This window comes from Rutilus rutilus (genome assembly GCF_951802725.1).
Source record: "Rutilus rutilus genome assembly, chromosome: 6".
NCBI lineage: Eukaryota > Metazoa > Chordata > Actinopteri > Cypriniformes > Leuciscidae > Rutilus > Rutilus rutilus.
Window position 1 is genome coordinate 34,895,445 of NC_140214.1, and position 72,089 is coordinate 34,967,533.

Consider the following 72,089-nt stretch of genomic DNA (forward strand, 5'->3'; position numbering starts at 1 on the left):
CTTTCATTTGTGGGCACGCCAAAGGACAGAAAGAACTTGAAACAAATCATCCGACAGTCACAAAACAAAATGAAAGAGTACACAGACCGGCACCGTAGTGCACAATTTCCAAGGATTCAAGTTGGTTCATTTGTGCGCATTAGGAATTGTCAAGAAAGGACTTTCCAAGTTTTCTCAGCCTTTTAAGGTTGTAGCTCAGAAAGGCCCTGCAACATGTCTCTTCTCCGATGGAAAAACTTGGAATGCTATTCACCTGGCTCCGTCTTCATCCTGTGTTACCACTTCTGGTACACCTTCTCTAGCAGAAGATTCCTTCAGGCCTTTTCAAGCACCCCAGACATCTCAAATGTCAATCTCTCCTCCTGGTACTTCACGTCCTCGTAGAGTGTGTCGTACCCCAGTGTGGTTTAAGGACTATAGTACATAAAGGTACTCAGTAATTTATAAAAGGAGGAAAGATACAAGGTATTGAATACTGATCATAAATCTAGAAAAGGTATTTGAGACATTTATGTTGTTATAGTTTGTTTTGTTTTGTTGCATGAAAAAAAAAAACAACAGAGAAAAAGAAAAGAAAAGAAATAAGAGTGATAGAGAAAATACTTGTTCTCCCTTTTCTACAGACTGGAAGCAGGTTAAACATTTGAGTTATTTAATTGCATACCTTTTGAAATATTCAGTGAAATAATGCTATGCATGTTGTTGACATTCAGAACTAGTGGTTTTCTTGTGTTCTGTGCTTTGTTATTTTTTTTAGTTTAAGTCAAATCTGTTCTTTAAAGAAAGGGGAATATGTGGTATATTGAAATACATGTATGAACAGTAGGTGTCACTAAAGTACCAGTTGCCTAGTAGAACATAAATCCCACGAAGAAGTGTGGCGAGGATGTTGTAATAAAAAGTATATAGATCAACGTCGAGTTCTCTGAAGTTTATTACTGTGAAATAGACAACATGTCACTGCAAAAAATATGAAGAATATCAAAAAGTTTAGGAGTCAGCTGTCCACAGCAGCCCAAAACCTGCCAATGTACCAGTTAAAGTGTGTTTTTTTATATAAAACAAGGGTCCATATTCTTTGCTCTAGCCCAACGGGGTCAGCATTTATTGAACAGTCTGCAAACACGGTAGCTGTGTCCCAAAGTGAAGGCTGCGTCCTTCGAAGGCCGTATTTGAAGGCCGGATGGCCGTATTTGAAGGCCGATTGCGTCACCGCGGCGCGACGAAGGACGTCCCAATTCAAAGGCTGCATCCTTGGAAGGTCGCATTTGAAGGCCGATTGCGTCACCGCGGCTCGATGAAGGCTGTCCCAATTCAATTCTCCATCCTTCGAAGGCCGTATTCGAAGGCCGGTTGCGTCATCGCGCCGCGACGAAGGCTTCCCTGATTCAAAAGCGACGCCAAATGCGCCCTTCGTTTCCCCGTGAAAAGAAGGATACATAAATGGACACTTAGCGGCCTATTCTACCCCATAAGTCATTGCGCGCCGTTGAGGACAGCATTTATTTATTTATTTTTAAAGGCGGCCGAGACTAGAGATCGGTGGTGGACAGCAAATTCACATTTAAATGTAAGTATTATGTTTTCATTTACTCAAATAGCTAGCGAAACCAGAGTTACATTTTCTTATAAACTTCTTCTTAACTCCTTCGTCACCATTGCATGGCTTCATTTATCAGGTAGTTTTAGGCAAAACTTGTGGTAATAACGTTATTAGTTTAATGACCTATTTGTAATATTTGCACTTGTGTATTATAAGAAATATCACTCACCCAATAAAGCCCAAAACAATAAGAAAAGCAGTAGATAAGGCAATGGGGTTTCACTTTTATGTGTTTTTGTAGTGCTGTCATGCAAGCTATGTGGTTTTAACCAAATTTTAGTATACAGAAATATGATTTCTTAAGTATTTTGTATGCATGTCTTGATGTGTCATATTTTGCACTGTTAACAATACACTTAAGATTGCTCCTCTGTGTTAAGTACCCTTTTCTGATTTTTTTAGAACAATTCAGGAAAAAATGGGTCTATATATAGTATATATGGGTCATTATACGAAAACGTGCCATTTTGTGTCCCTCAGAAAAAAAAAGCTTTGTAAATCTTAATAAACCATAAAACAAATAAAATATTTTATAATTTAGTTTCCATAATATGTCTCATAATATAATAATAAATTAATTTCTGTTTCTTTTGTTTTTAAAGGATTTTAATCACATTTTTGTGCAAAGCATCTTGCAGAAATGTTGAAAATGGCCTGTCCCTCAGTATGATTTTTCTACTTCTACTTGCTATCGAGGCCAAAAAAGTCAAAATATCATAAAAAACCATATACTTGTATAAAGCCTTAAGTGTCAGTTCATTAGTCATGAATGGATTTTATTCTTAACATGTGTCAAATTTAGAAAAAAAACACAATTTAGTCGGGTCCCTAGGTTCTCGTCAACCCTGTTACTTTTTATGAAAACACCTCTTTAAAGATAATAGACTGTTCCAAAAGTTGCATCAGTTCCAGGAAGTGACATCATCTGCCTTTCATGATGTTGATGGTAGAAGACAAGTAAGTGTTATCTTCTTTTAATGAATTTTCTTTGAGTTTATGTAATGTCTGAAAGACAGGGACACGCTCATTGTGTCAGCCCTATTACCAGAAAAGCATATGTTAAAAAGTTATTTGTACATATTTAAAAATGTACATATATTACAACATTTAAGCCTCTCATTAAGGCACATAATGTGGTGTCATTACCTATACCTCATGGCTAGTTATGGCCGCCAATAACATTTTTCGTCAACCCTGTTACCGTCAACCCTGTTATCATTCCAGGGTAACAGGGTTGACGCAAGTATGCTTTTGTGTGTCTTACCCATGTTGTATACCCAAGAAGGGTTAAATCAAGGGCAACTGGACTTTGCTTTGCCTCTCATCCAAGGGGTTTCTTCAGTTCTAAATGACTGATGGGGAGTGCCAGGTATTTAACCTCTGTGGGATTGTCACCCCTGAGCCAACCCTTCTTGGATAACTATGACCTGGGTGACTGAGAATTTTCACAGACGTACTTTTCTTACTAATAGTATTTACATAATATACAGTGGGGAGAACAAGTATTTGATACACTGCCGATTTTGCAGGTTTTCCCACTTACAAAGCATGTAGAAGTCTGTCATTTTTATAGGTACTCTTCAACTGTGAGTGAGGGAATCTAAAACAAAAATCCAGAAAATAACATTGTATGATTTTTAAGTAATTAATTTGCATTTTATTGCATGACATAAGTATTTGATACATCAGAAAAGCAGAACTTAATATTTGGTACAGAAACCTTTGCAATTACAGAGATCATACGTTTCCTGTAGTTCTTGACCAGGTTTGCACACACTGCAGCAGGGATTTTGGCCCACTCCTCCATACAGACCTTCTCCAGATCCTTCAGGTTTCGGGGCTGTCGCTGGGCAATACGGACTTTCAGCTCCCTCCTAAGATCTTCTATTGGGTTCAGGTCTGGAGACTGGATAGGCCACTCCAGGACCTTGAGATGCTTCTTACGGAGCCACTCCTTAGTTGCCCTGGCTGTGTGTTTCGGGTCGTTGTCATGCTGGAAGACCCAGCCACGACCCATCTTCAATGCTCTTACTGAGGTCTCGCGATACATGGCCCCATCCATCCTCCCCTCAATACGGTCCAGTCGTCCTGTCCCCTTTGCAGAAAAGCATCCCCAAAGAATGATGTTTCCACCTCCATGCTTCACGGTTGGGATGGTGATCTTGGGGTTGTACTCATCCTTCTTCTTCCTCCAAACAGACTTCAACAAACTTCTTCTTAGACCAAAAAGCTCTATTTTTGTCTCATCAGACCACATGACCTTCTCCCATTCCTCCTCTGGATCATCCAGATGGTCATTGGCAAACTTCAGACGGGCCTGGACATGCGCTGGCTTGAGCAGGGGGACCTTGCGTGCGCTGCAGGATTTTAATCCATGACGGCGTGGTGTGTTACTAATGGTTTTCTTTGAGACTGTGGTCCCAGCTCTCTTCAGGTCATTGACCAGGTCCTGCCGTGTAGTTCTGGGCTGATCCCTCACCTTCCTCATGATCATTGATGCCCCACGAGGTGAGATCTTGCATGGTGCCCCAGACCGAGGGAGATTGACCGTCATCTTGAACTTCTTCCAATTTCTAATAATTGTGCCAACAGTTGTTGCCTTCTCACCAAAGCTGCTTGCCTATTGTCCTGTAGCCCATCCCAGCCTTGTGCAGGTCTACAATTTTATCCCTGATGTCCTTACACAGCTCTCTGGTCTTGGCCATTGTGGAGAGGTTGGAGTCTGTTTGATTGAGTGTGTGGACAGGTGTCTTTTATACAGGTAACGAGTTCAAACAGGTGCAGTTAATACAGGTAATGACTAATGAGAGGAGAACAGGAGGGCTTCTTAAAGAAAAACTAACAGGTCTGTGAGAGCCGGAATTCTTACTGGTTGGTAGGTGATCAAATACTTATGTCATGCAATAAAATGCTAATTAATTATTTAAAAATCATAGAATGTGATTTTCTGGATTTTTGTTTTAGATTCCGTCTCTCACAGTTGAAGTGTACCTATGATATCAATTACAGACTTCTACATGCTTTGTAAGTGGGAAAGGTCAAAGAAGGAGAGAGTTTTTTATACTTTTTTATAGTGGCCTTTAGTAAGTGATCGTTAGTGTTTTTTGCTTATTCTGTTATGGCCAAACATGTTCAATTGGTCATTTAATTGCAATGTAATGTTAATGTTTTAATAAAACAATTGGTTTACATTTACATCTGCAGAATCATCATAATTTTTCATAATTTTTATGCTAAAATATCTCAATAGAGCTGTCTCCAAAATATGCTGATTAGTCATGTTGAATTAAAGGTTTATGAATGTCCAATTAAGACTCCATTACACCCATAACTGTAACTCAAACAAACAGTATAACCAATACGGTAACTGTTGTCAACCCTGTTACTGATGTGTCAACCCTGTTACTTGTATAATATTCTAATATCATTTAAAAAATGAAAATAAAAATGTAATCAACTAATTGTAAATGTTTAGTAAGAGAGGCTAATAATCCACTCAAAATTGAATTGAGGTGTTTTATTTTTGTTTCCATACATTTTTCTTAAAACAGAAGATGCTGGGAGAGTGTCATTTGGAAATGAATGTATTCATCCGCTAAAAAAAATAAAACTTTCAATATTCTCAATTCACAAACACTATTAATGTAACAAGGGGGGGGTTATCTTTCACAGTATATAAGATTTGTTCTATATATGTATTTAAAACCTTTTCAAAACGTAATTAATATGTCGGTAACAGGGTTGACCAAACACACACATTTGCGTTGGTTATATGAAAAAAAATAAAAAAATAAGATAGCCTGAGATGGCACGGCACATTTTCCTAAGAGGTAAGGATCTACTTCATCCAAAAAGGGGCTTAAAGATTTTCAAAACAGTACTTTGAAAATCAAACATTAAAAGTGGGAAATGGCACGTTTTCGTATAATGACCCATATATATATAAAGAACAGTAATACACACATCTTTGCTGAAATGTATTGTCTTGTTGTTGTTAACAAGCCATGGTTCATTTGCTCTGCCTTTAGGATTGCAAGTGTCCTGGGACAGGAGAGGGTGTGAGTGGGAAACCCACTGCTGAAGCTTGGCCCTGGTTTGTCCTCATGGATGAGATGTTGGGACAGAGGCATTGCACCAACCCCCCTGTCCTCATCGCCTCAATCCCTGAGGACACACCAGGGCCGAGTTCAGTAGTGGGTGCCCACGGTGAGGAGGAGCCAGGGGCAGCAGCACCCGCACAAAGGCGGCGAGACAGGACGAGTTTTTGGACTTGATCAGAGAAGAAATGCAACTACAGAGGGAGGCAGAGGCGAGGAGTGCACAGGAAAGAAGGAAGAGGATGGACAGGCTGTTTTCTCTTCTTGAGAGAATGATTGAAAAATATATATATTTTCTACATATTCTTGTTTAACTTTTTTAACTTTTATTTTTTAAAAGAAAAATTATGTACATTTATTTTTATGCGACTTTAATTGTGTAAATAAAAGAGAATGAATTGTTCTGGACATTATTTATTTTTGTAATGACAGTAATACTTTCTGCATGAAACAAATTCTATACCTTTTTATTTTTTCAAATAAAATTGGTAAATGAAAATCATTTGTTCTTTAGGCTACATTAAAGTACTTTTTCCAACTATTTACAAAATACGTTAAACATATCAAAATCAACATAAACATTTAATTTTACAATACATAAAATAAGAAAAAAATTGATGTAGACTCTATTGAGCTGAGCTGCTGGACCGGGATGGGCTGCCCCTGGTAATGCCTCTCTGCTGGTGGGACATCATCTGGGATGGTCTCCAGAGTGTTAAAGTGCATATTTCCACTATCCACTAAGTTGTCTACCAACAGGTTTGCAGGGCTGATTCAATCGACGGCTTTCTGAAAAAAAGTACTTTTAATAACTACTGCATTTATATTAGGCTACTACTGCATTACTGCGTAGGCTATGTTGCATTTTACTTCTGTATATTTTCAATATACAGTAATATCTGGTTGTTACATTATATACTTTTGTGTAGTGTAATGTAATCACATTGTGATGTGAGGGAAAAAAGTACTTCAGGTTACTTCACATTTGTAAGTGAATACTTAACAAAATATGCAGTTCCGAAAATTAAAGTAACAAAATGTAGGCTTATTGTCTCAATATTAACAAATTGTTGCTAACTACAGCAGCGTCCCATATCAAAGGGCGCATCTGACGCGCTCGGACCGGTCTAGCCTACGAAGGATTGTTCTTGTCGCCTGGCAACCGTGACAGCTGCAGATGACGAGCGCGAGAAATACTGGACTTTTTATATTAAATTGGGTTTTGTATTCAAACAGGGCTAAACCGAAAATACATGATCCGGTAGCGCCGGGGCACACCATGACCTCCAGTAAAATATAAAACATAAAAATGACAATAGCCAATTCTGGCTCCATAGCTGTTTACTCAGTTATCAAAATGAATGATCAGGATAGCAGCTGTCCTCTCGCACCGTTGCTTGGCGCCAGGAGCGGTGATGGGGAACACCTGGTTGCACAATTAGGAAATCCTAGGAAGGCTACATGGTGCGTCCTTCAGAGGACGCATAGGCTGCATCCTTGAAGTCTGCGTCCTTCGAAGGATGCAGCCTTCAACATTGGGACACAGCTAGTGTCATGTCCCAGCCTTACTTCCTCGCTTACTCCCAGGCTTAACCTCTAGAACTGCCCCTGTTCGCCCCCTAGTGGCAGGTATAACCTGAACAAGCATTATAATAATTACATATTGTTACATCCTTTCTCTTTTAGAAAGTTTTTTTCTTTTCTCTGCAACACATTTGCAAACATTAAATGTAAACAGGAATGTACTTTCAAATGTACAAAAAGCTTCTTTTTTTTTTAAATGCCATTGCCCAAAATAAAAAAATGGCTTTAACATCTCAAAACACTTTCCTTTTCTTTTCTTTTTTCTTTTTTTTTTCTTTTTTTTAAAGTCCCCTAAATGCCAGTTTAAGTAGTAAAGTCCTTGTAGCGTTGAGGCTGACGAATAACTCTACCATATCTAGTTGTCTTCGGCACATCACTGTCACAGGTATCGCTCTGAGTTTGAGGGCTCTGCTGGGATAGTACAGCGTCTGTATGGGTTCCCGGAGTGTTTACTGTCTCTATATCAACAACCTCTGTTTGAGGAACAACATGAGCGCGTCTGAGGTGTCTACGGTTTCTCCTGAGAACTGCACCCGAATCCATTTCAACCTCATAGGATCTAAAGTCAACTGGTCTTTTCACCTTGCCCAGCTTCCATTTGGTGTGAGGCTCAAATGTCTGCACTCTGACAGTGTCACCTGGTCTTAGGGCATCTAGATCCCTGGCTGATCGGTTGTAGTACGCACATTGACGCTGTTGGTTGTTAAACAGTGCCTGCTCTGCTTGAACCACTTTAGGCTGGAGAAGGCTGTTTTTCGCCGGTAACAGAGACCTCGTTCGACGGTTCAGCAGTCTTTGAGCCGGGCTGCTCTCCAGTCCTTGTGACGGTGTGTTACGATGGTCCAAGAGCGCGAGATAGGGGTCTTGTCCAGAGGCTTTGGCTTTGTGTAACAGTCTCTTTGCAGTTTTAACGGCAGACTCTGCCTTGCCATTACTCTGTGGGTAACCTGGCGATGAGGTTTTGTGGTCAAACTCCCAGTTGGCTGAATCTTTGGAACTCTTGAGATGAGTATTGAGGACCGTTGTCTGAGACTACTGTGTTGGGAATGCCGTATCTAGCAAAATGTGCTTTTAGTTTCTTTATCACTGTAGTAGCTTTTGTGTCTGGCAAAAAGTCTATTTCCCAGAAATTGGAATAGTAGTCGACTGTTACATGGTAATTTTTGTTATCAAAGTGAAATAGGTCAACGCCTACTTTGGCCCATGGCCTGCTTGGCACATTGTGTGGGTTGAGCGTTTCTCTGTGCTGTTTGTCATCCACTGACCTGCATATGTCACAGCGAGCTATGTGTGTCTTTATGTGGTCGTTCATGCCAATCCAGTAGACACATTCTCTGGCCCTTCGAAGACATCCTTCTGCCCCGAGATGTGAGGAGTGTAGGCGGCGGGTGATGTCTTTCTGCAGTGATAATGGAATCACAGCACGTTCACCTCGAAACACAATGCCATCCTGATAACTTAATTCCTCCTGGAATGCGAAGTAGGGTTTGATTTCCAGAGGTATGGCCCTTTTGTCCGATGGCCAACCCTGCTTCATCAGTCGGATCACAGTTTGTAGAGTTTTGTCATCTTTTGTAGCTGTCCTGATCTGGCTTAGACTGTCACCTGAAATGGGTAAGTGTTGCACCATATTAACCGTCTCTATTTCCGCTTCTACAGAGCTCAGAGATGGACATTCTGGGAGATATGCTCTGCTCAAGGTGTCTGCCAGTAACATGTCTTTGCCAGGAACATACACTACAGTCAGGTTGTATTTCTGAATGCGTAGCATCATTCTTTGAAGTCTCTTGGGCGCACTCAAAAGAGGTTTCCTAACTATGGTCTCTAACGGCTTATGGTCAGATTGGACAGTAACTTTGCGACCATACGTGTACTGATGAAACTTCTCTACACTGAACACCATAGCTAGAAATCTTTTTCAATCTGGGCATAACCCCGCTCCGTCTGTGTGAGTGCTCTGCTTGCATAAGCGATGGGCTTACCCTTTTGCATGAGCGCTGCTCCCAACCCTGTGTCCGATGCATCACATTGCACTACGAGGTCCTCCTCTGGGCAATAGTACTTCAGAACAGGAGCATCTGCAATAGTCTTTTTTAGTTTCACAAAAGCATTCTCATGCTGCTCCGACCAGTCCCAGTCTGTGTCTTTGTGTGTCAACTGTCGCAACACTTCACACTGGTCTGAAAGGTGTGGGCAAAACTTAGCCAAGTAGTTTATCATACCTAACAGTCTCTGTACCGCTTTCAAATCTGTAGGTCTCGGCATGTGTTCAATAGCACGCACCTTGTCTGGATCCACTTTCAGTCCGTTTGCCGTCAGGCGGTGCCCAATGTATGTACACTCCATCTTCCTCAGCTTGAACTTGTCTGGGTTCAGTTTAATGTTCTTTTTCCTGCACCGCTCCAGGAACAGTTTCAGCTTCACATCATGGTCTCCTTCTGCTGCTTCCTGCGTCTCTCCCTGACCTGTAATGAGCACATCATCCGCAATAATGTATAGGCCCGGTAACCCGTCCAGTGCTTGGGTCAGTTTTCGCTGGAAAACTTCCGGTGCCGGACTTATTCCCATGGGCATCCTTAGCCATCTGAAACGGCCAAATGGGGTGGAGAACGTAGTCAGATAGCTGGATTTCTCTTCTAGCTTGACATGCCAAAACCCGCTTTTCACGTCACACACTGTGAACACTTTAGCTTTAGACATATCTGGGAGTACATCCTCAATGGTTTGTAGTGGGAAGTGACTGCGCTTGAGTGCTTTGTTGAGGGGCTTTGGATCAATGCATACTCTAGGTTTACCGTTTTGCTTTTGCACCAACACCATGCTACTGATCCAGTCTGTGCTACAGTCTACTGGTGTGATAATACCTCTGTGCTCAAGGTCCTGAAGCTCCTCTTTCAGCGGTTTCATCATGGCGACCGGAACACGTCGCTTTGGGAGTTGCACAGGTTTCACACTCTCGTCCACTTCCATTTTGTATTCTCCTTCCAGACAACCGTCTCCTGTGAACACATCTGCAAAGTCTGTCTTTATTTGTTCCATTGTCCATTGTCCTTTTGTGTCTCTCTCTGTTGTCACAATACTGTCAATAGCCATAATGTTTTCATAGTGTACTTTTATGAGTTTCATAGCCTCACTGGCTCTCTTACCAATCAGTGGTACAGCACAACCTTTGTCCACAACCTGAAACTCTAGCTGGTACAGTTTTTTGTTTCTCGGGTTTCTTAATTTCACTTTACATCTACCCAGTGGCTTCACTTTGCTTCCATTGTACATCACTAACACAGAATTTGTATCCTCAAGCTTAGCATCTGTGTTCAGCATGTTAATAGGCAAAACATTACATGTAGCTCCACAATCGATCTGAAATTTTATAATATCTTTCCCTAGGAGCATGCCTGCAAACAACTGGGAGTCATTACCTTTGTTAGAGTCAACAGCATTCACGTTTTCATTTTCTGCTACATGTCTTACACACAGTATGTCCTCATATTCACTTTCACATTCAGTGACGTTATGCACAGATTTTTTCTTCTTTGGTTCAATGCGGGCTTTACACTTAACCGCAAAGTGGTTTTCCTTACCACACTTTTTGCATTTCTTTCCAAATGCTGGACATTTCTGTTTGCTCCTTTCATGTGTCTTGCCGCAAAACTTGCAATCCACGGTACTTTCTTTCTGCTGTAGGCGCGAAGCTCCTTGCACTGCGTGAACTTCTTCCACTGTGTGCCCCGCTATGGCCTTGCAGTTTTCCCGCGACCACTCCGCAGCCCTGCAAAGTTGAATGCAAGTGTCCAATGTCATGGCTTTCTCCCGTAACAGTCTCTCTCGCATGTTGCTGCTGTTAATCCCACATACGATCCTGTCACGAATGAGTGAGTCTCTCAATGTCCCAAAGTTGCATGTTTTTGCTAGCACCTTGAGTTCAGTAACATAGCCATCTATGGATTCACTGGTACCTTGATTTCTTGTGAAGAATTTGTACCGCTCCACTGTCTCGTTCACTGTAGGACTGCAGTAGTTATCAAACTTTTCAATGACGTCATTAATCTTCCAGTCCGACTTCGCTGTGTCTCCCATTACCGTATCCAGTAGCTCTCTGCCACTCTCACCGACCAGATAACTGAAGAGCCTGACCTTTTTCTTCTCGTCGTCCTCGGCAACAGTTAATCCGATGTACAGTTCAAACTCGTCTCTCCAAGACTTCCACGTTTTAGACAGGTTACTGGAGTCCAGACACAACGTCTGTGGAGGTCTAAGTCCGTCCATGCTGTTAGCGTTAGCTTGTTTACTTCGCTGCTAATCCACGCTACACGTTAGCACTTTACCGTCTTCGGATGTCGCCGGCGCCTCCGCAGCAAACCCCTAAAAACTTGGGCATAACTCCACGACCGCTGCCACCAAGTTAAAGTGTGTTTTTTTATATAAAACAAGGGTCCATATTCTTTGCTCTAGCCCAACGGGGTCAGCATTTATTGAACAGTCTGCAAACACAGTGTCATGTCCCAGCCTTACTTCCTCGCTTACTCCCAGGCTTAACCTCTAGAACTGCCCCTGTTCGCCCCCTAGTGGCAGGTATAACCTGAACAAGCATTATAATAATTACATATTGTTACAGTACCAACACAATAAACACACTCAGCAAAATTTTGTCTAATTATCGTATCGTATCATTTTTTGTCAATATCGCATTCCAGATGCAGGTTTCTGAAAGTGCGCTGCAGACTGCTAACAGCAATGCTACCAGGTTTTTTTTTAAAGTTGAGCCGCAACTCATTGGCCGCTGATACAACAAGAACCAATCAGCAGTGCTGTGTAGATAATGAAGTGATCGCTACCAAATGAGTTTGACTTATCAGCCTGCGGTATCTAGAGTTCCATGCCAGAACTAGTTAATTGTTTGTTTGTTTTTGCTTCTATCTAACAAATCTTAAATGATGTATTATTTTCTGTGGCAGAAATGACTTTTTCAACATTTCTGAATAAATTTGCTGTCTCCTTTACCTAGTATTTTATAGTATTTTATGTGTCTTAAATATAAATATATTTTGTCTAATTTGACAAAATTTTAACTTGGAATAATTGGAAATAATGTACAATCACATTTTTAGCTACATTGTCTCCATGGTAAGCAAGTACACTAACTTACAAAAAAAAAAAAAAAACACTGGCAAAATTGTTGGTTGTGGTTGAAATTACAGCTGAGGCATATTTGATATCATTTGATAATTGATTTGGTAACACTTTAATTACCATAGTAACACAAATATATGCATAATTACATGCAACTAACCCTCAAACAAATCCCAATCCTACCCAAACCCTTTAGTAAGTACATTATGTTCATTGATATTACTCAGTACTTACATATATAATTACACTGTAACAATGACACCTTAAAATAAAGTGTAACCATTGATTTTTATATTTTATGAAAGTCTGGGTATGGAAAACTTGTTGAAAGGTAATTTCACAACACAAAATTAAAACATTGTAAAAAAAAAACAACAACAAAAAAAACAAAAAACATATAATAAAGAATAGAAAATAAGTTCCTGAAACTGAAAAAAAAAAAACATTGGACATTCCTGTAGTTGAAGACAACCAGTTATGCCTTAATGTTTTATATTGACCTTTCACCATGTTACATTATGGTTTTACATTAACTAAGGTCATGTGCTCATCTATGTCTGCAGTTTAGAAGAAGGTGTTTCTGTTTAGAGGGGTCATGAATTGAGAAATCAAATTTTCCTTGATCTTTTGACAAATAAGAGGTCATTGTGCCATAAAAATATACTGTAAGTTTAAAAACTGCCAGCACAGACACATATCAAGGCCTCTCTGACTCTTTGTTCTGCCCACTGGTGCACTGGGGCTTAATGCAGACACCGTAACTCCAGTGGATCTTCAAACTGTCCGCAAAACCTCAAACAGTAGCTGTTATATCTTTGATGGCCTCTGTCTGCTTCTGTGCAACCGAGAACTGCTGGGCGTAGTCGAAGAGGCAGGCCTGGGAGGCAGAGGAACTTAGGAACCAGATTTTGTCGCATCCCACAAATCTGCCAGGTACAGCCAGAGATGGTGTTACTGGACCACCAGAGTGGACATTGCTAGACCCAGGGAGCGCGCAGTGACTTTAGTCGCTTGTAAATTGAGGTCGGTTGCTGAACGCAATTCCTGCATTACGCCCTGGTCGGAACTACCCTCGTGCAGCTCCTTGAGCACTTTGGCCTTATAGACCTGGAGAATCGCCATGGTGTGCAAGGCAGAGGCGTCCTCTCCACAAGCTTTGTAAGCTTTGCCTGTTAGATCGGACAAGTACTTACAGGCCCGGAAGGGGAGACACCGATCACACCGATCCCAAAGCGAAAAGTTGATATGCGATGCACCTGCTGCCCATTAATACCCGCACTGCAGGGCAGAGCGGCAGATGCAAATCTTGCATGCTGATGTGTATTAGCTCGTTTAGTTACACTCAAAGTAGATTGGTCTCTCTAGCGAGATTGCCGATTCGTCGTTCACGTTCGACTCCACTGAAAGGGAACTGGTTCTTTTAATATATACAACATTTACTTAACTAAAAATTGTTTTGAAAAGGCTGTTTTATGTAGGCCTATTTGAGGAGCAGAGAAGTTTGTCTTAGTCTGGTATTTGCCGTCTAGTCATAGCAATACAGCATGTGCATAGCACCTCATTATAACACAAGACTTTGACCAAATGTATTAAACGACAGGAAAAACTGAGCACCCACATAGCTACAATAAACTTTGTAACCTGTAATTAATTGTAATGTGATGCACTTACTGCTGCAGATGTGGCTGTTAATGACTGATAAAAAAACAAATCTGAAAAACTCTATTTGAGCTTGATTGTGGTAAAATGTTAATAATATAATGACTCATGCAAGTTTCTGACCATACATAAATCCACTATACTAATATAACTAACTTTTTAAAAAATATATAATTTTAATTATTAAAACATACATTTTCATTTCCTGAATAGTAGAGGTTCTACACTAACTTGCAGTTCCTTATCAGTCAGTCACGTTCTATGTTAAGTCGACAGACTGACGTTGTGGAATCTCAGTTGGGAGCCCAATCACCTTCAAGTGGTAACAAAACAAGCCAATGGACATTGGCGAGTGAGATTTTCATGACAAACCACACCCCCAGACACACAAGTATATAAGCTCGCCTGCAACTCACTCATACAGCTTTTTTCTTCGGAGCCGAGTGGCTGATCTTCAGTGCTCAGCCAATCTGCCTTTGAGCTGACAAAGAAACGGAGGCATTCTGAGTTGGAGAGATGGCGTATTTCATGGTGTGTTTTCGCAGAAAGAGGAAACATGCACAGATAAGTGCAGCGATCACACCCCTGGGCACTTCAACAAACAAAAGAGTATTTCCCCGAAAAGAGCAAGCACTGATTACGTTGTGTCTTTTTAAAGATGGCATTCCACCCGTGTCTTTCTGGATGTGGCTGTTTCTTGGCTCCGTCTGACAGTCATGATCACTGCCTCACGTGTCTAGGCAAGTTTCCGGGGGTGGCTGCGGGTCCTTCTCATTGGGGACCCAGCATCTCATTTGGGGCTCCCAGGGGGGACCAGATATCGATAGCTGCATCATGAGCAGGCTTGAGTCCTCTGTGGATGAAGACTCAGCAGTTCTGCCCCTTTCGGGGACAGTGGTGCAGGTCTAGTCGGTGTCTGGAGGCCTGGCTAGCGCTTCCCAGCCCATCTCGTTGGCGCATTTGGACGATCAGACTCGGCTAAGTGATTCAATTTGCCCAGCGTCCTTCCAGGTTTAGCGGCATCCTGTTTACCTCGGTGGCAGACAAGGATGCTCCTGTCCTGCGTGCGGAGATTGTGGTCTTGCTAGCGAAGGACACAATAGAGCCGAACCCTCCAACCGAGAAGCCTGCTCACACAGACACTGTTAGTTAACCTTTATTTAGTTAACCTATATTTATTTAAAACTGTGCAAGATCAGTGAGGATGCATCTTAATGGCCCACCTGGACATGGTTCTCGGACCTGATGGTCCTCAGACAGCGGATTCACCTGAGGAAGGACCTGCTTTATCAGAGACGGGGCACCCTGTGGCACCCGCATCCAGATCTCAGTGCCAGACTTAAGTGGCCTACCACCAGCAGTGAAAGACACTATCACTCAAGCCAGAGTTCCCTCTACTAGGCGAGCTTATGCCTTGAAGTGGAGTCTTGGTTGGTGTTCTTCCTGTAAGAGCCCTTGGGGTGAGGGCTTACTCAACTCGGAGTGTTGCCTCCTCCTGGGTGTTGGTGCCTCTCTAGCATACATCTGCAGAGCTGCGGGCTGAGTGACACCTAACACCTTTGCGAGATTCAAAAATCTCTGGGTTGAGCTGGTTTCTTCCTGTGTGTACTGTGCTATGTGCCCCATATGTTGTGATTCCCTCCTGGTAATCCCATTTGTGTATTTTTCCACAGTACGGTTTCCCTGTCGGTAAATCTGTGTCTTTCCCCGGGCAGATTCCACTCTGCCCTGTTGCTGCATTGGTAATGATTCCATCCCTGTTTAGGCAGGAACTACCACATAGATCTTTCATATCTAGCACTGCCCCACAGGTCAATCCGTCTGTGTATTTCCACATGTTACCTTGCCTGGTAATACCAAACTCTGCTACTTCGCTTTGCTTCGTAGACAGAGTCTGGAATGGCATAATAGAGAAGTGTTTTCTCTCGCGCGGGGGGCGCTTGTCTGAAGTTTAAAATCATTGGTTACCTGTAAGCCAATCACATAACGTTTGGTTATGGCGTGTGTTATGCGCATGCTCAGCCGCATCTAACTTCCACTGTAAACACATGTATGATGCGAAAACAAAACCATCGAGCGAAATACCGGAGTGAACATGGCTGTGCGCGACTTTTGCAGATTATGTGAAGTAAAAATCAACGCATCCACGGTACAATCAGCGTCTACGTCACGGCTCTCAGCCCGCCCTCTGTTCGTTGATTGGCCCGGCTGTTTTCAGGCCGGAGGCAAACGGAAAGCTATTATGCTGTATCAGACTGACTACAGAAGCGAAATGAAATTGAGCGGAAGTAAGAAGTCTGACGTAGTCAGGCTACATGTTACCTCCCTATGGGCAGAATGTGGTCTCCGTAGTATCCCTTTCCATCTGGACTTGGCATGCTATCGACCTTCCCCTTGGAAAGTTCTGTCCTTCCGTCTCACCAGGTACGGAGGTCTATTCGACATACTTGGAGACGGCTGGGTGAATGGCTGTGAATATCTTGCCTCCTCAAAAAAACCTGAATGAGTAAGTTGCAAGCGAGCTTATATACCCGTGGGTCAGGGGGAGTGGCTTGCCATCCAAATCTCACTCACCAATGTCCATTGGCTTATTTTATTACCACTTGAAGGAGCTTGAGCTCCCAAGTGATATCCCAAAATGTCAGTCTGTCAATGTAACGTCTCTGTTCCCTCCTTCGGGGAACGAGGGTTACAACAGTAACCAAGACTGTTTTCGCTGTATTCACTGGATAATACCTGCCATGCATTTTCTCTTAAATGTAGTGCTTTAATGGTTGGTAACATATCCTCGGAAAAAGCAGTCCTATCTAGTTACTTATCAAAAATTAACATAACTGCTTCAAAATTCGCTTTGTCACTGTGGGTGTGTGTAATTTACATTGCAGAACAAAACGTCAAAGCATTAGTCAAGTTGTGTTTACCACAGGCTTTATTCTGCACATAAATAATAAAAAAACACCATTATAAAAGCCCATAGGAAAATCTCGAAGGAACCGTCCCATTTAACAATACTCGGTTCGACTTCACAGACTTCAAAGGATGCAGCCTCTGAATTGGGACACAGTTTGACTAGGGATGAAGCTAAACTCTGCATGACAGTGACACTGTCCCACTATTCTCCCAGTGGGTAAAAAACAGGGTAGAAAATGTTTTTGATGTAAAAACAACAACAACAAAAAATAACAACATTAAAAGTGATAAAAATCAATTCATGACCTTACAGTACCTTATGTAGCCTATATGTAAATGTCAGTAAGGGGTTAGACAAAAGTTTTAGAGAAACGTTGTCAACATGATCTGGTAGTCACGTTGAGTAAGGAGGAAAAAGTGTGAAGGTTCACTGAGTTCATAGTTACCTGGGGGCAATATTAATCATATTCCATTCTCATGGCTGGAATAATAGAGCTTGACACTCTGCTCGTATACTGTAACCCATGACTAAACAACACCTCACCCTCTTCAAGCTCTGTTAGCTGGACTCTGAAGCAGAACCTCAAACATTTGTGTCTGTTTCATATTTCTCCACCAGTGATATTGTGGACAGGATTGCAGCTGACGTTGTTCATGTCATTTGAGTATGTTTTGAGTGTTGACTCTGCCTGTGAGGTCATGATTACAACGGGTGGAAAAAGTGCCTCGACTCACACCTCTGCTGTCTCTTCTCCAGAAAAAAAAAAAAAAAAGTAAAAACACACTGCACAGAACTTATTTTCGCTCTACAAGACACCTCCCAACACCACATGAAAACGTGTTGGGATGTAAAAAGAGTATTTTATGACAAAAAAAAGTGAACATGGATTAATAGATTGTTTAAATAAAGAAATGCAGTCTTTTCATAATGTTTCTTTTTATTATGTTTTGCATCGAAACCTGTATCTCTTCAGAATCAATCATCAATATCTGCTAAACACAAATTATTCAGTTCACCTAAAAAATGCTCTTTTTGCATGCTTTTTTCTTACCTTTTTATGTCTCATTTTTTTTACTAAACAGAAAAAAAACAGAACAGAAGAAACAGAAAAGAAAGAAAGTCATATAGATGTCAATGGAACAACATGAATCAATACAGATTATTTTTGTGTGAGAGATTCCTTTAATGAATATCTAATCCAAAAGTTAATATTCTCATTCAACACAGGTGAGTCACATATTACAACACAGAAGCATTCAATAACTTCAAAAACACCCTAGTTTCTGACTTAACAGCAATAAATCTCTGTCATTCCAGGAAGCTGATTTGTAAAGAAGAGATCTTTCAAAATGCATTTAACAAGGCAACACAGATTTCTTCATTACAAACATGATTCTATTGTTTATTAATTCTAGTAATTCACAAATCACAAAAAAAGCAATCTTTGGCTAAGCATTAGGGATATGTAGATCTTGTTTGTCTGTTATAACATGGCTTTTCCACTATTCAAATCAGCGTTATTTATATATATATATATATATATATATATATATCTTTACATAATATAGGTTGCTGCAATTAGCTATAGTGTCATTATTCAGCTGAAGTCACTTCAGAGTCTATGGCCACTAGAGGGCATAGGTTGGTCAGGTCAGATGTTCACAGAAACACAGAGGAGTGACAGATTTGACAGGACTGAAAGCTTAGACATAAATCCTCTAAATAGTTCCGTAATATATATATATATATATATATATATGCTATATATAGTTTAGGTACTGAGACAAAACATTTGCTTCTCTTTAAATAATCTGCTGAGCAACATGAATAAAGTGAGATTGTGTTTGCCACCATCGAGTTTGCTGCTGCTCATTGCCACTAGATGGAGACATGTGAAACAGAAATGTCAATCCGGTTTCAGTCCTGTAGCCTACAAAGAGCGCATGAAAAAAAATAATGAATGAAGATAGCCTATTATTCAAGTAAAAAAAAAAAAAACACAAGTAAATTTAATAATGTTTGAACAGAATCGAATGTGAAGATGGCATAATTATAGTGTTTTTTTTTTTTTTTTTTTTTTTTATCAATATATTGTGAACACGAAATAATGAATTAATTTGAAATTTAAAGTCTCATGACTATATAGATCAAAGGCAGGTCGATACAGCCATGCAATCACCTTTCAAAACATGACAATGATAAAAGTTTATACGACCTTTGAGGAAATTTGGGCCTATTTGTTATTTCGTTATTGCAGTTTCCTATTATGTTACAAGAGAAATGTGCAGTTTTATGTAACAGTTGATCTATTGTTATTTAACAGTTAATAGTCGGAAAGAATTCTCTGATTAGATCTGCAAGTTAGTTATTATATTTTAAGAGTTTATAATGAGGGAGAACGAAAGATTCATTAATTCATTCATCAACATTTCCAAGCCTACTCTACTTGATTTGAGCTTATCCTTTAGATCTATAGATAAGTCTCTGTAAAGGACCTGTTCCACCACAAACCGCATTTGATCAGGTGTGTAGGATCAATGAATATGAATAGGCTACACAGGATGAATACACTTCCAGTCGTAAAAACAACACGTGAAAGAAATACTGAAAGTTTCCGATTTGGGAAATGCGACATTGAAAAAATGCCCTAGGCTATATTAGGCTATAGCATAATATCAGGCCTATATAAATGTTTCCCCTTCATATTATCATCATTACGATTAACAATTGTTAAAAACTTTAATAATTCCATGATCTTAGGATATGGCAACGTACAGTTTTTAGTTTTATATAACCCGAGTATTATTTTCCATTTTTTAAAACGTTTTAATTGGATTTGATATTCGAATTGGAAAGAAAACACCTGATATAGCCTATTTACGACTTATCTTCAGCTGGGCATTTGATTTGTGTAGATCTAGCATTTATAAATAGCCTACATTAAACATTTATAAAATAATTTAGGCTATTTGATTTATTTTTAAAATAAGAAAATAGATTAAATCGAATAATTTGAACAGAGCGAAAAAAGCAATATGCCACAGCACAACAAGAAAAACGAACACGAGGCAAGCGAGCAATTCACACGTTTTTCATTTTTGCATATGAGGGGCTTTAAATCGGGGGGTGAAATCCGGACAGGTTGTTATAGCTACCCAATCCACAGGGGTCCCCCCACCCACCCGTAGACAACCTTATATATATAACACAGAAAGCCTTGCATGTCCCAATAACTATTAAAACAGTGAGTGTCCTGAGCATTGCGGTTCAGGCTGACTGAGTGACTCTATCATCAGAATTTCGCCCGTGGCAAAAGCCTGTGATTGGGTCCGAATGAAAAGCCGTTCTCAACTTTAATATGTGCCTCATGAACGCGCACAGAAGAAGGCTGTAGGATTATCGGAGAGAAATATCGCTCATAATCATCTCGTGTTCTCTTATTGACACACGCGGGCGAGTGTGTATGCGTGTGTGTATGTGTGTGTGCGTGTGTGTGTGTGTGCGTGCGTGCGTGTGTGCGTGCGTGTCTGTTTAAGCCTAACTTTTTAAAGGATGATATATCTTGGATATTTCCTGTTTCTTTTTTGTGGGCTCACGCGTGTCATGGCAAGCTACCCGATATGGTGGTAAGTTTTATTACCTTTTTAACCTTTCTATGTGAAATACATTGAGTTTGCTAGTCTAGAAAGGGTAAATGACAAGCTTTCAACTTGACAATGATTTGGGGATTGAAAATGTCCGTGACGTCAGCTAAACTGGTGATGATATGATGATAGATAGATAGATAGATAGATAGATAGATAGATAGATAGATAGATAGATAGATAGATAGATTACGCGATGTCTATCTATCTATCTATCTATCTATCTATCTATCTATCTATGTCTGTCTGTCTGTCTGTCTGTCTGTCTGTCTGTCTGTCTGTCCTGCACCTGTTAATAGTTTGGAGTAAGCTACTGTAAGTAAATTGTTGGATCAACTTTTATCAACATTGACCTATGAGAAATGTGTAACAACTCATGTTTAATTTGTTTGTTAAAATGTGCAGTTGATTTATTGAAAGAGTGAGTAGCCTATAGGCTAATTTGTTTTCAACTATTAAAAAGTTTAAAAAATGAAAAAAACATTCTCAGTGATTCAGATGTCGTCTTTTTGCCACTAATATCTTTTATGACAGGCTGGAACTTCTCCAATAGAGGACTTAAAAGCGCGTTGTCTTTAAATAAATAAAACCTAAGCATGGAACTCATTGTAGCCTACTACATGTAGTTGTAAAAGATCATTGCTGATAGTGTAGCTGTTCAGTTTGTTTCGTTAATCAGAGATAAACTTAATCTGAATTTAAATTAGGCCTATAACATTTTCAACATTGGATTTTAGATGTTGTATTTTTATGAACATTATTTCATTGGCAATTGAACACCTGTAGTAATAATAAAATAAATAGGCAATTGTAACTGAGAAGGTTGTAAAATGATTTATTGTTAAGAATATGCAGAATTGCATAATCATTTGAGACTATATTTAAAAGAATTTAACAGAAGATATTTCCCATGAAATATAACTAAATGCATGTACAAAAATTTCACACATAAGTCATAACTTCATACCTGACAGAAACATTCAAGGTGTTTTCTTGTACAGATTTCACTCGTACGCCTAAAAGATCATTGTTTCAGGGAGGCAAGACAATAAAGCAGAGTTTTCTCAGTGGTTGTAAAAGCTGTAATTGAGTAGGTCATTAGTCACAGTCCAGACCACTCTTTTTGTTAATTGTTGTCTGTCTGACCCTCTTGAGATTTTAAAAGCCGTGCTTTCCTTCTCATTCACAATGCCAATTCAGAGAACAGCATCCAGCAACTTCTGTTGCTTATAATGAGTAGCCAACCCTTGTGAAAAAGAGGTACACTTCATTGTATTGAAAGTGCACTTGTCTTGTACTTCAAAACTTGAAAGTATATAGCCTATTTTTTTTTTAAACTGCACTTGCACATAATATAATTTTAATGAAATAAGGTCTCTTAGGTGGACTTAAAGAGAGTTTCTCAACACAATTCCCTTTTAAAAAGTGCACTTTGTATTAAAGGCAAATGAAAAGTTTTCATTTAAAGAACTCGTTATGTTTTAATAATCTATGCTTTAAAGAAGTACACTTATTTCATTGTGTTTACTAACATGATAAAGCACTTTCTTATAATGTTAACTGTTGTGTAGTTATCAAATAACTTTAGTTATTGGAGATTGAAGTTTTACAAGTTTTAACAGAAATGACATTAAAGCATAAATGCTTGTCCATTCAACTCTTTTACAATTTAACCATATTTCAAAGACAATAGAAGTAATTATGAAATGACATATAAAGGTGTAATAATAATAATAATTATAATGAACTTTATATTATAAAGCACCTTTAAAAGCAGCTTCTCAAAGCGCTGTACACAATATAAGCAATGCAATTGTGTGTACTTAAGTCCTATACTCAAGTGGGTTTTTTATTTTTTTAATTGCATTAAATAATACAAAATTAGGTCTCGAAAAACAGTACATTTAGCATTTAAGTTTATTATTTCCATTATAAGAATGTTTGAAAAATATGCAAAAGTACACTTATTTTTCACAAGGGAACTCAGGGGTGCGCAATACAAGTGTTACACTTATACCATCAAGGTATGAAATTGACTAATGATAGAAGATACAAGAAGCTATAAAAACACTGAGGTATAAAGCTATCTATACCAATCGATATATATATCTGTCAAGCTGTACAGAATGTGCATTGCCTCTGGAGTCACACGTTTTTTTCAGCTCCAGCCTCAACACCAGCTTATTGGTAAAATGTGAGAATTTAGAAGTAGGCCTATCAGAAAAGTGTCTAGTTTGACCTAGATCATTCTATGCTGTTTTTTTTTTTTTTTTTTTTGAAGTTCTGCTGCCTCATCTTATTTTTTAAATTTGAACCCATTTCTATCTATCAAATGTGAACCCATTTCTCTTGGTTAAAACAATCAGCTTCGGACATAAATAAGGTATGAATAAAGTCATTGAAGTTTGTTGGATTTGATGTAAACAGATTGTTCTTTTAAGAATCAAGTGCAATAAGTCACAGAGTTTCGGTTTCCCGTAACAGAAGGGACATGCGTGAAAACATACTGAAATCACTGGGCAATTTACCTCAGCAGGGTGGCCTGCGGTTCTCCAGCTGAGATAGTTATGTATATATGTGATATGATAACCTGCCGCAGTACTGCCCATGTCCATGCAGGGGAGACCTTAAAAGTATTGGTATACAAAAGCGTATCTATACTAATAACCAGCTAATACTTGTGTATATATATATATATATATATATATATATATATATATTCTATACTTAATAACATCTAACCCATAACCTAATGTTACATTTTTGCTTCGGCCGCTATGAAGGAAGTTTTTGACGTGGATCAGGTATAGAGACCAGGTTCATGGCTTCCTTCTTCTCCTTATGAGATGGTGTTGCCTGACTGCACCCTAAACACCACCCCCCGCGCTCCACCTTAAAAGATAAATACCTGGAGGTGAAAGCTTGCCGCACATTCCTTCTCCCAAACACTTCTCTCTTGATGTCAAAGTCGGCTCTGTGGCTCCGGGGCCTACAAGTAAAGTGGTAATTCAGAGGTGCACTTGCTTGGGCTTGCTGAAATATGCATTAAAACCTAGACTGGATACACTTCAGATGAAAAGTGAGCAAATATATCTAAGACTCCAGAGCAAATGGATATGTTCATTTCGGTCCTTTTGTCTTTTAATTACCTGGCTTTAAGAGATTTGGGGGATGTAAAGACAATACTGTTCTTCCGGGGTGGAGGCAGGATGTCAGTTTGGTCATACTTTCGTTTGGTATATCACAAAAAAAATATGACAACTTTGCACAAGCACATAGTTCAAAGAATGCTATGAGTTCCACACACCTGATGCAAATTAGTACAACCTTATAGATGCTTGTGTTGCATTTGATTGATAATATCTACAGATCAGTGTTTAAGAAATACCAGCAATCCAATCTCAGTGCAGCGATACATTAACAATGAATCCGGTTTGCCCAGTGTGCTAAGACACTCCGATCTCTGTTGTGTTGGTTTGAGTTCTTCGTTCTTACTAAATGATGATCTCAATATCATGAGCTACAACAGATGACCGAGGCAGACACACGCCCAAGACAGCTGAGCATGAGGACATGTCATTGAAACACCTGTTCACCTCACTCAGCGTTGGTGACGTCTCAAATTTATCAGCTTCTGGCAAAGTACAATAACAAAGTATGAGGTGGTGATTCTAGCCGTCAACAGAGCCTATTAATTATCACTTTAGTCTTGACTGCAGTATACCTGAGGGCTGTCCACGCTTGATGGAGCCCACAAACAGTTTGCCAGCTTTAAAAAAAAGAGAAGAGGATAGTTCTAGCTGTAAAAATGATTGGATGATCCATAATTGAAACTGTCAGTGCTTGCACACCTGTGGCATCATATTGAATTCTATAAGTTGCTTGGCAACAGTTAGCCTAATGATCTAATATTACTCTAAGTCACTTTTCATTGGTTAAGGAAAACACTTAATCAAGACTTACCTGTGGTGAAATGATTGTAAGAGTCTCCTTTTGCCTTTGTAACGAAACCTCTCAAGAATATGTCCAGTTCAAAATAAAGAAATAAGAAATAATGAATCTCATTTAAAGCTCATTTGAAACTGTGAATCTTTCTGATCACAGTGAAAAAACAATGATTTGTTGTACTACATTACAACATCATCATGATTTGTTGTATACATCATTTATGCTGATTTAAATGAAACATTGTGGATTACAATGTAGTTTTTATTTATTTATTATTATTCATGTACAATACAGCACAAAAAAAGTACAAAAAAAAAACCCTCAAAAGTAGAACGCATTTAAAATAAGACAAATTAGGGGAAGGGGTGTGAAATGTGCTTAATTGCCACAAAAATAATGTCACGTTTGCATTGTAAAACAATGCAGAAAAAAAAAAAGTAACATGCCTGAAATTTATTATTATTATTTTATTTTGGGGTTAAATGCAACCAACCGATATTTTTGTGAAATTTATCCTATTGTTCTAGTCATTTGCAGTCATTTGGCAGAGCCAAGATATTTTCATAGGGGTGGCACAGAAATGTCAACATCAATTCAACATTAAAATAAATTTAACTACAAAGCACTTGTCTGTTTTAGTGCCTACAACTCAACTGAACAAAATGAATTGTACTTGATTGAGTAATCAGTTGAGATAGAGATGGAATATATCAAATAGTACTGTGTGAATTTGACCATTTTTGTTTTATTCAAAAATGACATTTTTTTTTTTGCAGAACTGCTTTATAAATTAAATTAACTCATTTAATAATTGATTTTCTTTACAACGGAACTGAATCAACAACGAACTGACTTTAGCTGAACAACAGCCGAAAATGCATAATTTTCCTGTTATCACTGTAAAGCTGCTTTGAAACAATTGTATAAAGCGCTATATAAATAAAGGTGACTTGACTTCACCTCCAGGCATATTAATAGAAAAGAAGCTCAAACTACAGTTAAAGCTCAACTTGCTTAGTCAGCTTGGTTCTGGTTCTCAACACCCCCATGCTTGTTTTCTATCATTGCATCCTCATGGATGAGATTGCAGATAGCTACATAGTTCAAAGATTAGTCAGCCTTTATTGAAGGATATATAGCCAATCAACTCTTCAATAACTCTGGGTTAGACTGTAGGGTCTGTTTCAAAAACATGAAACTGAAAAATAAAACATTCAATATTTAACATTTAACATGCTCAGTGCAAGAGAAGGAAAAAAAATATGGATCACACTTTATATTAGTTGTCTTTACTACGTTCTTACATAAAAAATGTTTTGGTACAATGTACTTATTTGTGTTCATATTGTATTGCAAAACACTTTTGCTGCTATTGCGGTGAGATACGGGTAAGGCTAGAAACAGGTTTGGTTAAGGGGTAAGAGAAGGGTCAATAGTGTAATCACAAAAATTCATTACAGATGTAATTACATTCATGTATGTTGATATCAAATGATTAATTTACATGATCATTAGTCATTAGTACATAGTAGCTAAAGACACTTAATATAAAGTGGGATAAAATCCCCATGTGCAAGAAAGGGAATAAGTCAGCAGCCGACAGGACATAAATGCCAGAATGTAAATTTTGTTATTTTATGCACACTCAAATGTATTCCATTTTTATGTGTACTTTACCAACTAACGCAAAATCGGCACCTATTTTTGAGTATAAATGCACAGTGCTCGCATTTATTTGTGCATTAAATTATAGTCAACATTTACATATAAATGTGTACCTTATGCTTATCATAAATTGATTACTTTAATAAATGATTTAGTCATTATATTCACCTGTTGTACATCAATTAGCTCAACCAATGTGACACAATAGTGTGTCTGACCAGTTGTCCCAGGAGAAAAAGACGTACTATTAAATATATTAAAAATGTACTTGAGTATATTTTTAGTATAATACAAATATACTTTAATGCATTTTTAATACATTTAACAGTACGTCTTTTTCACCTGGGGTGTGAGCCCGCAACATCGTGTTAAGTGGAGTTCGAGGTAAGTGGAGTTCGAGGGCTCATGGTGGATGTGTTTGCTATGGTTGCTGGAACATTTTTCAGACTGTTGGAGGCGTTTGTGGATATTACTCCCCTATTTCTCCATTTTCATGTAAAAAATACAGTAGAAAAAAAAACCTCTAAAGTAATATGCATTCATAATAATAAGAATTAGGGGAGGGGGTGTGGAATGTGCTTAATTTTTACAAAAATAATGTTCCACCAACATGGCTGGTGTCTGGTTCCACCAAGCCCTGAACTGCCTGTTTCCCCACTATTTCCGTAAAGTCTTGTATCTCCTGTGATCCCTCCCAGCCTCCCTCTGCCTCTTCCTTTAACTGTCGGTTCCTCAGCCCCACCTCCTCTGTATTCTGTAATACTCTGCACAGCATTGTGTGGATCTGCCACAGGACTTCAGGCCACCAGCTCCGCCTAGTCCAGAAGATTCCCTAGCTCTGCCTCCAGCATAAGTACCCATCACTCCACCGTGGCCTGTCAACCTGTCGGCTCCACCTTGGCTCCTCCCTCCCTCGGCTCCATCGGAAACCATCATCCGTTCGACTCCACCGGGCTCCCTCGTCCCACAGGCTTGGTCAGATGTCATCTTCGGGTTCAGTCTGGCTCCGTCTTCTCAGTCCCACTGGTTCCACCTCAGTCTTCAGGTTCCCATGTTCCACCTCGGAAGCAGTCTCGCGTGGACTCTTTGGTGTGTCAGCTTCTCCTGAGTCTTCATCTCTAGTGGCCATCCCTAGGGTGGTCCCCAGAACCTTCGACTCTACCCTGGGGCCTCCGACATTCCTTGTCCGTTCTCGTTTATGTTGCGTTGTGTGTAGTTTGGATATCTCCCTATTCTCCTGAATGTTGTCATTAAAAGAGATTATTTTGAATCTCTTTCGTCTTCGTTTACGCACCTGAACAGACTTTTTACACACGCTACCCATAACAATATTGTGATCTCACATAGCCTTTTATTTTATTATAGAGACATGTTCTTAAATATTTACATTTATTCATTTAGCAGCACTTTTATCCAAACCATCTTACATTGCATTCAACGTGTACATTAGATCAGTTCATGCATTCCCTGGGAATCGAACCAATCTCAGCGATGCTCTACTGTTTGAGCTACAGGAATACAATACATATATAACAATTACATACATGCATGCAAAGTTTTGACACTGCTTTAATCATTTCCACCTTTTAATCATGTTGTATTAACCCAACTTCTCTTTCCTCTTGTACAACTACTGTTCGCTGTTCACCGTTCATCTTCTGAAGCTCCTTTGGCACCTGTGCTTATTTCCGTGTTCGCTTGACTTGCTCCTGGCACTGTGAAGTTGGTGCACGTGCCTGAAAGGTCTCTTGTGTTTTATGGTTAAAAAAGGATAGTTCTAGATCTAAATAAACTCAATTCTTGCCAAGGAAAAGAGACAGAAATGCCAGATGTGTTGGTGTGGCCAAGCTTTGTTCAATGGTGGCCCCCTAGTTCCGCCCTTGGGTAGCTCTTGAGTTGGTTGTGTATTTGTATGCATGTAAAAGAAATGCATGTAAGAGTGTGAAACAGACAGGGTGGGCGGGGGGACGTAAACGTCCCATGCCATTGGTTTGAGAGGCTACTTGGCCCCTGAGGCGAAGGACTGACAAAGGCTAAAAAAAGGTCAAATTGTAATAGGAGTTACTTAGTGAACAAATCCTCATAGTTTCGCTACACCCTGCTAGATGAGGTTAGGATCTTCTCTCGAGCCAGTCTCTCTCAAGTTCCCTCTTGTTTTGTGCTCTTAGTCTTTAAAGTAAAATTCAGAATAAGCTCCTCTCTAAGAAAGATGTAAAAATGCCTGACTCATAGTAAAATAATGCTAGGGATCAACTTATACAAAGCATAACCTATTGAAGTCAGTTTAGACTAGAGTGGTCATAGAAATGACATCAAAGAGTACACCATGCCGCAGAATAACAAGGAAGTTGTTAGCTGCCTAGCAATGACTAGTATGTGTACTTCTTTAGTTCACATTTCTTGAGCATGATTGCACAAGTACTTTTTGTACTCTTTTACAAAGTTCCAATTAATGAACTACAGTGACATACAATAAAATTAGTGATTTGCTTTAGGCCAACATGGTTGATCAAAGTCACCATTCATTTCCTTTACAGCCAGAGATCCATAACTTCCCCCCAGAACAATGGAAGAGAGGAAGTGATGTGGAATGCAGCAGGTATAGGAACTGGTTGGTGGCACATCAGCTGATGAGGGAGTGGCGTAGTCTTTGTCATTGAGAGAGCCCTTCAGGTCTAATCACTACAGGTCAGGGGTCACTGAGGGGACCACTTGTTGTGATTAGTAATCAGCTCATAACACAGGTCAACACACACACACAGCTAATTGAGACTGCTCACACCTTTACAGACAGGTCCCTTTAATTTGTCAAGCATATGTCTAATTTCAAGCAAATAAATATGTTAATATTTAATATCCAAAATGTTTAAACATAAATGTTTAGCATACTTTTTTGTCATTTGTCATTTTTGTAGAGGTGTTCAGCAAAGTCAACATCTGTTTCTGTTTCAAAGATGAAATTGTTTGTATCTGGGGATAAAAACATGGGTGGGTGGTGCTTTAATGTGTGTCCAAACTACATTGCCCAAAAAAAAAAAAAAAAAAAAAAAGTCGTGGTTTGGATTTAAAGAAACAAATGCTTAAGAGTTGTAAAAATGTATTTACATCATATTAATTTCGATCAAGAGGTGTATCAATATTTGGACAATGCAAGAGTCCAGCACTCTGTAAAGTCACATCCCAAAGACTTTCAATTAATTTAAGATCTGGACTCACTGGACTCATCTGGACTTGCACAGTTTGAGCCTGACAAATCTTGACATTGTCATCCTGGAATATGGCCATGATGTGTCTTCCTACATAGTTGTTTAAGAAATGAAAAGCTACACACTCCATCAATTAGGGTTAGAAGAACTGTTGCCAAACATATAACATGCTAGAAACAGAATAATCAATGCAATAATGACCCAATCAATCATATACTCTTAAGCATTTGTCTATTTAAATCCAAACAGCACCTTTTTTTGTCCGCTGTCCCACCAGCGGAGAGGCGGGACATGCTCCCAACACTTTTTGCCACTTTGCAATTTTGTTTCCACCACTTTTGAAATCCATAGAAAAATGTCTTGTAGACTACAACACTTGCGTGAAGGTTTAAAAACTGACACTGAGGATGTCTGAATCGTACACCTTAATGAATGAGGCTTCTGCTTACGTATTTCTGTACATCTAACATTTTTAGCGCTGCCTATACAGGAAATCAGCATGCAATGTGTCTGTTTGCAGTGACAACTTCAAATGCTCGGTGCTGCACATCAGAAACTGCTGCGCTCATTTTCATTCATAGAGGTTGCACTCATTTACTTTCCACACTCACTATTGCATTGTAATTTTTTGTTGTTTATCTAAAATGCCGTGCTGTCACCTGGTTCACCTGTTCTCCAGAAAAAAAACAATAAGTGAAATTTACGTAATCTTTCTTTTGCAAGTCAAATCTACTTAACTAAGTTAAGTAAAATTAACAAATAAAATAAGTACTTAGCTTGGCAGTTAAAGTTTGCTTACTTTGCAATACTCTGTTTCAAGTACATTTTACTCAAACAATATAACACTGAATTATGCCATGATTTTGAAGTGTATGCTTTACTTGGAACATCTAAGTAAATAATATAGTAGATATTCTGTAGACAATATATCTACATAATAGAAGTGATGTGGTACACACCCGAACACAGAGATATCAATACTTGGTACACAATACACAATAACGGTGACATTCGTCAGAACATTTTTGATTATGAATGTGTCAATTTTAGTACTACACTGTAAAAATGAATACGCTATATCTAATCAATAAAATTGTGGCAACAGATTACAAGCAATATTATTAATTAAATTTAACAAATTAATAATTAATCAAATTAATTCCTTAAAAGGTAACCATTTAAGATGAGTAAAATTTGCAACAATAGTTTTTTTAACCAAATTTTTTTTTATTGCCAACATTGAAGACACCTGATGTTAACAAGCAGAATCACTGAAGGAGAAAACCGTAAGTTTAAGTCACCATTATGGTCATCAGTGTTTCTTTTAGTTGGGCTCTTGACCCTTAAATCATTTACTTTAGGTTTTGTTTGGCTGCTGTACCTGAGTTATAACAGCCAGATCAACAACGAGAAAAGGTGATCTGATGGTGTTGGTTGTGTTTTAACATAATCATTATTTCACAATCATTTAACCTGAATCACTGAACTCATATACAGCCCAAATTCTGAGTTAGGTTTACTTTATTAATTATAGCAGCTCTGTCCTTGTACAGCATAATATTTTTAGCCTTTTCAATGAAATCCATATGATCAAATCAATAAAATAAAATAAACTTCAAAAAAAAGTTTTTATGTAGGCACACACAGACATCAAGAATTCGCGTATGATGGTGCAGTGGTGACAAACAGATCACCTCTGATCATAAGCTCATTATTTATTCATGCAGCAATGTATGATGGGAGCCATGAATGAGTTTTGATTGGTGGCACCCAGAATGCACTGTAACATGCTTTATAATTGTCACCATTGTTGAGATTCACAGGCTGATTATTGATGTCTGTGTGTCTAAAAACTAAATAAAAAATAAAATAAAAAAATGTTTTGTATATGACACACGTTTAAGAAATCTTTGGCTTACATTGTAAAAGTTCCAAATATTATGCTGTGCAAGAACAGTGCTGCTATAATTAATAAACGTACACCTAAATTGGTAAATTAGGTTCCCAAGTAAATTGGGATCTATATGAGTTCAGAGATTCAGGTCAAATGATTGTGGAATAATGATTATGTTAAAACATAACCAACACCATCAGATCACCTTTTCTCTTTGTTCATCTGGCTGTTATAACTCAGGTACAGCAGCCAAACAAAATCTAAATGAATGATTTAAGGGTCAAGAGCCCAACTAAAACAAACACTGATCACCATAACGGTGACTTAAACTTACGGTTTTCTCCTTCAGTGATTCTGCTTGTTAACATCAGGTGTCTTCAATGTTGGCAATAAAAAAAAAAAGTGTTTAAAAAAATTTTGCTGTAAATTTTACTCATTTTAAATGGTTAACTTCTAAGGAATTAATTTGATTAATTATTACTCAATTCTAATTTGTTAAATTGTATTAATAATATTGCTTGTAATCTGTTGACACAATTTTATTGATTAGATATAGCGTATTAATTTTTACAGAAAATGAACTCCAGATGTCATAAAACAGCAATTTACTAAACTTAACAACTAAAGCAATAATAAAACCATGTAAATACAGATGAAAAACAGTGAAAAATGCACCTTTATTAAAGGCATATTTCACCAAAAAATTAAAATTATCTCATTAATTACTCACCCTCATGTCATTCCAAACCCGTAAGACTTTCGTTCATCGTCTGAACACAAATGAAGATCTTTTTTATGAAATCTGAGAACTTTCTGGACACTCTATAGACATCTCCACTTTTACGCTTCAAAAAATTCATAAAGAGATCGCAAAACTAATCCACATGAATTGAGCAGTTTAGTCCACATTTTCTGAAGAGACTTGATTTCCTTATATGATGAACAGATTTAATTTAGGCTTTTATTCACATTTAAACAATGATCAGCGAACATAAATGGAAGATAATAATTACTGCCTTAATTATAGAATATAGAATTTACTTTTTTTTTTAAATGTTCTTGCCTGAACTAAATTATTCAGGTAGAAATTACATTTGTTTATTCTATAGTTAGAGACAACTGTTGGATACGGCTTGTTTTAAAGTGATTTTCTGATTTCTTAAATCTTCAAAAGTGTTATAATGAGTCTTTTGAGCACATCGAATGCAGTACTTAAAGTAAAATCGTGTATTTTTTTTATTATTATTTTTTTTTCATAATTAGGGTAGAGTTAGAATACATTGTTATATTTGAAATTGATGACATAACCTGGAAAGTCAAGTTAAGTCACCTTTATTTACATAGCACTTTTTACAATACAGATTGTTTCAAAGCAGCTTCACAGTGATAACAGGAAAATAATGCAACAAAGTTTGTTTCTAGAAGAAAATAGTCCAGCTTAAGTAAGTTCAGTGATGGTTCATTTTTGTTGTAAAATAGTTATTAATTTAGTTAATTTATATATATAGCCGCTATTGAGAAAACCGTGATGTCATCGTCCAGCTCAGTTCAGTTTTCAGATAATGTTGGAAACAGTAGCAATGCACCAATAGTACTGACAGCTGACAAACTTTCCACAACATTGCAATGGAAACTCTGAATTGTAAGTGAAAAACATGTCAGCACATGTCACATCTGAGCCGTGTGTCATCAAAGAATGGTCGAGTTCAAACTATCCTCTGATGCTCAGCCAGACCAGTGCACACTGTGTCATTACAGGAAGCCACAGACCTATTTCACTTTTGGACAGTTTAAGGATGTCGGTGGCCCTTAATGACAAGGTGCCTGTCGCGCACTGTGAATCCTTAATCAGTATACTACTCCTGTCTCAGCTGGCTCTTTTATGTTTGTTTACCACTTAGCAATGTGTTATGGCTTTATCTAAACCCCTCCCACAAAGTAAAAGATCTTCAATGCCTTTGACAGGTTCCAACAATACAAGCCACAGTAGTTCTTACTGCGAATTTTTTTGAACTGCTGTGGTATATATACAACGCAAAGTGTCAATGCCAATTGATCTCCTCCTTTTGGGACCTTGAGTCCACACATGTTACACTTTGATCTTATAATTGTTCTAATTACACTGTTTTTGGCTATTTCAGCCAACCTTGTAAATGATACACCCGTTATAATGCTGTAAGCATGTGTAGTTAGTAAAGAAGGGTCTGTGTTTTAAGCTAATTTTAAATTAAATTCCATCTGATATATGAGCATCAAATGTTCCGGTTTGGATGTAGGACCGCAGCACTGAATGCTTGTGTACTGACAGGCTACTTAACTAGCCAAACCAGAGAGGATACCTGGGTAAACCATCTCAACCAGACCCATTCGTGCAAAACAGGTCAATCCATCAGCAAACCACCATGAAGAGGCTGACTAGCCTTTCTGTTCTGATTTGGTCTTTTCAGTAGGGATATTCATTAATTCTGCACTCTAGATACGCATAGAAGCTACTAGATTTGTTTCAAATCTGCGCATTTTGTCGGTAATCAAGACAACATTCATAAATTAGATAGCAATGAAGTTTAGAAAAGAAAAAAGCAAGAGAAAGCAAGAAAAAAGACAGTTGCACTCAATTTTCCAAAGAGTTTGCGGTTGGAGTCATGGTTGGTACAAAGTTATTAGCAAGTTAGTAAGTACATAGTATGCACATTAAAAAATAAGTTCTGGTTTGTACTAGTCAGTTGCTCACCTCCATGTTTTCCTCGGCAGGTCTTTGGCGGTGGGACACCAGTACACTTCTTTGGGTACCCAGCCAATCATGTGCAGCTCAATTCCTGGTCTGGTGCCCAAACAGCTCCGCTTCTGCCGCAACTATGTGGAAATCATGCCTAGTGTGGCAGAGGGGGTGAAAATCGGCATCCAAGAGTGTCAGCATCAGTTCCGTGGCCGCAGATGGAATTGCACTACTATCAATGATAACCTGGCCATCTTCGGACCAGTGCTGGATAAAGGTAGGAATACGATAAGAGAATCCATGGGAATTAATGGGAATTAGAGATAGTTGAAGAAGATCAGGAATTGCCACTGGTGACAACCATACCCAAATATATACAGGAAGTTATCACTGTTTTGCAATGGTGGTCAACCGATATGGGTTTATTAATCAGTCTATACTATGCAATATTAATTATAAAACGATGGTTCCAAATATACATATGCTTTGTTTAAATGTTTTTAGCTGATTCTTATAGATGTAAAAAAAAAAAAAAAATCGCTAATGAATTTCAAAAAGCCACAGTTTCTACATTTTTAAGAGCAGGAATGTGATCAGCCTTTATCCATCCCATAATGAAAGCTAGCTGAAAATCATATTTCACTCTGTGTGTCTTTGTATTCAGTGGCTATGTAACATTATGGCTTCTCAATTACAACAAAACTCCCTGTTTGCACACAGCTCTGATTGCTGAGATTACTCTGTTGTTCTGTGCACATTATTTATTTGCTGCTCTCTAATCCCACTCTCAATGGGCATTAGTCAGGTGCACTGGACTATGACCGTTTGTACAGATGTAGTGATGCACGCGTGTAAAGTGGGTGGGACATGTTTTGTTTGTTTCTGTCGAAGGGAATCCCCACATTTCTCATTGCGTTTGTCCCGGCACAGTAAAAGTAATGCATCTCCCAGCAGCAACACACTGACGCTCCTTAAAGGCACTTCAGAAGTCTCTCACTGTGTGTGTAACACGCACACATTAACAGACATACTTCACCGCTCAAATGGATTACATTGCCAGCTTGTGTGTTTGTCTAAGGTGAAGTTATGAATGTGTTGTTTTGGTCTTTAATCAGTTGGGATTCTTGTCTGAGGCACAAGTCTGTGCATAACACATAGTTTAGGGTTATGTAGATTTGAGGTGGCATTTTCAGCAAAAATCCCAAATCAACTATTTTGCTAAGGTAAGCTCATAAATATTGAAGTAAACTACAGTTCAAACTATTTGGTGAGTTTGAGGTTAATAAAACTATTAAGTGATTTATTTATTCTTTTTCTTTTTTTATAACTTAGTCGAAATCAGTGATAAATAGCCACATTTAAGTAAATATAACATTGCTATTAAAATGATTGTACAATAGGAATATTTAGATTTTACCACTATAAAAAACAGACACAAAATATTTCAGTAAAATGGATTGAACCTTTTTTTTAAAACTGGTTTAAAAACAAACTGCTTCACTTAAGCAAATCAGACTTCCCAGTGAGAAAAGGGGTATTTTAGGTATTTTATTTTTATAACCACTTCACTTGGCTTAAAGCTGTGTGTGAAATACCATATTACAAAATAGCGTTGTAATATTATGTCACCTAACACCATCACACTTTGTAGAAGTAGCTTGTGGAGTAGCTACTGGAAAAATTACTCAGTTTTTAAAACAGCTAAGCTACTGTAAGAATATAGTTAGGTTTTCAATTCGTAATTTCAATTCAATTGCTCTGGAATATCTAGATTTTGAAAAAAGTAGAGATGTGTTTAATAGGCTTTTGGCTACCTGTTGCTGCTTTTATTCCCAACTGTTGTATCAGTTCCCCTCTCATTGTCCTAGAGAAACGAGGGGTCAGGGTACAAGGGGCCAAAGCCCATCGAGGAGCCGCAGTTGGGATGAACCGGCTACGGTGGAAGGCGGTGTCAGCCGAGCCAATTGCTTTTAATAAACTCTCAAGCAATTGTTACATTGATGGAGAGGGCTTGAGCCCAAGCGGGTCACTGATGATGGGAGGACTGCTCAGGTCTTCTCCATTGTAGTGTTAATAGCCACTCTATATCCCCTGCAGTTCCCCCTCCTCCGGTCTAAATTGAAGGGGAGATTGGTCTGGGACAGGGGTGATGGAGGTTTAAACCAGGTCAGTCATCGGGGTCCAGGGGTGGCTTTAGTAAATCATTTTGATTGGATTAAAGCTTCTGAAGCTCTTAATAATGTGAGAGGTCAAAGCGGGCAGATTAAGTGCTTTGTTGGGGGCGGTTTAAGGACCGCGTCGAAGCTCAGAAGCTTTTCATAGAGCTTAAAGAAGAGCACCTCTCACTTTCGCCCCTTTGTGACTAACGCTGTCACTTTTGCGGAGCTAGTCCTATTGTGTGGTGGTGTTAATGTCTGCAGTGCAGACGGATATGTGCCAGTTTCCTCCTCTGTTTTGTGCTGGGCTGAATGGAGCGCTGATCTTTAATAGGTCTTCAGTGGCTTGTTACTGACAATCACACAACTGTCTGAGATCTGCTCTGGTACTTTCAGCAGACATGTTTCTTCAGCATTTGAGGTGATAGCAGAGAAATGTACTTTCTCCTATGAAGTAACAGTCTGGCCCTGTATGGCTATCAGAAAATGTTTGTTTAAGCATCCCAATCACTGGCTCAACTTATGACATGATTTAGGGCGGGATCTGTTTGCTTGTCCTTTGGCAGATGAGGGGAGTTTTCTGGAAACCTGTCTGAAAAAAAAAAATGTTATGCCCAATTTCAGTGGTGACACAGGAGCAGAAAGTGCACACTTCTCATTTAAAGGCCTTTATTTTTGATACCTTTACTGATGCACACCATTTGTCAGCTTTCTTTGGATACCTAGTCACTAACTTATGCATAAAAAATCGGTCTGTTTTGCCACTAAGCTTTGCTTGTTTTTGTATGCCTACTGTATTGCATTGTTTTGCAAAGATAAACTGCCTCTCCAATCTCAGCCTCATCTCTCTATTTTACAGTGTTGCCCCGGGCTACGTCTGCATCAGCGCTCATTAATTTACATTAACCAAAGTGTCAAAACATGGCCCACTGGAATCTTTTGCGATGAAAGGAGAGTCAGCGCAGGTGTTCTAGAAGAGTGTGATGAACACACCTTTAGCAGATAACGTTGCCAGTCGCATGCGAGCTGTAATTGGACACCAGAATTAACGTGTTCTTACTGTCACTTGAGATTTCTGTTGTTACTGAAATCAGACAGTTAAACTGAAAAGTGGTTATTTACACACAAATAACTTTGTGGCCTAGCGGCATTTTACGTACATGTACCTTTATATTGTCTTTGTGATATTTGTTCAAAATAGCTTTTCTTTGCAATTTCCTCAGACATTTAACAAGCAATAAAATTGCATCTGGGTGTCAATGAAACCCCTTTTCATTGGAATTCCTTAAGGGCCATCACCACATTGGCCACCACCACAAAGTCAAGTAAAGGAATCCCATGACTTTTAATGCTAACACCCTCATCTAAACCAACTTTGCATGAGGTCAGGCTACCCAGGTTATGACCTCTGCCCTCAGGAGGAGAAACTGTTACAATTTAGGATGTACTGAGAGCACCATGCCTTTCATCAAATGCATGTTTAACTGTGCATGGGGGAGGTCTGCTCACCGGCATATCATTAACTCTGCCCAAGAAAGAAAGAATGGGGTGTGGCAAACTGAGTTGATGGTGGGACCTTAGCCCCGCCTCCTGCTGGGCCCAACTCACCACACAATATCTAGGCGACCATAAGATTAAGCCAGAGAGAAAGCTCCTTTCACAATTCACACGCCCTTTAGATTGTTTTATTAAACCATTTCAATGGGGATTTCCCCGTCTGCCGACAAGTGGGGTCCAGCCAATGCATAGTTCTCTGTTGCTATGACTTAACTTGGTCCCCACTAATCACTGGCAAGGGCAAATTTCATATAAAATATCGGGGGGCTTTTGTGTGTGTAATTCACCATGACAGTGGCAGCACAATGGGGGATTCAGGATCCCAGCAGGTAACAGGGACCACTTGCCATGTGAGCGTCCAGCAAAGTTAGCCAGAAGGTGGGCAGCAGGGGCCAACTGTTGTCACAAATAATCAGTCTAATCGGGCTTCACCTGCATTCTTTTCTCAGGTAAAGACTCCCTACCTCTCTAAAGTGTCTTTATGTCTCCTATTTATCCATTTTTGATCCATTGTTCCTCTGGATATTAATCTGCCCCCTCTTTCCCCCAATGCTGTCTCTCCTTTATTCCCCAGATCAGTCTGCCATTTTATTGTCAGACAGCCATATTTGACCCACATTTTATTGGCTTCCTGATCATAAAACATAGGCCACTCAGTTAGTTTTAAATAGTAATTTAATGGCCCTTTCAGACCTGGCTATTGGCCCCCAGTCTTTGTATGATTTAGTTGATGGATATGGAAGCAGAAGTTGCTAGTTTGAGCAAGAGAAATCAAAGGCATCTGTGCTACAGATAAAAAACAGCAACTGATATAGGTTTTAATATTTTGTAGTTAAGAACAAAGAAACATTGTTTTGGGTGGTAATTTCAATCGAAACATTGAAAGGCACCAAATCTCTTTGTCATTATAATTAGCATTAAGGAATAAGAAAGACTTGTGGCCAGTTTTGCAACATCATTATCTCTAGCCTTGATTTCTCCAACTAGTTGAAACCTGCAACAAAGGAAGACTTGATTCACGTCTCCATAGCCGTTTCCTCTCTCCAGCAAGTGCAAGACTGCACAAGACCACAGAGTATTTATCAAAATTACCAACCTCATTAGCTGTCTCTTGGAAAATGCTTTTAAGTTTGTATGGGGCCCTCGTCAGCAAGAATTGTCATAAAATCCCCTGTTAGACAGAATGTTGGATCATCTTTGAGATTATAATCAACCAAAAACTTGCATTGTTCATTCTTCACATTAATTCTGAAAGTAACGCGCTGGGTCTTGTTACCACAATTCGACAGTGAGTCTTAGCTATGAGTAATACAGGTCTATTTCTCCACCTCAGAGTTGCTTAATTGAGTCTTTCTAATTATAGACTTGTCAGCCTTGTATTTACCTTATCTGAAAGGATATGCTTGGTCTTCCCTGACTCATGCCTCAGTAATGCCTCACCTTGTACACAAAGAGACCTGAGTGAACTGCTTTTACCTACAAATTTAACCACATGCTCATAAGATGTTTAATTGAATTGAGTATTTTTATGGGAACAATAATGTCTTGACAAAGAATTGAATCTCCCAATTAACCATAACTTCTCTATAACGTCCTGAGGTGTAACTCATGTAACACTGATTGTTTTCTCTGTACATTTCCATAGCCACCAGAGAGTCAGCATTTGTCCATGCAATTGCCTCAGCGGGGGTAGCATTCGCTGTGACGCGGGCTTGCTCCGAGGGCTCTGCCACCATCTGCGGCTGTGACACACGGAGGAAAAGACCACCAGGCGAGGGCTGGAAGTGGGGTGGCTGCAGTGAGGATGTGGATTTTGGCAGCATGGTATCAAGAGAGTTTGCCGATGCTCGTGAGAATCGGCCAGACGCTCGATCTGCTATGAATCGTCACAACAACGAAGCTGGACGTGTGGTGAGCACTTTTTTCCTGGTTATGTTGGCCTGGTCCTAACAAAACCATGCTGAAAAGACCAAAATGCTTTTCCTCTCTGTATCAGATTAGTTTATTCAGCTTTCTGGTGGGTTAGTTTATGCTCAGGTTTAGTATATGCTGCTTGCTGGTGAATAAGCATATCCTTTCTGAAAACAAGTCAATTCGAATAATTTACAAATGCCTGTTCATGAAACATGGGACTAGCATACAAAACGCAGTTTTTTCCCCCCAGCAGTGTAAAATTGCAAATTGAATTGCTTCTATGGTAAACATATAGCATGCAATACAGTGCTAAGATCTATTTTCTGTTTTCCTATTTTTCCCTAGTCAATCACTGACCACATGTACCTGAAATGCAAGTGTCACGGACTTTCGGGCAGCTGTGAGGTGAAAACTTGCTGGTGGTCGCAGCCTGACTTTCGGGTGATAGGCGACTACATGAAGGATAAGTATGACAGCGCATCAGAAATGGTGGTGGAGAAACATCGGGAATCACGAGGCTGGGTCGAGACCTTACGGCCAAAGTACACCTTCTTCAAGCCCCCTATTGAAACTGACCTTGTCTACTATGAAAGCTCCCCTAACTTCTGTGAACCCAACCCAGAAACCGGCTCCTTTGGCACCCGTGACCGTACGTGTAACCTGACATCACACGGCATCGATGGCTGCGACTTGCTCTGTTGCGGTCGAGGCCACAACACTCGAACTGAGAAACGCAAGGAGAAATGCCACTGCATCTTCCACTGGTGCTGCTACGTGAGTTGCCAGGAGTGTACGCGAGTTTATGATGTCCACACCTGCAAGTAAGCACCAAACAAAACCAAAACTAGATTGGACCAGATTAGACATTTGAGGTTGTGAACATTCGAGAGCCTTTCGCCGAAACTTGTGGGCTGAGTTGAATTGAGTTTGTGGTTTCACTAATAAGACAATCACAAAAAAGATACAGTGGACAGTAAAGTAATTCTAAAAGACCTTCGATAAGAATGCTGTTTAAACAGAAAACAGAAAAAAGATAAAACCATTAATCCTTTATTCTCCACCTGGACCATTGTTGAGGACAAACACGGGCCTGTGGCTCAGCTTTGGAAGGGCCTAATCGTTTCCAGTCTGATATGGGAGGGGATAAGTGATGGATCAGATTACTAGAGACTCAGGCCCTTGGGACCTTGACCAATTGTGTCTCCAAGAAAAGAACTGAAAATCTTTCAAAGGGAGAGTTTTTGTCGGCACGTGGCAGCAAACTCAGATGGGAGAACTCTGAAAAACAAATGCAGCATAAACCGAATACCAGGGTTTGCCCACAAGCGCCTCTGAAATATGTTTATAGTTGCATTTTTAACAATAGCCTTACTACTAACACCATTAAAGAAGCTATTTGTGTCTTACTTTAATACATATTTTAAAGTGCATTCCAACATACCTGAATACCAGCAAACAACCAATTAACAAATTCCTTTACAACATTTAATTCACTTTATGTTGTTTCTGTGTGTAAGACCAAACATTGAACTTATTAGGTTGAGTTTATAGTAAGTTACTAACATTAGGTTATGAATGCACTTGTCCCCGAGTGAATGTCCATACATTGTATGTCATTGTTTTCTTGATATGATTTTAGAACTCATTGCACATATCAAGTCCTCTTCTAACTAATGTTGTTTAGGCTGCTTTCACACTTGTTTCGATTGCTTGGTCCAAACCAGAGTTCACTAGCTCCCCCTTTTTCCCTGACCTTGCTGGATTGTGTTCACACTGTATTTTTTAATCTGAACCATGGCATGTTTGCGTCATCAATGCAGCAGCTGTTTACCCATGTTGCTAGTTAACAACTACACGGGAAAAGGCTGCAAAATGGACAGCCAGGCTCAGTTTTGTACTTTGTTTTTTGAATCTTTGGTTTTGTTTCCAAACCATCAACACAGAACAACACACCATCAATAGTAGTTCACTTCAATGATTTAGGACAATTGTGTTCATATCACACCACAGACTATAAAGAGTTCGGAAATCAGCGTTCTCGTTGTCCAACTCGCCCAAACAAACCGAACTCTGACGTCAAACTAATCCGGGTGTGCTCCAAAAGTACTAGTGTGAAAACACTCAGTTTTCCCCAAAGATCAATACTCTATTAAAGCGAAAACAAAAAGATGTCAGCACTTCTATCTTGAAATGGAGCATGATATTCATTTGCCCTATTTGTATGTGACAGTATTATTAATATTTCACAGACAGAGAGGTTTATGACATTTCAGAATGAATATACAAGGTAATTGTGCCTTTATTCACTAGCTGAAACATTACATGCAGGGTCCAAAATTAACAATCAAATGTGCCAAGTGTCAAATGCGGGTAAATAATAATTATTATTTTTGTTATTTTCAAAAGAAACTAATGCTAAACAGAAGATATTTTTGTTAATCCACCCACCTTTGACAGGTGGTGAAAAGTTTCATTATTATTATTATAATTTTTGTTTGGTAAAAGGTTAATTTTGGACCTTGATTACAGGTTTTGTTTCTGCTATGACAAAATTAATTATTTAGTTTTTATTCACAATTGTAATACTCAAGTATTTTTCACATCTGTCTTTAATAGCCATTATATGTGAATCCATGACCAAAATTAATGTTTTTATTATTGTGACTTTACCTACCCAGTTTGAATGTTAGCAGCAGTGCAGAAACTAAATGAACTACTTTCATTTATAATGCTGCTAACTATTTACAGGTTTGTTGTTATATTTATGTGTGATTATGTGCTTGTGGATTTGTTTTTCTCTGTGTAAATCTACTGTAAGTGTCTTGATGTGTGTATGTAAATGTGTCTGTATATGTGCATGACTCTTTGTTTTCTTCTTTCTGTGAAAGACACTGTGTAAGCATAGTTAACAACTAAAATGTGAAGTTTTCTACTAATGGAATCTTGATAGAGTTTGTATTCGTTAACCAAATAGAGATATTCTAACACTTTTGCGTTTCCTTTTGAACAATAGCTTGTAAAATGTATGTACTGTATGAAAACTGAGATGCATTGAATATTGTGTTATTAAAAGCCACGGTATATTTTGACAAAGTAGCAATCAAAAAGTATATACAACCAACTTTCTGAAGAATATTTTGTGATCATACCTATGGTCCTGTGTGTAAGTATCTGTATCTAATTGTACCTAGTAACCATACCCTGCAATATATTAACTATAAGTCAGTCTAATATCGCAGGGAAATGTGAGAAGGCAGAGATAAAACCCCAGCTTGTAAAATTCTTTGGCAGAAGTTCTTTTCACAGATCTTTCCTCAAAGATGAATGAACTCAAGTTTTCTCTTGCCCATCTCACACTGATTTAATCTCTCATCAATCAGGGATAATTTCAAAGCACATGCCCTATTCAGCACAAAGCTTTATTTAACATTATGATCCACCCCTAACTACAAAATCAATACTTCTTGTTTTTATGTGTACATCACTGCATCTAAATTTCGATTGTTTGCTTCCACACAGTTCAATTTGTATTCTAAACACGGTCTTAAATTCCAAAGTTTTGTACAGACTAGTTCTGTGTTTATGGATTTCTAAAGTCGGAGGATTTTTTATGATTATTTATTTTACTGTAATGTATATATTAGTAAGAGTATATATTTGCTGACAAAAGATTATTACTTGTGTGGAAAAAATGTTGTTTTGTGTAACAGTTTTACCAGCAACCAGAAACTGTTGTTGCTGCTTTTTTTCACTGACCACATAGGATGCACTGTATGTCCTGCTCTCTGTTATTAGAATTCTAGCTGTTAATGTTATAACCAAATTAAATAAAAATTACAAGCAAATTCTCATTTTTCGTCATTGATTTTTGTTTCATGGACCCAGATTTGACATTAGACATCAAGATACATGTCAAAGTTTAATATTTCGATTTAGGGGTTAGAGTAAAACTAAATATGAGTAACAGTATAGTCCTGTTTGAAATTGTTTGCAAGAGCAAAAATTATTTAAAATATGCAACTATGACTATAACTATAGCAATTTCAGCTCATGTCATGATCAAGCTCTGTATTAACATGAAGATAACAGGAAGAGACAATGAGTAGACACAGGATGCTTCTCATTTCTTATGTGCATCCTCGCTTCCTTTCCTTGCGTCTTAGCTGCACCCTGTTAGGATGCAAGGGAAGGATATATCTGTGTATCCTCGCTCATGACTCCTCAGGAAGCTTCCTCGCTCCTTGTGGTACAATTAGAGAAATGAAATGTTCTTCAAGATGGCTGAGTCCGGGTCACAGGCTGGTGGACGGAGGAGCGAGGAAACGAGGAAGCATCAGTTTGAGTATTGAGAAGCACCCAAAGTGTAACTACGTTTTTCTTGATGTTCTGTATAGTCACTACCAGGGGCGTCTTGAGGGGGGGATTGAAGATGAAGAAAGGAATTTCTAGAAAAACGCTGTTGAAAGTGGATCGAGCACTTGTGGCCAATCAGCAGTAGGAGTCATGTCCACTCATGATGGGAGGAGAGAGAGTGAGCAAGAGGGAGAACAACTGTAGAAAGAGAGATGGCTGAGAGACATTACAAAAGAGAAAAGGTCAGAGGAATATCATTGGGAAAAGAAGGGTTATGATCAGGCAAGAGCTTTAGGACCTGCATGTGTTAATATTAGAAAAGCTTTCCAGCGCCCGAGAGACCTAAGTGGGAAGACCTGAAAACGGATGCGTTGCACAACGAGGTTGTGTTGTTTCTGCTCCATATCAGTAGCATTGGTTTTGAGTGTGTGCTGCTGGTGACTAACAAACAAACTCTTGCTTGTATAAATTTGTCTACTGTATGTTCATTTAAGGTATTTCATTCAAGTACAATTTTAGGTTTAACAGTAATTACTTTTGTGTTGCAATTTGACTATAACTACTTTAAGGCTATAGTTAAAGTAGTTATAGTCAAATTGCAACACAAAAGTACTTCAAATAATTGTATATGTATTCACTGTTGGTTTATTAGCTATATACTTCTGGCCTACATTTTAGTTTATGAAAGCATAAATTAAAAGAATTTGTTACTCTTAGAAAACTACTAGTTTAATAGTTCAAGTTTTCTCATCATATGATTTATTCTGGTAACAACTTAAAAAAGAAGCCATTGTGAATCAAGTCGGTTATAATAATCTCACCTTGGAAGAATTGTCAATAAATTCATCCAAATGTTTATCTGTTTCTGTGTGGGTTAATAGCACTGTGCACAAAAGAAAAACATGTTTGGTTTCACTCTAAGCTACCCCTCCCCAAGGCTGACTTACTATAAATGTGAGCATGTGAATTTATATGTAAAACATATACTGGAGTATGACCACAAAGAAGCAATTATGTGTAGCAAATATATAGATTACCACAAAGAAGCAAATATATATATATATATATACAGTGCAATGCATAAGTGAATACACCCATGCTAAAGTTGACTAAAAAGAGGAATAAAAAATCATATTTTGGAAATTGAACTTAATGCCTTAATTTAAAAAATTAGGAAAAATCCAACCTTTAAGGACACCAATTTTCTTTGTGAATGAATAATGTATCGTAAATAAATAAATGTTCTTCCTTAAAATACATGGTGCATAAGTGAGTACACCCCTATGTTAAATTCCCATAGAGACAGGCAGATTTTTATTTTTAAGTTTTTTTTTTTTTTTTTTTTTTTAGGATACTATGCATCCTGATAAAGTTCCCTTGGCCTTTGGAATTAAAATAGCCCCACATCATCACATAGCATTCACCATACCTAGAGATTGGCATGGTTTTATTTCAGTTAGCCTAAAAGCTAGTTTGATTTGCATTGAGAGATGATCTTATGGAAAGTACCCCATGCCAATCTCTAGGTATGGTGAATGCTATGTGATGATGTGGGGCTATTTTAATTCCAAAGGCCAAGGGAACTTTATCAGGATGCATAGTATCCAAAAAAAAAAAATTTTTAAATACTTAAAAATAAAAATCTGCCTGCCTCTATGGGAATTTAACATAGGGGTGTACTCACTTATGCACCATGTATTTTAAGGAAGAACATTTATTTATTTACGATACATTATTCATTCACAAAGAAAATTGGTGTCCTTAAAGGTTGGATTTTTCCAAATTTTTTAAATTAAGGCATTAAGTTCAATTTCCAAAATATGATTTTTTATTCCTCTTTTTAGTCAACTTTAGCATGGGTGTATTCACTTATGCATTGCACTGTATATATTATTATTTATTTATTTAACAAGTTTATCTATTAAAATAATAAACACAATTACAAGGCAAGTATACTTACAATACTTAATTATACTTTTCTTTAGTGTATCTCAATAAAAAGGCCAAATATACTTTTCTGTAAACTTATCAGTTTAAGCCAAGTACACCTAAGCATAATTGTGTTAAAGGGGACCTATTATGCTTCTTTTCAATGCAGGTCAGTGAGGTAATGTTTTTATCGTGATGTAGAGAAATGAAACAGTTATAACATCACATCTGAAATGTAAGAGTAGCATAAAATAAAGAATTATTCTGTGAAACATCCTGCTCAAGTTGTCCTTGCACTATCATGATTGTCATTATCAGACTCAGGCTCAAACTGATACAGCAAAACTGACACCATAGTTGACGTAGTTACAGTAGTATTTGCCGCGTCTCGAGCAGCCTCCAGAGTTCATACTCGCCGTTACATTTCCGATACAGCGGTAGACCAATCACAACAGACTGGGGCCAACTGACTAATCAGAATAACTGGGCTTTTACGAAGGCGGGTTTTAAAGAAACCGAAACTAAAACAAAGCTTTCATAGAGATGGTGAAATCAGGTGGTGCAATGATGTAAATTATATTCTATATAATTGTATATAATTATATATTATTTCTGCATGCTTTATCTGCATACTTTATCTGCATGCACTCTGCCTATCCTGTCGGTCTTGTTTCCTGTTGGTCTGTTTTTCTGCTGTGTCAATCTGCTGGATAGCTTCTGTACATCTGTCTGCTCATCCTACCTCCGGTCTGTGATCTACCCACTCGATTGTTTGCTATTAAGGACTGGTCTATGGTTCTGAACCCTGCCTGTCATTGACTTTGTCTCTGCTTCACCCCTGGTACTTTTGTTGGATTGGACTGATTTCTCTGAGCTGACCTTATCTGCCCTGCTGTCTCGAGCTGATTAGGAACTCGGCAACCAGTCCGATTTTTGTTGTTTCGGCAAACTCAATACATTTTCAGTTCAGTATTCCTCTGCTCTTGGGTTTTGAGCGCGATTTGATTCTCTCTCTCATCATTACCCTGGAACAAAGCTATGACCTTCAATGATGCTTATTGACTCAACTCTCGCACTCCGCTTTCTGTCACTGTGATGGTGAACAACATCTCTTAGAACATTGACATCAGCAACCGGGATCTGCTGGTAGTACGGCTGACTTTGATGGGGTGGTGTCACTGGCTGGAGGGGGCTACCATCTTTTGAGAAATTGTCATTACTCCAAACTGGTCTGCCAGTCTCCAGTTTTTGTCAGCCAGGGCAGAGGATGTCCTTCAGGTTGTGGGTACAGCTCAGTCTGTGTTCAAAATAAGTCATTTTGTGGTCCTCTAGAAGGCAGGGTCTCTGACAGGGGACCCCAATTCATCTTTCAATTTTGGAGGGAGTTTGGTGCTACCACTACTCTGTCATCAGGATTCAGTCCCCAGACAATTGACCAAATGTACAAATGTTTCCTTCCCAATGCCTGCTATTCCTTCAGTCCAGGTATTCATCTAAAGCTGCTGCTTCACATGAATGAGGTACAGTGAGATGTTGCTACAGATCGAGGAACACATAAAAAAATGGCTGACCAATGTTGGACTGTGGTGTCCTGTACCATCTTTGGACAAAGGGTGTATCTCTCCACCAAAGAATGGCCTATTTGGGTTACCGCTCGCAAGTTGGCTCCCTGGCTCTATCACTACAGTGATCGGTCCGGCCATGGTGCATCGTTAGAAGGATTGTTGGTTCAGGCAATGTGGATGGAGATTCCAGTTTTTGGTGGATCGAGATATTGTTTCCTGCTGGTCTGTTCTCATGCTGTCTCTCTAGTTCACTAGATTTCTCCTGTTTATTGATCTACTCACCCTGCTTGTCGATCAGGGTCTGAACATGTGCTTCATTCTGACTCTGGTCTGTGATCTACCCTCTGGATTGTTTGCTATCATTGACTTTGTCTCTGCCTCACCTTTGGTACCTTTGATGGATTGGACTGATCTCTCGATGCTGACCTTTGCCTGACTAGGACTACCATTTCATCCTTCTCCCTGCTGTTCTGAGCTAGTAAGGGACTCAGTGACCAGCCTGATTTTTGTTGTTTTCACTTCAAACTCAATAATGTTTCACTTTAGAAATATTCTGCTTTTGGGGGCACCTTATGGCAAACCTGACAGATGCAAGTGCCATTCTGTCCAAATTAAGAAAAGGATCAGGGACAGGTGTGAAAAATATCAACTGAATTAGCTGAAACTGAAAAAGCTAAAACCATGTACAGGCCTTTATAGAGCTTAGAGGACATTATAATATCTGTCTATATGAAATCTGTCCCCCACTGACTCACTGAAGAGCAAACAATCCAATAAATAGACCAGATTAAAACTTGGGATAGTTGTCAGTCTTGTCCACAATTAGGATCTGGGAACAAACAGGACACAATAGCGTCATTCTTTCTTGATTTCGGTGTGAGAGAAAGGAAGGGGAAAAATCCCTTGATAATAACTTGATTCTTTTGAGAAAGCTCAGGAGCCAGCTTAGTTCTCTGGGGGACAATAAGGGCAAAAATTCTCTGTAGGGACAGGACTGCATCACTGATCAGCCCCTGAAACAGATTATAGGCCAAAGTGAATAGAGCCCACCAATACTAGGGGCTAATAGAGGACCCCTGATAACTCATTCTTCCTCTCACAATGTCCCTGCCAGAAGCTAGGTCTTAGTATCGCCTTATCCCACTATCCCAAAAAATATTGACATACATGGACCCCTCATGTCTATATAGCTAATTTAAAGCAATGTTTAGAATGGAATGCTATCATACTGATTATCGCATACTGCAAAGTATGGCCTTTAAAAATAAAAGTTCCTCAGATTCTACGCCTGTGAAACGACTGTTCTAGATTGCATTTCTTATTTAGTGAATGGCATCCAGTTTTAAGTCCAGAATGGGTGTAGAATTTGGGTAAAAATTGACAAAAATTCACTTGTCTTCCTGCCATGCTGTAGAAAGGGCCCAAATAATATTATATCTCTAAACATTTTGTGGAATGCTCCATTTGTAATGAGGGGAAATCGTACAACAAAATGGATGTGCAAATATGTTTATTAAAATATTATATTATAATACACAGAGTAATCCAGCGATCTGGTGTGTTTAAACTTACTATTTCTTACTAATTCTTTCAGGAACTTCAGAGGACACCAAATTAGTATAGGTAGTAAGGTAGCATATTCATAAAAATACAGCATACAGAAAATGTACATAAATGAACAAAACACATACTACATACTACTTTCTTTCAATAGTCCCATTTTGCAAATACATATAGTCAAAAACAGTTATACTTTTCAGGGGTGCGTTTCCCAAAAGCATCATTAGCCAACTATGGTCGCAAGTTCCTTTGAATTGTGTTGGTAATGATGGAACTTGCGACCAGTTGGCTTTGGGAAATGCACCCCAGATAAAGATGAATTTCATTTAAATATATGAAACTGTTGATTCCAGGGGCTGGATTCACAAAACATTCTTAATAATACAATTCTTCTCAACTGCTTCTAGCTTAAGAATAAAGTTAAAAATAGTTTGCATTTCTTCATGGTCTTGTCTAAAGAAATAACATTTTTGAATCATCAGTGAAAAATCATCACAAATAACATCTTAATAACATCAAGTTGTCTTGACACCATTGATCCATAATGTAAAGAATAATCTGTCATGATTATGCCTGATGTGACTTTTTGCTGTATTTGAAATTCAGTAACAATTGTATAAAAATGACTCCAATAGGGACATAGTTTTTAATTGTGTAATTAGGACATAATTCCCAGCAGCATTCAGCACATGTGAGAGATATGAGAGATAGGCCCTGTCCAAAAAACACATTTCATGTGCACTATGGTCTCGTGCACTTACAATGGCCACCACATGCGCATGTTCGTGAAATCCACAAGACTGTAGGGTGTCCCATTTGTAATTTTGGGTTCCAGAAGTGTATTCGCAAGAGCCCCCTTTGCAGCCGACATGCACCCTAAATACACACTTTTGTCAAGTCTATACTGAGCAAGCTCCGCAGCAGGCTTCTACCCAACAGTCAAAACGGCATTATGTCACTAAAGTGCGGACACGGAGGAAGAACATGAGGGCTTAGGGACAGGGCCATACCGGACGCACTCACTCTAGAGAGAGTGCAAAAAGACATGGTCCATACAGCTCCATCTTGAGACAGGCTCTTAAAAAACTATTTAAAATACATGGCGCATTAAAAAATGTGACACCTGGTGATGTACTCAACTCAAGTCTCAACGAAAACAGTCTTGTGCACTTATTGTGATTATCACTGTGTGAAAATTGTGACTGAATTCATTCCGATTGATGAATCTGAATGTAGTGTTTCAATGAACGCTAAACAAGTGATCATGTTGATGTGCGCGTTTATATGTCACAAGCTTCAAATCAGAATAGATTTTTTGACATGCGCACACTGCACAGTTATACAGAGTTTCCTGCTGTTTGCGCTTAAACATTTTGCTACATTGGTTCTTTATTTGTTTTAAACAACAGACTTAATATTTGGTGACAATGAATGAACCGTTGTGCCTTGATGCTTATATTTATCACGCAGTAAAACTAACTCTCCCAGCGCCCAAAACCAGTCGTCTGTGGATGAGAGTCCGAAAGAACAAGGACTGGTGGGACGTTGTCCTGCTCCACTTCACAGACGCTGAGTGAAAAGTCCATTTTTGAATGACGGGACACACATTTATATGACACTTTATTCAACAGGAAGAACAGCTCGTTCTTGCACATTGCACATGAAATTTCATTCAGATCGAATTTCAGTCGGATAGATTAAAGTGTTTACATTAAGGTTTTCAGTCCGATTGAGCCGTCAATACGATTACTAATGGATTATTTGGTTGCATGTAAACGTAGCCACTGTAAAGTGCAGATAGTGCAAAAAGACAGCCTTTAAGGTGTCGATCAGCGAGTCTAACACAAAAAATATTACATTCAATCAGATAACACCAAAGCCGGGAAATTCTCATAAGATGAGATGAGATGAAATGATAAAATACGATGAGGTTTAAGTTCTTAGAATGTGTCTCTTAATTCTTAAAAATTCTTAACTTCTTTCTTAAGAAGATTTTCGTATATATCTGGCCCCAGATCCCAACTCCCAATTCCCATCAACCAGATAGAAACCCCCCCAAAAAAAGGAAAATTTGAGCCGGAAGAGACCGGTAGCTGAGCACCTCACCCTCAGGCTGAGGGAAATTGTCTGCTTTTACAGAGAAGAAACCCACCTAACAAGCTTGTCACCAAGGTGAGAGCAACCTAGTTAACAGGTAATTGCCTTTGGAGGACTTGGCAGCTCCACTGCGGGAGACTTCACTCAGCGAGTGTGAGAACTTTGACACAGTCGAAGTGGTACCACCCAATAACCATATAAATAGAAGACAATGGACCTAATTGCAATCAGTGTCCTCCAGCTCTACTGTCTTTATGTTCCTACATTTCACTCACTGTTGTTCTAATGACCTGAATTTCAGCAGACTTTTACAATGGCATTTCAATGCATCTGAATGCAGGGCCTCTCGTATGCATTTGAGGTCCAAGACAAGTTGATGGATAGATGTTCTCTTGGGTGAACGTAGTAAGGTTAGGTGGAGCAACACAAAAGTCACACCTCTGTTCAAACGATTCCTGTTTCACACGTGACAGTCTTTTGATGTCTGAGGTATTTGCAGTGAAATTACTTTGCCGTTAAAAGAGCAAGGGATTTTCAGCTGGTCTCTGAAGGACAACAAAATGTGGAGGAGTAGGTGCTAGTGATATGTGAGAGGTCAGTAATGTGGTACAATAAAAGGGAGTAAGGTTTAGCACCTGCCAAGTAACTTCTCCATCATATCCATGCAACAAAAACAAACTGATAATTAAAACACAGAAATGGTAAACAATATCTCTGTTTTACTATGTTTAAGTGCTTGTTGCTGTTGAGATTTTGTTAATTCTTCTAAAACTCGCCTGCAAAATAGTTTAAATGTTTGCTTTTTTTAGTGCATAAAGTCATTATCATTCTGATTCCACCTATTTATTTTGGTTCCTTAAAGGTTCTGGGGTGTGTGTCCTTTACTAACTTTGTCGCACATCCGTCGTTCAAACCATGTTGGTTCAACAATAATAGTTTACGAAAACACACAGGTGGTGGAGTAATAATAATGTCTACTGATTAATCAGATCTAGATCGAATTGATGTCAGATGATTACTGTAAATAACGAACATGGCTTCTGAACACTACCTCTCTATTTTTGTTCTCCAAGTTTCATTCAATCGCAGGTTCCCTCTTACGTCACTCTGGGGTTCCCCTGGCGTACTAGAGCACGTACGCACATGCACACGCTTCAAAAACAGCACTTCTGACAAACTAAAAGACGTAGAATGGAATTTGTATGTATTTGGAATGAAAGATATAGAATATTGCATGTTGCTTGCTTATTTTCCTCAAGAGCATTATCTATGTAAGTCCACATGTGCTTCTAACAACATCTGCTTCAAACTGTGCTTCTAACCACAGGTCGAGAGCTTTACTTCCGACCATACAACTTTGCAATTCTGTCTGCAAATGTTCACTGGAACTATGATTTCGGGAAATCGTTGATAACGACGGAACTTGCGACCATAGTTGGCTCATTATGTTTTTGGGAAATGCACCCCTGAACGATTCTTTTAGTAATATTGAGGAAGAAAGAATGGATGTGTTCAAGAAAACAATTCTTATGTTATCCTAAGAGGCCTGGGGTCCATTCTTCATGCCTCGCTTTATACATCTAAGATGATTTGACAGATGCCAGATCTTTTAATCGTGATAATTGATCTTTTGCTAATTTGGTTCTTCAAATGAATTTGCGGATCTGATTAAAATAGCTGGATGTGTATACTGCATATTTATTATGCTGTTTCAACTGCATGAGCAGAATAATGCAAACGTTCTATTTTTTTTTTTTTTTTTTTTTAAGTGCAGAATGGAATACTCTATATTATGGAATCCCTCACCATCTGTGCTACAACGTTGAATGATACCTAAACTATCACAAAGTCTTAAAGGTGGGCTCTTTTGACTGGTTATTGAGCCAAAAATATAGAAACTTGAACTGTACACTGTACATACAGTGTACTCACATAGGGTAATATATGCTATGGGAAATCTCAACTGCTTGACTGCTTGTATCGTCACAAAATGTCAATTATATTATCACAGAGCTCTAATTTTCTAAATGCGAATACAAGACATAAATATATTAAGATATTATAAACGTTAACATCATGATTTTCTGTTAAGCTTCTTTTAAACAATGTGTATTGTGAAAAGTTTTTTCAGATCTAGTGCATAGACCACTTGCAAAACTGGAGCATTTACTGAAGCAACTAAGAAATGTTATTCGGGGTTTAGTGTGCTGGTGTTATGGAAGGTTTCAGCTAGCCTTTCTGGAGTGCTAGATGAATGACTATGAAGAGTATTTAATGAGTATGTTGGCAACTGACACTCACAGTCCAGTAACATGTCATGTTTTGACTGCCTGCTCCATTTGGATTCACCCGAAAGGAACCTGAGTTTAAACCCCCTGAATGTAAAGTATCATTAAAGGTGTTGTTGTTGTTGTTGTTATTGTAGCTCGTATTGTGACCACTAGACATACATAGATAGGGTGTGTGTGTGTGCGTGCGTGCGTGTGTGTGTGTGTGTGTGTGTGTGTGTGTGTGTGTGTGTGTGTGTGTGTGTGTGTGTGTGTGTGTGTGTGTGTGTCAAAAAGTAGTTAAACTCCCCCTGTAGTAAATTTTATCCGTTAAAACTCATCTTTAATCACCAAAATGGTATATTTAAACTATTTTTCTGTGAAAAAAAAAATCTATTCATGGCTTAAAATAGCTTAAATGTAACATTTCTTTGTAAATTTCCCCCTGGGGAATAAAGTTTATCAAATCAAATAAATGCAACTCATTTACCTTTCATCAACCTTTGCTTGATTTAGAAAGCGGAATGCGGTTCGTCTAAGTGGATGTATCAGAATGGTAATGCATTTTATGTATCGCTCTCTACAACATCGGACACATAACAGTAATTAATATGATTAGCCTTTTGCTTGACTATGTTATCAAACCGTTAATAATGTGTTAATGTTACACAAACCATGTTCCCGCCCTCTCAGAGTCAAACAGATGCTTTCTAAAAAGAAATGCTTTAAACAACTAAGAACGTCTGTGGAGAAAGGCATATAGTTCATCATTGCATTGTAATATACCTCATATACATAATTCACCCACTATATTGCAAAATGTACTCGATTTTTCAGGTCAACAGAAAAATATACCTGGATAATCTGGTTCTCTTGAGACTCTAAAAGATGAAGGCTGTAATACTACTGTTGTCCACTAGAGGGACCCAAAGGATGAGAAATCGCGTGTGTGTGTGTGTGTGTGTGTGTGTGTGTGTGTGTGTGTGTGTGTGTGTGTGTGTGTGTGTGTGTGTGTGTGTGTGTGTGTAAGCATGCTTAATGGAGTTAACATGAGAGTGAGCCAATGAGTGGTCCTCTGCTGCCATCTGCTGGTTATAATCATAAATTTGTCATTCTACTTACTAATAAAGTTATTTTCACAGGGTTTGCGTTTGCATTCATATTTAGACATTTAGACATTATAAAATCATTATTATAACACAATCACATTTTGTCAGACTCGTGCATCCCTTCATTTTTAATGAGCTCTTGGTTTTGACAGTTGTGCCATATTATGAGTAGTGAAACCTCAAAATGGTGTTATACAGAGGAAACTTGCAGTAAAGATTTTGTTGCCCATCCAAATATCTGTATCTACAACAAACTGTTTGAGCATGTGTGTTTAAGCATTCTTAGTGTGTATTAAATATTATTGTTTAAGCCTTTCTTTTCTGTGTGTTTTAGTATTCTTTTTTGTCCATATTTTATGGTTTTAGTCCTACATTTCGGGTTGGCCAAGACCCTAACAGCATATATGGCATAAAGGTCTTAAAATGCTTGAAACCCGTTAGTTGCTGCTTTCAGATATTTTCGGTTATGTTATTGCAATGGCGCTGCAATTGCTATTGCGATTGAAACTGTTTCTTTGAGTTTAGAGAGCATTTTTGTAATTGAGGTTATTGAAGTCTATACTGTCATTGAGGTTTGTGGGCTGGAGGTCAAGAACACCAGAAACAAAATCCAGTTGGCATATTTCTGGGTGTCAAGCAGAAAATGACCTTAGTGAAATGAAGTGAAGTGAAGTGAAGGCCAAGTATGCTAACCCATACTCGGAATTTGTCTTCTGCATTTAACCCATCCAAGTCAGTGCACACACATTAGGAGCAGTGAGTAGTAAACACACACACACACACACACACAGAAAAGTGATTAGTTATTGATGAGTTTAATCCACCTGACAAAAGCAGACTAAATTAAAAAGGTTAAATACATGAAGCAGTCGTGAATCTTCAAAAGACTTGCTTGATTCATCCTATTCTCTTTATGAACTTTTTAAAGCGTTTTGGGAGAATGGATTTTCAATTAAGGGGCAGAAATCAAAAAAGTTTCATTAAAAATATTTTCATTTGTGTCTTATGGATTTGATACAACATGAAGATGTTTCATTTTTGGATGAACTATCCCTCAAGATTTAGCGTACACAATAAGTTGTGCAATTAACACGCTTGTGTAATATAAAATCAAAATATAAAATTTCACGAACTTAATCTTGGAATTTAACTTAAACAATTGCTGTAACTGATTACCTCCTATTTTTTTAGTTCAGCTAACGTATTTGGGGTTTACAGTGTACACTCAAATTGTGCTCAAAGTACGGTTACTGTATATTAGATAAGCTTACTGTAAAAAATGTTTATTACATCTGAAGATAGCAAAGGCTTTACAGAATACACCAAATGTAGGGTTAAAGTCTGTTGAGAAACGTTTTCATAAATGTCGCTAGAATTATTTTTAATCTTTTTGTGGGGGGGGGGGGGGGGGGATATATTTTATCCTTACCTATATACGAGCAAGGAAACATTTTCACTATATTACATTTGTCACAAAAATGAAAGCTACGAATAGTGTGGCTATTCCTTTGCCCAAATAATTTTAATTAAACAATTTATCAACAATCAAAACACTACAAACATTAGCTTTAAGAGAATAAATTTAAATAATTTAAAGTAAAACATGATTAGCCATTAAAATTCTCCAACTGCGATTCGATGACTCATTGGTAACATCGTAAGAGGATACTTGAGGGTCATAGGATCTATTTTGAAGATGCTATAGAGACTATTTACAGTGAGGAAAATAAGTATTTGAACACTCTGCTATTTTGCAAGTTCTCCCACTTGGAAATCATGGAGGGGTCTGAAATTATCATCGTAGGTGCATGTCCACTGTGAGAGACATAATCTAAAATAAAAAATCCAGAAATCACAATATATGATTTTTTAACTATTTATTTGTATGATACAGCTGCAAATAAGTATTTGAACACCTGTCTATCAGCTAGAATTCTGACCCTCAAAGATCTGTTAGTCTGCCTTTAAAATGTCCACCTCCACTCCATTTATTATCCTAAATTAGATGCACCTGTTTGAGGTCGTTAGCTGCATAAAGACACCTGTCCACCCCATACAATCAGTAAGAATCCAACTACTAACATGGCCAAGACCAAAGAGCTGTCCAAAGACACTAGAGACAAAATTGTACACCTCCACAAGGCTGGAAAGGGCTACGGGGAAATTGCCAAGCAGCTTGGTGAAAAAAGGTCCACTGTTGGAGCAATCATTAGAAAATGGAAGAAGCTAAACATGACTGTCAATCTCCCTCGGACTGGGGCTCCATGCAAGATCTCACCTCGTGGGGTCTCAATGATCCTAAGAAAGGTGAGAAATCAGCCCAGAACTACACGGGAGGAGCTGGTCAATAACCTGAAAAGAGCTGGGACCACCGTTTCCAAGGTTACTGTTGGTAATACACTAAGACGTCATGGTTTGAAATCATGCATGGCACGGAAGGTTCCCCTGCTTAAACCAGCACATGTCAAGGCCCGTCTTAAGTTTGCCACTGACCATTTGGATGATCCAGAGGAGTCATGGGAGAACGTCATGTGGTCAGATGAGACCAAAATAGAACTTTTTGGTCATAATTCCACTAAACGTGTTTGGAGGAAGAAGAATGATGAGTACCATCCCAAGAACACCATCCCTACTGTGAAGCATGGGGGTGGTAGCATCATGCTTTGGGGGGGGGGTTTCTGCACATGGGACAGGGCGACTGCACTGTATTAAGGAGAGGATGACTGGGGCCATGTATTGCGAGATTTTGGGGAACAACCTCCTTCCCTCAGTTAGAGCATTGAAGATGGGTCGAGGCTGGGTCTTCCAACATGACAATGACCCGAAGCACCCAGCCAGGATAACCAAGGAGTGGCTCTGTAAGAAGCATATCAAGGTTCTGGCGTGGCCTAGCCAGTCTCCAGACCTAAACCCAATAGAGAATCTTTGGAGGGAGCTCAAGAAACAGCCCAGAAACCTGACTGATCTAGAGAAGATCTGTGTGGAGGAGTGGGCCAAAATCCCTCCTGCAGTGTGTGCAAACCTGGTGAAAAACTACAGGAAACGTTTGACCTCTGTAATTGCAAACAAAGGCTACTGTACCAAATATTAACATTGATTTTCTCAGGTGTTCAAATACTTATTTGCAGCTGTATCATACAAATAAATAGTTAAAAAATCATACATTGTGATTTCTGGATTTTTAGATTATGTCTCTCACAGTGGACATGCACCTACGATAACAATTTCAGACCCCTCCATGATTTCTAAGTGGGAGAACTTGCAGAATAGCAGGGTGTTCAAATACTTATTTTCCTCACTGTATATATGTTGATATAAATGTCTATTTAGATAAAGATTTTATGGCTAATATTTTATAAATGTATGTCTTTCTGCTTTATTTCTCATACAGCTCATAAATCTTGTTTTTGTCAATTAGAGTTTGAGTGATACTTATTCTTGATGTTTAACAAAGTTATTGAATGTGGCCAGTGTTCCGTGTATCAGTCAGGCAAATAATAATAAAAAAAGTAATAAAAAAGATCACATAAAATAAGCTCTTAGAAGGGTCACCGTGATTTTGCCAAGTAAGACATGTTCCTAGATCAACATATTTGATATTCCTGTCCGAAAGTTTAGTCTTTACCCTATACCAAACCCCTAAAACTAACCCTATCCATAACTTCTCCCTAAAATCAGTCCCGAAATGATAGGTGAATAACACAGATGTAGAAGTACCTAACCCTGATTGTAAGCCTAAACTTGACATAAACTGTAAACTTTCCCTTAAATCTGATTGGTTGATTGGATTGTCAAAGATGTTGATCCAGGAGCGTATTGGTCTTGGTGAAATCACATACCTTGGTCGAGGTAAATGGTCAGTTTGAGATGAGAAGCATTTAGCAGTTTGAAATAAAGTGTCACATCTTAGCAGTGTTTTCATTGCATATGGTGAATTACATAATTCTTCTTTTTTTTTTTTTTTAAGCTATCAAACATGTGGCCTAAACAAAAGATTCCATGCGTGGAAAATATTTGCTTTGCACACAGTAGTCTGTGATGGTTAATATTCTGCAATATAATGACTGACATTACTTAGCACTCTGTCTTTTTGTGGGTGATGCATTAAGGGTCAAATCTGATGGATATGGATTGGTTTACCTACAAATGACAGTGATGAGCAGAAAACTAATTCACTTTTTGAGCTGAGATCCATTGTGTGAACCCCACCCTGCGGTGAAGTGTGCTTATATCAGCGTAAGTATATCAATGACAAGGTGACTAGGGGGTAGAGGAAAGGGGTTATTATCAGTGAAGCCTGCTGCTGCTGTTCACGACTAGTTCCAGTAATTACTTCACAAAGGGTGGTTTTTGCCATCCCACTGTTTTTCCCACACAGGGCAGGCACAGAATTCCAAGTGGCCTCAGACTTCCAATCTCCTTGCTTAAACCCAGGCAAATTGCTAAGCTTGGCCATTCTTCAGGCACTGTAATTGCATTTTAGTGCCGTTTTTATTGGTGCCGGCTTGCCCAGCCCCCCGGTCTGACCACTGAACACTAGGGATGCCATTGAACACAGGGTAAATAGAGAATAAAAAATGTGTTTATTGGGCGGTTTAAATTAGGGGTTAATTAAGAATTTATAAAAAAGGGATAATAAAGGGATAGTTTACCCAAAAATGAAAACTAAACCACAAAATTTTAATATTTATTTAATGTTCTGTCTACAAACAGTGTTGCAGACATTGTACAATTTCATAAAGTCAATTCTTTTAAAGGGATTGTTCACCCAAAAATGAAAATTCTGTCATTAATTACTCACCCTCATGTCGTTCCAAACCCGTAAAAGACTTTTGTTCATCTTTGGAACACAAATCTGCTCAATTCATAAACCGCTCAATTCATATGAATTAGTTTTATGATCTCTTTCTGAACTTTTTGAAGTGTCAAAGTGTCAGTTGCGTAGCAGTCAGTGGATGGACAGAAATCTCTCAGATTTCATCATAAAGATCGTCATTTGTGTTTCGAAGACGAACGAAAGTCTTAAGGGTTTGGAACGGCATGAGGGTGAGTAATTAATTTTCATTTTTGCGTGAACTATCCCTTTAAAAGAATTGACTTTCTAAAATTGTACGATGTCTGCAACACTGTTTATAGATAGAACACTAAATAAATAATTATTACAATTTTGTGGTTTTCAACATGTTGTATATAACAAAAGTTATTGTATATAACATCTTGTAACAATGTTTTGTCAGGTAATCTAAACTGGGCTTCATGTGACAATCTACAATAATTTGTGTTATTTATATGAAAAAAAATATATATATGTCTGAATAAATCTAACAACATTAGGTTAAATCTGCAAAAGTAATTTTTAAGGGTTAAATCTAGCAGAAACAGAACCTTAAGTTAACAATTGCATATGAGCTCTTTTAACAGTGTACCCCTGAATCAACAACCGTTTTAACCATTTTTAGAGGTTTGTTCAAATGTGGATGCTGAAGTTCATCTCATTAAAATACTAAAAGAGATCTAATTTTGTTCTTGGCACCATTGAGCTGTTCTTCTTGAGTCCCTGCTTCTAATTCGATACATTCCAGAGCTGGACAACCAAGCAAGTGTTGTTTGCATTGAATAGAAATAACAGCAGAAAACTGAAATGGCCGCAGGATTAAGGGATCTGAACAGGATAAAAGGATAAAAGATTCTTGGTGTTATCCATTTTAGCTTAAAAATGGAGAGTCTTAACCAGGATTTTGGACCTCACAACTCTTTATAGAGTCTTTATAGAGCATGGCTGTGCAATTTGTAATGATCCAGATTTGACATTTTTTGTATTATATTGTGTCAATGAGTAAACAGGGGGTAAAGGACAAAATAATATTTTTTGAGTGCTGAGCATAATGCGAATGTTCTCAAAATAGTTGGGATGTTATAGCTTAATAATTCAAAATAAATGACATTCTATAAAATCAAAAAAGTTTGGAATGGCAAGCTACTTAACACAGTAGAGGACATTTGTGTCTTTTTGGTACTAAGAGTGGTCATGCACAGAGTAATTGCACAGATGTGAGGAGCATAGATCAAATCTGAACAGTCACTAAATGCTGGTGTTGTGGTGATTGGCACACTCTCAGAAAAAAATATGCAAAAAAGGTACCTTTAGGGGTAATTTTTTTTCTGACCATGCAGTGTGTCAATGCACTTGCTAAAAGGTTCTGAGTGGTTGTTAACTTGTTGCTAGGGTTCCTTACTTGCCCAAGTCAAAATAGCCCACTCCAAGTCTCTATGATATTCTTGTCCCATTTGACTTAGGTTCCCAAAGAAAGATTTAATTTTATTTAGTAAGACACTACTCCTCAACAAACCACATGATTTGAAGTATCATTCATGACCAACACACAAATAGCTAAGGATAGAAGTGAAAGTTTGTCAAGATTTTTTTTATAACTTCAGCTATGGAAAAACCTTAGTAAAGACAGAAAATTCTGTCATCAATTACTCATCGCATGTCGTTCCAAATCCATAAGACTTTTGTTTATCACAAATTAAAGGTGCTCTAAGCCAGGGTTTCTCAAACTCGGTCCTGGAGGGCCACTGTCCTGCACAGTTTAGCTCAAACCCTGATCAAACACACCTAGCTGTAGTTTTTAGTGATCCTGAAGACACTGATTAGCTTGCTCAGGTGTGTTTGATCAGGGTTGGAGCTAAACTGTGCAGGACAGTTTTGGCCTAAATTTTTTTTGATATCGCTTAGAGCAGGGTTTCTCAAACTCTTTTGAGAAAAGAGTTTGAGAAACCCTGCTCTAAGCGATAGCACAATTTTTTTAGGCCAAAATATTTTTTGTCACATACAGCAAACATCTCCTCACTATCCGCTAGCTGCCTGTCCCCTGAACACACTGTTAAAAAACGCGATCTCTGTAGACAGCCCAGGCTCCACAAACGGCAGGAAAATCAAACTGGCCCAGCCTGGACCACGAAACATAACAAACAGTGTCCAGCCAATAACCGACAAGAATGATTTGGGGGTGTGGGGAGTGGAGGAGAGGGAAGTTAGCTATAGGAGAGATGTCCTAACAACGACTAACGTTAAAATGGTATATTCTTGAGAATTTTGATATGGCCGACACACGACCAAAGAGATGACGTTCCGATGAACAAATAACAAAGCATAGGGAAAAGGAGAGGGAACATAAAGTCCCGAATTTACATCGGAAAAGCGTTCAAAAGGTGGCGAGAACTCCGCCGCCAGAAGGGCTTCCAATCCGACATTCAGGTGGCTCTGTTTTTGCTGGACAGGTGGGTAAATCCAGTTTGGTTTTTCTAAACTGTTTCAGGAAGCACGGAAGGGGGAGGGGCGGGATGAGGAGGAGGGAGGTTTGAGCTAGCCTGTTTTGTTTGACAATACTTCGAACGTCAACAAGAAGTGACGTCACCCAACATCGCTTAGAGCACCTTTAAAATATTTTTAATGATATCTCTGAGATTTCTGTCCCTCCATTGAAAGTCTATTTACCCAAAACTCTCAAGCATCAAAATGTTCATAAAGAGATCGCAAAATCCATGTGAATCGAGCATTTTAATCCAAGTCTTATATGCTTTATATGATGAACAGATTTCATTTAATTTTGATCACATATAAACATTGATAAGCAAACATAAACTTGCGAGAACAAACCTCATTGGAGAATCTCAAACGTGCTGTGTGACACACGAGAATGAACCTCATTGCTTCTTGCGCGTCAACCTTGTGCTTGACCTTCTTGTTCTGGTTCTGCCAAAACAGAACTAGTTTCTGCTCCCCCTACTGGTCATTTTATATTCTACTGCTTAAATTGATATTATTCCATTTCCGGGGTTAAGTTTTGAAGAACAGCGAATGTTAAAGAATGTTGGTAACCAGACAGTTGACGGTAGCCATTGACTTCCATAGTAATACCATAAATACTGTAGAAGTCAATGGCTTCCGTCAACTGTCTGGTTACAAATATTCTTTAAAATGTCTTCTTTTGTGCTCAACAGAAGAAAGAAACTGATACAGGTTTGGAAAAACATATATCTCAGTATATTTATATTGTGTAAACAATTTGCATGATTATCTCATGTTGAACATAATTGGACTCAAAAATGGTCTTGTAACAGTTTATTTATAGAATCTTTTTATTTAATTTTACAGTTTTACAAATTTTACTTATTAAATAATCTGACCGACGACTTCCTGGTGTCAAGACTTAATATTGATTAGAACTGTTTAGCTTGCTGGGTACGAAGTCGGTACAGCTTCCTTGAACAAATTTGAATGCTGCAAACATTTGCTGATCAATGTTTAAATGTTAAACGTGCCTGCTTGGCGATCCTTCGCCATTATATGCACCATTTCACTCCCTCTAATAGACTTTCAATGGAGGTACAAAAATATATCTTCATTTGTGTTCCAAATATGAACAAAAGTCTTATGGATGTGGAACAACATGAGAGAGTAAATGATTACATTTTTGGGTGAACTAACCCTTTAAGACAGACCTGCGTATGACAGAAGGACAAGTTAAAACTGAAGATTAACACTGGGATACCGTGTGCAAAGACCCAATTTCAAATCAGTTACGGCATGCATAAAAATTCCAGTGAAGCTCCAAACGTTTATACTGCACTTGAACATCATGCATGGTGCATTTCGTACAGATGTGCTTGTAGATCTTTCAAATACTGCCTGGACTGACATTCCACCCCACAGATCAAACGCACATACACATGTAGATAAAGTCTCTCAAGAGGCCTTTCATGGTGAAAGCATCCCTTGTAATTATGAAGCTCAATTGCTCGGCTCTCCTCAGCTGTAATTTGTGCAGTAATCAGTATAACCCACATCTCACTCACAGTGGCCTGACACCTTTGACCCCACACACAGTGTCAAACAGCCTGTCAGTGGGGCTTAATAAAGCAAAATGACAAGTCTCCAGAGACGTTACCACACCGCCATGTCAGTCGGCAATGAGTGGTTGTTGCCGCTTGCCAGGTACTGAGGTATTTTATTTAGCCCTGAGGAGGACAGGTGTGCTCTGCAACAGCACGAGAGAGGGAATGCCAAAGGTCTTCTAGTTGGAAGCCGCTACAGGTGTTGGCGCACAGACAAGATTAACATAAAAATGAATCTTTCCATTATCAAGGAGCATTTATATGCATCCTCATTTTATTTGTAACTGTCTTTTGATTCCGATACACACAACAGGAGGCTCTTTGTGACATGGAGGACATGCTGACAACATTACTGCATTCTTAAGTGTCAAAAGTGATTCAAACTTCACAATCAATATACTGACTCTGCCACAAGAGCAGGATTAAATATAATTACAGAAATTATGCCCATCAAGGAGAAAAGCCTGTCTATGGGATTTGATCATATCAAAAGAGACACTGGTGTGATGTGAAAAGCACTGAGGAGACACGCCTGGACCACCTTAGAGCGATGAGATCTCTGACGCTTTGAGAGGTTCTTTACATGGTTAAACTCCCTTTAACCCCATTAGGGGAATTCGACTGCCATCTCTTAGCCTTCATCCTGAGAGGACAAAAACCTGTGAGGCAAGGGTGGCTTACAGATCAAAATGAAAAAGTGCCAAGTGGAATTGTTTTGGTCTCAGATTTGTTTCAACAAGCTAAACATTTTACAAAGCATACCCAACAAGGCTACACTACTTATAAAATGTAAATATTATACATGTTCACTTCAAAAATTAAAATGATGTCAACATTTAAACACCCTCATGTCATTCCAGCATGGCTTGGCTTCAATCTGCCTAGTAAACCAGATGTTATGACAATTTCCAATTTTTGTTCAGGGACCCTGGTAGAAAATAAAACATTCACAAAATAAAAGAGTGCCCAACGACTCCTGCTGCCAACACTGGGAGCCAGCCAAGGGAGGGGAGGTGTGGTCATAATGTTGTTTGTTTCCTAACCTGAACGTCTTAAAACAAGTGATATCACTTAACCAGGAAATAAATTCAATAAACTTCCCTCACATGCCTTACTTCCTCGATATTACCTCACCATGACTGCATGGGCCGAGTGGCTGAACACCAAATAGGTGTCATGCAAATGTGAGCGGTGTTAATGTATTAATGGTTGTGATGTCATGGTTGCAACAAGCCATTTTTTAGATTAGTTTCAAAACAAAAAAGTCTTGGATTTGAGAGGAAGTTTGGAGTTCTGAAAGTTGATTTTTTTTCCAAAATATCAATGAAATCAAGATTTTTTCACAATGCTATTTCCTTTAAGGGAAATATTTGATGGGCCCAGTACTTCTTTAAGCCTTGTGCTCTAACTGCAGTTCGTTATGCAGTCCAAAAGAGTAGAGTTCGAGCTGTGGGTGGAAACTCAACTCGATGACAGTGAAATATTGCGAAGGCTGCGCACGTTTCTCGACGGGACTGCGGAAGTGGTGCAAAATGCGATGAAAATCCCCTTAACGACCTTTCAGGCTATCAGTAATCAGCACACAAAGGTGATTGGCAGCCGACACTGAGAGGCGCATTTATTCGCGCTGAACCCTGCCCCTCTCAACGTTGACCCCTACTGTGCGAGGCGTGGGGTAGAGTGCCCAACGACTCCTGCTGCCAACACTGGGAGCCAGCGAGGGAAGGGGAGGTGTGGTCATAATGTTGTTTGTTTCCTAACCTGGACGTCTTTAGGTTCTTTTGTAGCACAATCTCTTGGGTGTCTGAGAACAGAGGGGTGCTTCCACGTCTGTCAGTCTTCGTCAAAAAGCTACACGCTAGCTCGCTTCCCATTGAGAAATTAAGCAAGTCTCGTTGTTCCTGTCCCTGGTCAGTTCTTTACAATGAGAACAAATAGTGATGCACTTTTGCTATTGTCGTTATTCACATTATTATTATGACAGACACGCCTAGCACACCAGGCGCGAGTTGCTTCACCCAATTTTCAATTGACAAAGCCAGCACGGCTCGTATTTGATGCCCCAAACTCATCTCAATGCACACACATTCTCCCACAATCCCTTTGAAGAACACACTGTTCTCACACTGTGCAATATTCTGCTCTCCAGGCCCCAACTCAGAGGGGAACGTGGTTGTACCCTACTGAGATGCAAGCCCCATTTCCTACTGAGAGGCCCGTTTTGTCCCTTGGCGGTCTTCCTCCATTGAAGCGGCGCTCCATGCTTCCAATACACAAATCTAAGGGGATTATCTTCTTTTTGTGGTGAGTGACCCTATAAATAAAACCAGCAGTAGCTACAGATTGATGAGCCTGTACAGAATTATTTGCTGTTCTACATATTTACCCTTTATCTTAACTTATTGTTGCTCTCTAATGCTAATGAATCTGTTAAAGGGATAGGTCACCCAAAAAATTTTATTCTGTCATCATTTACTCAACCTCATGCTGTTTCAAACCTGTATGAGTTTCATTCTTATGCTGAACACAAAAGAATTGACAGTATTTTGAAGAATGTTGATAACCAGACAGTTGACAGTAGCCATTGGCTTCCATAGTATTTCTTTTTTTTTTTTTTTTTTTTTGGAATTAAAGGCTTACTGCCAACTGTCTGTTTAAGATGAGTATTAAATGTGTTGGAGAATGTGCTTAGTAAGGAATAATTGATTATGGACTAATAAATAATTGTAAATTGCATTCATTTTCAATAATTCAGTCAATTATTCCACTTATATATTTCCCTTATACCATATTTGTAACAATTCATTTTGCAGTGTCCTTGTTACATTTTACATGTAGTTACTACAGTAATAACTTTAAATTAAGCATAGTTACATGCAACTAAACCAAACATAATACTAACTCTAACCCTGTAAGTACATGTAGTTAATTAAGATTACTTGGTATTAAAATCTATAATTACACTGACACAGTAACACCTTAGAATAGCGTGAAACCCCATTTTTCAGTAAAGTTATTAGTTTTACTACATTTCTTAATGACAAGGTGGTAACATCAATATTACTGAAGTAATGAGTAATGTAATAGCAAAACTATTTTATTGGTTAAGGAGACAAGGAGAAAGGAGAATAGTTAAAGTCCCCCCATAGTTAATAATTTTATCCCTTAAAACTCACCTTTGATCACCAAAATGACATATTAAAATGTTTTTACCTGTGAAAAAAAACAAAAAAAACTTCATGCCTTAAAATAGCTTGAATGTAACTCTACACCCTTGCTTAATTTAGTATAGGAAATCTGTACATATGCAAATTAGCCCTGCCTCCACTCAATCACACAAGCTAAGAATACCTGATACATTTAGTCAACTTTACTGTAGTAATCACTTCACGATGGCAAGTGGAAATACTGATTTAATTCAGCCATATATGTTTGAACCAGAAACTGATTCAGAAGAAGCAGAGGAAGAGTGAATATTAAATTAATATGATTAATATGATTAGCCCTTTGCTTGACTACGTTATCAAACAGCTAATATTGTGTTGCTATAATGTTACACAAACCATGTTCCCATTCACCATTCTCAGAGTCAGACAACTGCCTTCTAAAAATCAGCATCAGAAACGCTTTGAACAACTTAGATCATTAGTGAAGAAAGGCATATAGTTCATCATAACATGGTAATATACATCATATACATGATTCACCCACTATATTGCTAAATTCAGATTTTTCATATCGAAAGAAAAACATACCGGGATAACCTGGCTTCTCCTGACTCCCCTGCTTCGCAGATGTGCTAAAGCCCGACCCGCATGTTGATGTGATTGATTACAACATATTTGTGACATTGAGAACAATGGCGATTTTAAACCTAGTTTTTCATACTGACTTTGGTTCACTGCAGTTTTAATGAGAAAATACTCAGCAATGAATTTGCATATGGTTTGTCTTAAAGCATATTAAAAACACCATATAGACATATGAACAACAATAAAAATTTGATTTTCACCACAGGGGGACTTTAAGTCATGGATCTTCAGGTCTTTATTCAACAAAACAAGCAGTTAAAAGATACTGGAAGAAACAAAGAACTAAGGAAGCAAAGGTCTAGCAGTATTTTTCTTGCTCATTTCGGGTCTGTTCGTCCAGAACAGTTGTGCCTTAACATCGTACACCCAAGGTGAGCTTTTGGATATTGGTTTGCGAATTTCCGACAGTTTTATGGACAACCTTCGACTCCTTCCTGAGATCGCCAGATCACCCGAGGCTATGCACTCTGCCCGGCCGGGCGGAAGTGCTCGCAGGCGCCGGCGAGATCGTAAACAAAGGCGGGGGAAGCGCGGAGGACTAAGAGCTAAGCTAAAGCTAACACCACACCGGCTCTCTTTACCCAGCATTTTCCTTGCCAATGTACGGTCGCTGTTGAACAAAATGGAGGAGATTCGACTCAACATCACATACAGCAAGAGACTTTTGAACTGTAATGTTCTAATTTTCACGGAAACATGGTTAAACAGCGGAATACCGGACAACGCTATTGAGCTAGCGGGACGCCATACATTCCGGGCGGATAGAACATTAGATGGCTCTGGTAAGACCAGAGGTGGTGGATTGTGCATTTACATTAACAAAGCTTGGTGCACAAACTCTGCTATTGTTGGGAGACATTGTTCAGCTAACCTTGAGTTTCTCATGGTTAAATGTAGACCGTTTTATCTACCGCGGGAGTTCACTTCCACTATTATAACTGCAGCCTATATTCCCCCGGATGCTGATGCCAAGTTTGCTATGAAAGAACTTCACGCAGCCATCAGTAAACAACAGACCGTTCACCCGGAAGCTGCGTTTATTGTTGCGGGTGATTTTAATCATTCAAACTTAAAGTCAGTGCTACCGAAATTTCACCAGCATGTTTCCTGTCACACCAGAGGAAACAAAACCTTAGACCATGTTTACACAAACATGGCTGAAGCTTACGTCGCGACACCCCTCCCCCACTTGGGACAGTCAGATCACCTTTCTTTGTTCCTCACCCCCAAATATGCACCTCTGATCAATCGCGTGAAGCCATCAGTGAAGACCATCAAGGTGTGGCCTGCGGGGGCAGATTTCTCACTCCAGGAAAGGTTTCTACACACAGACTGGAGTATGTTTGCTTCTCAAGCCACCAGTGGCTCTCACACGGACATTGACTGCTACACCTCCTCTGTACTGGATTATATTAATACCACCATTGACAGTGTTACAACCCAGAAGCAGATCACCACATACCCAAATCAGAAGCCATGGATGAACAGGGAAGTGCGACTCCTATTGAAGACACGCAATACTGCCTTCAGATCAGGAGATGCACAAGCCTATAGCACATCCAGAGCAAATCTGAAAAGGGGCATCAAAGAGGCCAAGCACTGCTACAAGCTTAAGATAGAGGGACACTTTTCCAACGCTGACCCTCGGCGCATGTGGCAGGGCATTCAGGCCATCAGTGACTACAAACCCTCTCACTCCACCCCCGCAGCCACTGATGTCAACTTCCTGAACGAGCTAAATGACTTTTATGCTCGCTTTGAAAGAGACAACAGAGAAACTGCCACCAAGCTCAAATCCTCAGCTGACCACCCACCGATCACACTCTCCTCCACAGATGTCTGCAATGCACTGAGCAGGATCAGCGCGCACAAGGCTGCTGGACCAGACAACATCCCTGGACGCGTACTCAGGGCATGTGCGGAGCAGCTCGCTGGGGTTTTTACAGACATTTTCAACCTGTCTCTTGCCCAAGCAGCTGTACCAACATGCTTTAAATGCACTTCCATTGTGCCAGTGCCAAAACACTCCAGCCCGAAGTGCCTTAATGACTACCGCCCTGTAGCACTCACACCCATCGTAATGAAGTGCTTTGAGCGGCTGGTCCTGGCACACCTAAAAGACTCTCTACCATCCACATTGGACTCACACCAGTTTGCCTACCGTAGCAATAGGAGCACAGAGGATGCAGTCTCCATGGCACTGCACTCTGTGCTCACACATCTGGACAATAAGAACACTTATGCACGCATGCTGTTTGTTGACTTCAGCTCAGCATTCAACACTGTCATCCCAACTAAGTTAATAGCCAAACTTGGAGACCTGGGCTTCAACACCTCCATGTGCAACTGGATTTTGGACTTCTTGACCAACAGACCCCAGAATGTTCGATCAGGCTCCAACTGCTCCACATCCATCACACTCAACACTGGTGTACCACAGGGCTGTGTGCTAAGCCCGTTCCTCTACTCCCTCTTCACCTCCGACTGCAAGCCTGTGTACGGATCTAATTCCATCGTCAAGTTTGCGGACGACACTACGGTGATTGGTCTCATCAGCAACAACGATGAGACTGCCTATAGGGAGGAGATCAAGCACCTGGCCACATGGTGCACCGAAAATAACCAGCTCCTCAACACCACCAAAACGAAGGAGCTCATCGTGGACTTCAGGAAAGTGTCAAGAGGCACACACGACACCATCCACATCAATGGAATGGCTGTTGAGCGTGTCTCCAGTTTCAAGTTCCTGGGGATCCACATCTCGGCGGACATGACCTGGACAACCAACACCTCCAGCCTGGTCAAGAAGGCTCACCAGCGCCTTTTCTTCCTGAGGACACTGAGGAAGAATCAGCTTTCCTCCACTATCCTGGTGAACTTCTATCGCTGTGCAATAGAAAGCATCCTGACCAACTGTGCTACAGTGTGGTATGGGAGCTGTTCTGTTGCAGAGCGCAAGGCACTGCAGCGGGTGGTGAAAACCGCCCAGCGCATCACTGGGACTCCACTACCTGCCATCGAGCACATCCAGAGGAAACGCTGTCTGCATCGAGCTCGCAGCATCCTTAAGGACTCCTCTCACCCAGCCCACAGACTGTTTTCTCTCCTGCCCTCCGGCAGGCGTTTCAGGTGCCTCCGGACCAGGACCAGCAGACTAAAGAACAGTTTTTTCCCCAGAGCTGTCTCTTTATTAAACTCTAACCCTCATTGATCCCACTCCCCTCATATACTGATTGACTCTCCTCTCCCTCCTCACACCTGCCTCCATTTTGTTATTTGCAATACTATAATGTTCATTTGCACTGCTGACTGTTATTACAGTAACAACTGTTTACATATGCATCTTGCACTACTACCTTGACTGGAATATGCTCAATTTGCACTGCCGACTGTTTATTTACAGTACCGACTGTTTATATATACATTGCAATATCGTACCTTAACTGTAATATGCAATTACTTTCCACTGCACTTTCACTCGGATAGCTTCTGTCCAAACTTTATTTGCACTACTTTAAATCCATTGTTATACTGCTCATTAGCCTAACTTATACATATATCTATTTGTTAAATTCTGTTTATAGTAATAGCCATCTGTATATTATGCTCACATTCTGTTTATAGTAACAGCCATCTGTATATATATTCATAGTACATATCTATCTGTAAAATTCTGTTTATAGTAACAGCCATCTGTATATTATATTCAGTACATATCTATCTGTAAACATTCTGTTTATAGTAATAGCCATCTGTATATTATTATATTCAGTACATATCTAGCTGTAAACTCTGTTCACAGTAATAGTTATCTGTATATTATATTCATAGGACAATCTATCTGTAAATTTTTGTTTATAATAGTATTCAACTCTATATTTATTCAGTACATATCCATGTTCTGCACTTATGGAACCACTGTATATCCTGCACTTGCTGCTATTGCACTTCTGGTTAGACCTAAACTGCATTTCGTTGCCTTGTACCTGTACTTGTGTAATGACAATAAAGTTGAATCTAATCTAATCTAATCTAAGTCTATATGCATAGCACAGGATAATGAGAAACTAAACTAGGAACAGGTGAGCAAAATCAGAAACCATGGAAACAAATCAAACACAGGAAGAAACACAGGAAATGGAAACATAGAAACAATCAAGTCAAGTCAAGTCACCTTTATTTATATAGCGATTTTTACAATACAGATTGTTTCAAAGCAGCTTTACAACAGGAAAATAATGCAACAAAGTTTGTTTCTGCTGTACAGCAGATCTAGAAGGACATAGTGTTTAAGTAAGCTTAAGTAAGTATTTAATTTTTGTTATAAAAAAAGTTATTAATTTAGTTCCATTATATATATAGCCAAAGGGGAAAACGGTGATGTCATCGTCCAGCTCAGTTCAATTCTCATATAATGGTGTCAGTGCAGGTGGATCAATAATATTGTTGGATATTAAATGTCCCCAACGAAGCAAGCCAAAAGCCAAAGGTGACAAAGGTGACAGTGGCAAGGAACCAAAACTCCATCAGGTGACAAAATGGAGAAGAAAGAAAACTTGGGAGAAACCAGGCTCAGTCGGGTGACCAGTTTTCCTCTGGCCAGTGAACGAACAGTGTATGATCATGATTCAGGCAGCATTACAGGTCAGAAGTCAGATTGGATTGGAACATTCAGAATATCCAGTTCCATCTGGTTAAAAATAAAGAGTCATCACACCGGTATGGAGACGGGTTTGTTGAGGATCGGTGCCGATGGCTGTCGTGTCGATGAGGCCTTCAAAGGGGAGAGTCAAGTCAAGTGAAGTCAAATCA

General features: G+C 39.0%; 1 protein-coding gene across 1 annotated transcript; it reads left to right on the top strand.

Moving 5' to 3' along the window:
• The first annotated feature begins 20,243 nt into the window (after positions 1 to 20,243).
• Positions 20,244 to 40,697, top strand: wnt3a (wingless-type MMTV integration site family, member 3A). Its single transcript, XM_084412215.1, has 4 exons — positions 20,244 to 20,610; positions 34,093 to 34,334; positions 39,416 to 39,681; positions 40,030 to 40,697. The coding sequence occupies exons 1-4, from the start codon at positions 20,537 to 20,539 to the stop codon at positions 40,507 to 40,509; spliced, it is 1,062 nt and encodes a 353-aa protein (XP_084268341.1). The 5' UTR covers positions 20,244 to 20,536; the 3' UTR covers positions 40,510 to 40,697.
• Positions 40,698 to 72,089: the final 31,392 nt, after the last annotated feature.

Bases quoted from the DNA above. Each gene is read 5' to 3' on its own strand.
- wnt3a (XM_084412215.1), top strand. From the start codon at position 20,537: ATGATATATCTTGGATATTTCCTGTTTCTTTTTTGTGGGCTCACGCGT. The intron at 20,611-34,092 runs GTAAGTTTTATT...TTTCCTCGGCAG, and splicing joins GCAAGCTACCCGATATGGTG to GTCTTTGGCGGTGGGACACC. The intron at 39,682-40,029 runs GTGAGCACTTTT...ATTTTTCCCTAG, and splicing joins ACAACGAAGCTGGACGTGTG to TCAATCACTGACCACATGTA.